The 55,341-nt window shown below is 28.6% G+C and overlaps 5 protein-coding genes and 1 long non-coding RNA gene across 7 annotated transcripts; 4 read left to right on the top strand and 2 right to left on the bottom strand.

Moving 5' to 3' along the window:
* Positions 1–4,708: 4,708 nt before the first annotated feature.
* On the top strand, positions 4,709–6,750 carry LOC101491352 (protein ALP1-like). Its single transcript, XM_004498789.4, has one exon. It carries the CDS (start codon positions 4,844–4,846, stop codon positions 6,473–6,475), a length of 1,632 nt encoding a protein of 543 aa, XP_004498846.1. The 5' UTR covers positions 4,709–4,843; the 3' UTR covers positions 6,476–6,750.
* Positions 6,751–16,458: 9,708 nt separating this feature from the next.
* Positions 16,459–21,499, bottom strand: LOC101490392 (protein phosphatase 2C 50-like). Of its 2 annotated transcripts, none has more exons than XM_004498787.3 (6): positions 21,368–21,499; positions 21,083–21,167; positions 19,402–20,672; positions 19,005–19,322; positions 18,818–18,923; positions 16,459–17,172 (listed from the first exon to the last, which is right to left on the bottom strand). In XM_004498787.3, the coding sequence occupies exons 3-6, from the start codon at positions 20,281–20,283 to the stop codon at positions 16,838–16,840; spliced, it is 1,641 nt and encodes a 546-aa protein (XP_004498844.1). In that variant the 5' UTR covers positions 20,284–20,672; positions 21,083–21,167; positions 21,368–21,499; the 3' UTR covers positions 16,459–16,837. The 2 variants fall into 2 exon arrangements, with proteins under 2 accessions (XP_004498844.1, XP_004498845.1); XM_004498788.4 differs by lacking the exon at positions 21,368–21,499 and adding an exon at positions 21,265–21,367.
* A 9,127-nt stretch (positions 21,500–30,626) lies between these two features.
* On the top strand, positions 30,627–33,943 carry LOC101489742 (serine/threonine-protein kinase RIPK-like). Its single transcript, XM_004498783.4, has 5 exons — positions 30,627–31,201; positions 31,448–31,583; positions 31,939–32,075; positions 32,287–32,410; positions 33,236–33,943. The coding sequence occupies exons 1-5, from the start codon at positions 30,812–30,814 to the stop codon at positions 33,610–33,612; spliced, it is 1,164 nt and encodes a 387-aa protein (XP_004498840.1). The 5' UTR covers positions 30,627–30,811; the 3' UTR covers positions 33,613–33,943.
* A 1,333-nt stretch (positions 33,944–35,276) lies between these two features.
* LOC101488976 (G-protein coupled receptor 1) lies at positions 35,277–41,082 on the top strand. Its single transcript, XM_073367669.1, has 9 exons — positions 35,277–35,648; positions 36,712–36,743; positions 36,838–37,007; positions 37,272–37,370; positions 38,136–38,233; positions 38,326–38,382; positions 39,008–39,151; positions 39,857–39,927; positions 40,434–41,082. The coding sequence occupies exons 1-9, from the start codon at positions 35,466–35,468 to the stop codon at positions 40,537–40,539; spliced, it is 960 nt and encodes a 319-aa protein (XP_073223770.1). The 5' UTR covers positions 35,277–35,465; the 3' UTR covers positions 40,540–41,082.
* A 789-nt stretch (positions 41,083–41,871) lies between these two features.
* LOC101488638 (copper transporter 5.1-like) lies at positions 41,872–42,565 on the bottom strand. Its single transcript, XM_004498779.4, has one exon. The coding sequence runs from the start codon at positions 42,438–42,440 to the stop codon at positions 42,012–42,014; it is 429 nt and encodes a 142-aa protein (XP_004498836.1). The 5' UTR covers positions 42,441–42,565; the 3' UTR covers positions 41,872–42,011.
* Positions 42,566–50,772: 8,207 nt separating this feature from the next.
* LOC101488315 (uncharacterized) lies at positions 50,773–52,465 on the top strand. The gene is made up of 2 exons (XR_012162879.1): positions 50,773–51,056; positions 51,706–52,465. It is a non-coding gene; the product is annotated as an uncharacterized lncRNA (long non-coding RNA).
* The last annotated feature ends 2,876 nt before the right edge of the window (positions 52,466–55,341 follow it).

The raw sequence follows: 55,341 nt of genomic DNA, 5'->3' as shown, positions 1-55,341 counted from the left end.
CACATGGCAGACCGAGAAGACAATTTATTGCGCTCTACTTGTGGACGAAGAACAAAACAAGTAGAACCAAGAACTTTCAGAGAATAGCAATCAAGGATAAAAGCATACAATTTTTCAAAGAGAGACAAACCTGATATAACAGACGATGGAGTTCTATTAATAGCATGAACAACAGTAAGAATTGATTTCCCCTAAAACTCACTGGGAACCGAAGCAAACAACAAAAGATAACGAACAATCTCAATAATATGACGATGTTTCCTTTCAACAACTTCATTTTGTTGAGGAGTATCAGTAGAATATGACTAGTGGAGGGTGCCATCATAAGCAAGTAATTCAGAGAATTTATTAGAGGTATATTCACCACCTAAATCATAGCGAAAACACTTTATAATAACATTGTGTTGAGTCTTGACCATGGCACGAAACATATGATAAATGTTAAAAAATTCAGATCGATTTTTCGTAAGATAAACCCAACAAAAACAAGTGTAATCATCAATAAACGAAACATAATATCTAGATCCACCTTTGGTGAGCATCGGTGATGAACCCCAAATATCAAAGTGAAATAAATCAAAAGACACATATGAAACTGAAACACTTTTACTAAATGGTAAAACTGAAAATTTAGCAAATTTACAGCCACAACAATCTGAAATATCACTGGTTTGTAACTTTCCTAAAGCTCCACTTGAAGCCAAATATTTTAATCTAGAAGCAGAAACATGTCCAAGGCGAGAATGCCATAAATAAAAACTAGAAGACGAAAAATTCAAGCGAAAACTAGATAATAAGTCAGTAGTAGTTGTTGATGCTGCAATATCTGGGACTCGCAGGTCATCCAAAACATAAAGTCCCCCTTGTCTATGACATGTCCCAATCAGCCTCTTGGAATGTGGATCATGCACACAACAAGAAGTGGAAGAAAATATAACTGAATAACCGAAATCACATATTTGACTAATAGAAGCAAGACTCAAAGTGAGATTATGAATATAATAAACATCAGAAAGAGACAAGTTAGGTGTAGAGACAGAACCAATGTCTGCTAATGGCATATGAGTACCATCCGTTGTCATAACCGACACAAACGAGGCATGATTCACATACACAAAAGATTTATCATCATATATCATATGGTGAGATGCTCCAGAATCAATAATCCATATGGAATGAGATATACCTGACATACTAGAGGGGTTCAAACCTTTAGAATAGGTGGCAGACATGACATGTGATTGAGTGGTAAGAAATTTTTGAAGTTGTTCTGCAATATCATATATTTGGGAAGCAGTCTCAAATGAGTATACATAACCAGAACTAGAGTCAATGGTAGGAGGAGCAGAAGCAACAATATTGGACGCTGACCCCTTAAAATTCTTCTTATGTGCTCTCCTCAATTTCGGACAATGTGCTTCCAATAACCTTTTTCTTTGCAAAATGAGCGGACAATATGCTTTTCCTTTTTGAACAGGAGCAACATAAATAGATGGAGGATTTGGGATAATTCCCTTATCTGACACACCAAAATGAGTCTTAAGTCTGATTTCTACTGCCAACAATTCACTAACTACTGATTCAACATTAGGAAGAGGGGAACGGTGCAAAATATCCCCACGAAGGCCCTCAAAATCATCACGAAGATCCATCAAAAACCAAACCAAACGTTGCTCATATCTCTGATCAATGTACGCTTAGACAGATTTCAACTCAGTTGATTCCATAAGAGTCAAATGATCCCACAAATTAGTCATTGCTGAGTAAAATTTTTGAATGGTCATATTGTTCTGCTTAAGAGCCCGAATATCACTTTCCAACTGATAACGTTTGGCAAAGTTAGACTGAACATACAAACGTTTCAAGTGATCCAAATCTCTTTAGCAATATCATATTTTGCTAGTTGCACTCCTATAGACAACTCAACAGAATTATCAATCCAAGTAATAATTTTTGAATTACTAACATTCCATGTTTTCAGATCTTTTGCATATTTAGCTTCATCCTTTTTATTTGTAGGCTTAACAGAAGTTCCATCAACATAACCCCATATATCTTTTCCAATCAAATTTTTTTTCATCACATAACTCCAATAAGAGTAATTTTGTCCATTGAGGTGGACACTAATAACTTGAAGAGAATAATTCTTAGCACCAACCATAACAAATAATGATAAGAAAATACGACAAATACAAGTATTGAAACAAAATAAATTAGGGATAACCTATCAATAGAAGAATCAGAAAAGAACCAAACAAAATTGTGCCGGAGACAGAAGAGCAGAACCACGCCAGAAACAGAATAGCAGAATCGCATTGAAGACCGAAGAACAGAATCACACCGGAAACAGAGGGATAGAATCGCGCTGAAAAATGGAGGAAGCAAATCGATACCGGCCGTAAAACGGGTCAGAAACGGAGGAAACAAATCGGTATTGGCTGCAAAACGAGTCGCACAAAAATTTCAACATCATTTTACAATAGATCCCAAAATCAACTAAAACTCTTTGATATCATGTTAATAATGATAATCTAACATAAACATAGAAGAGAAAAAAGAGAATGAACATTTAGCTAGGGTTTCATAAACAAATTAATCAAACTTGAATTTAATAGGATTACAATATGTATATATATAAGAGAATAAAAAAATCTAAAATATTCTTACTAATATATAATAATATTATCTAATAAGAGTATCAAATATCTTCACCTTATTTATAGAAAAAATATAAAAAATAATCCACTTGCGAAATTTAAGCAAGAATCATAAAGAAATATTTGCATAATCATAATTCTAAATAATTTGTATTTAAATACGCACATAATTATTTAATTATTTCTTTTTAATTTATAATTTTATTATAATTTTGTGTGTCTAAATATTGTGCGTAAGACTTTTCGTAATCAAGTTGCGAAAATTCCAAGTCTGTCTCCGTGTCCCATACCTGACATTAATACAGTAAAATCCAATATAGCTAGAAAATGCCAAACCTAAAGCGTGTTCACACTACCACCACTATTTGCTCACCGTCTTATCTTATCATACTATTTTTTTAACTGAATTAATTTCATATATTAATTATTCACTTGTACTATATCAATTTCGACATAGAGAAATCAGAAACGATTCTTTTTTTTTTTAGTTGCGTGAGAAATGATTCTTGAACATTAAAAGTGTTGTTTGGTAAGGAAAAGGAAAGTGAGAGGAAAGAAAAAGAATTCTATTATAATTTTTTAATTATTTGATTGAAGAGAAAATAAAAGGAAATAAATATAATATATATTTTTTATTTAATTGTATAAAAAGTAAGAGGAAATAAAGTAGTATAATATTAAAATGACAAAAATAATTCAAAATGTAGAGTGGCAAATAAAAGTAAGGATATGATTGAAAAAAGTTAAAAAGTTACTCATTTATTTTTACTTATATAGAAAAAGAATTTTTATGAGACACACTTTATATTTTTGTATCGTCTATTATGATTTATGGATATCAAATAATAGAAAATACTTTGAAATGTATATTTTTCAACCTTTACGATACTACCCTTACATTCCCCTTATTATTTCAAACTCAATGTAAAAGACAAAATATTCAAATGAAAAATTAAAATTAATACTAAATGTTTAAAATATAAATTTTAATAAAAAAATTGTTAAGCGAATATAATTAAGTATTCTTTTCATATATATATATATATATATATATATATAATAAATAAATAAAAGTCAAACATTAAATTCATGACCACTTGTTTGATGTGTCTAGAAAACTCTTATTACATTAGAATCAATTACATGTTATCAATTACATGTTGATGTATATTTAATATATTTACTTATACTTTTATAATCATTCTACTAATTAATATAAAATATCATGAATAAATGACAAAAAAAATCACTATTTATTTACATTAAGTCATTGGTAAAAGTAAAATAGCATTTTTGTTAGTTACCGGTTGAATATGTAAACTAAAAAATAAATTTTAATATTACACGAAACATCACCTGAATAACTAAGTTTATATATATATATAATCCAATTGGTTGGCTATGTAGGAAAGAAAAATGTGTATATAAAATTAATACTTAATAATAAAAGGTCTATCTTTATTATACTTAATTTATTACTAATTTTAATATGGTACTATATTTTGTACAAATAGTTTTTGAGCATAATTTCATACTCTTCAAAAAATTAACATCTTAATAAAAAAACATAGTTGAGTTAATAAAACTGAGTTCGAACTTAAAACAATTATCAAATTTAAAGAGATTTAAATCTTTTTATCTAAATATTTTTATATATTTATTTTTCTCTTTTAATTTTGATTTGAACATAGTCGTTAATTTCATGGAAAAAAAAAAGAAGGAATAAAAGAACCATGACTTTGAGTTATACTCTATTTTTACGAAAAAAAAAAAAAAAAAAAAAAAAAAGAATCATTACCGGTGACAGTCTTTTATGATCTGTCAATTAAACAAAGAGAAAGAAAAATACAAACCAAAGGTCCCAAATCCCTATCACATTCACATACATTGAATTTAAGTTAATTAATTAATCGAAGACTTTGTTTTCGCAATATTTATTTCATGCCTCATTTCCTTTTTTTTTTTTTTTTTTTTAATGTTTTCCTAAAAAAATTCAATCTACGCGTTCACACCACACTTTTGTGTTCACACACAACACATCTTTTCCTTAAAAAAACATCATCAAAACTCAAACACCAACAAAAAAAAAACACAGAAACAAAGTTTGTGTTTTCTGTCTTTCTGATTTTCCTCTGTATAGCAACAGTTCCAATTTCGTTACCCTTTTGAATAAATTTCAAGTCTTTATGAAACTCCCAACTTTTGCAGACCCAGAATCACTTTCTTACGTTTACACTTTACTTCAAAATTCGTTTGACCAAATGAATGATCCAAACAACAATAACAGTGCAAATTCAACTAATACCAGAAAAAGACGAAGAAAAAATGAAGATGTTGGTGATGGTGATGATGAAGGTGAAGGTCATGGCTCAATCAATAATGAACAAGGTGGAAGCAAAATCAAGAAGAATACGAAGGAAGAATTAAAGGGTATTCTCACATCAATTCTCTTACTTGATGAACAAGAGAAACAAGAATTTGAAAACAACAATAAAGTTTTAGAGGATGAGAAATTTTGTTTGGAGACAAATCATAAGAAGAAAACAAAAGCTATGGTTGATTATTATACAAATCTTGATGATTCTTATAGTCAAGTTGAAGAATCAGAGAGAGTTAGGAGAAAAAAAACAAGAAACATGTCAAGTTCTGTTGCTATTGCTGCTACAACTTTTAGTGACGGTATAGAAGAAACAAATAGTGAAAGTGTTGTTAATAATATGAAGAACAATGATAATAGTAGTGGTAAATCTGGTTCACAGAGAAGGCTTTGGGTGAAGGATCGTTCAGGAGCATGGTGGGATGAATGTAACAAAGATGATTTTCCTGAAAATGAGTTTAGGAAAGCATTTAGAATGGGAAAATCAACTTTTGATTTGATTTGTGAGGAATTGAATTCAGCAATTGTGAAAGAAGACACAACTTTGAGGAATGCAATACCAGTTAGACAAAGGGTTGCTGTTTGTCTATGGAGATTAGCGACCGGTGATCCTTTAAGGATCGTTTCGAAGCGATTCGGTTTAGGTATATCAACTTGTCATAAACTTGTTCTTGAGGTTTGTACTGCTATTAAAACTGTTCTTATGCCTAAGTATCTTCAATGGCCTAATGAGGTTAATTTAAGGAAAATTAAAGGTGAGTTTGAGTCAATTTCAGGTATTCCTAATGTTGTAGGTTCTATGTATACATCACATGTTCCTATCATAGCTCCTAAGATTAGTGTTGCTGCTTATTTTAATAAGAGACATACTGAGAGGAATCAAAAGACTTCTTATTCAATTACTGTTCAAGGTGTTGTTGATCCGAATGGTGTGTTTACTGATGTTTGTATCGGTTGGCCTGGTTCAATGCCTGATGATCAAGTGTTGGAAAAATCAGCACTTTTTCAAAGGGCTAATGGAGGGCTTCTTAAAGGTGTTTGGATTGTTGGAAGTTCAAGTTATCCTTTGATGGATTGGGTTTTGGTGCCTTATAATCAACAAAATTTAACTTGGACACAACATGGTTTTAATGAGAAGATTGGTGAGATTCAAAAAGTTGCTAAAGATGCATTTGGTAGGTTGAAAGGGAGATGGTGTTGTTTGCAGAAAAGGACTGAGGTTAAGCTTCAAGATTTGCCTGTTGTGCTTGGTGCTTGTTGTGTTTTGCATAATATTTGTGAGATGAAAGGTGAGAAAATGGAGGATGAACTTAAGGTTGATGTTCTTGATGATGAAATGGTTCCTGAGGTTGGTTTGAGATCAGTTAATTCATTGAAGGCTAGAGATGCTATTGCTCATAATCTTTTGCATCATGGTTTAGCAGGCACTTCTTTTCTTTGATGACATTAATTTGTTGTATTTTTATCATTATTATTATGTTTATGCTTCTTGAGAACTTCATTATTCTTTTCCTTTTTTATTTTACATAAGGTTGAAGTCATTTATCACATTGTTTGTTGAAGTGGCTTTGTATAAGATGTATAAGCCTCTTTAACAAATATATGTTTGATGAAGTTACTTATGGTTTAGATCTAAACTTGTAACCCAACTATATACATTTTTATAGCCAAATAAGAGATTGATTAATAAAATTACAAAAACATTCTTTTCGAACATTTCTATTCTTATATCTTGAGTAAGCATCATATTTACTTATAAGTGGACAAACACTCATTTTTCCCGTCTCAGTTGCGATCTCTTAAATTTTAAAGGTATGTCTTTCATGATCATTTCTTGAATATATAAATATGTTATAACTTATATCTATTATCATCGTTAATATTCCATCAACCTAGCATAACTTAAACTTGTATTTTGAACCATAGTATTTAAAGTCAATTTGTACTCTGTAACTCAAACCATTGCGTAATAGAAAAACTATAACAATCACTCTGTCGTCAGAGACACAGTTCATTTGAAAGATGATGATTGTAATTTGTATCAATGTACAATGTTCAACAAGTTTTTCTTGTCTGATAGCAAGCAAAATGCAATGTTAATTTACTGAATTAAAATAGAATCATTCTCATAGTTGATTTCTTATGTAATTAAAGTCAATGGTGTTCAAATATTGACTAGAATCTAGACATATTGAAAGTGTGAGAAAATGCTATAGTGACAGTTTTTGATAAAAAAATCAAATGAGCCATGTTGATTGTTTTTGACATTGTACCTCTGTTTACTCAATTTCCAAGTCTTGTTATATGCATATGTGTTTCATTTTCATAGTTTTAGTCATTCAGATATTAGTCCTGTTAAACAAATAAGAAAAGCAATTAACATTAAGAAACAGTGGTTTAGTAATTTAAATTTCCTTAACTACTAAGGCTGAATTAAGTTGACCTACTCATATTATATGATCCTTATCAACCTTTTATTCAAACAGTATTGATGAATACTGTATAGCAAATTTCTTTGACTAATGAGTTAAATAGGTCAACGTTTCTGTCACATTAATTCACAGTCCATAGTCCATACCTCACATTGCATATACTGACCATATAGATTATTCAAGTACAAAAAATCACATGGTCATTGTAGTTATTAGATTTTTATCATTAGATGAATCCTTACTTTAAATTTGTATTTTAAATTTGATTTGGTGAGATGAGAATCTGATATTTATTTTGATGGACCTATTGGCTGCAATTCATGGTCTAATTTTTATTAAAAGAAAAACTCAAGTCTTAGAATAAAAATAAAATCACAAATCCAACATTTAATATTAAATAATCTTTGTCATAGGTGTGAATTGAATCCAAATCCAACATTAACCCATTTGGCCTAGGTTCAAAACCCAAGTTGACATCTAAGGGAGAATTAATATAAGTGGTAGATTGTGTAGCATTTTGTTTTTCTTGGATTAAATATTTGTCATTTTGTCTTGTACCCATGACAACTTCACCAACCAGCTGCAACCTGAAACTAGGCCAAATGGGACTAGTGCAGGTAGTGGGTATTTCAAATTTAACATTAAAAACAAGAAAAATACCTATTATAGGTTCACAAAAAAAAATTAATAAATAAAATAACGCTTATCTCACAGTATATTTATGTATTATATAGTTTAAAAATAATATTATATTGAAGGAGTTATTCAGTGGTACATAAGTTGAGATATCAATGGAGTATTTGTAGGAGATTCAAGGCTCCATTTCTACTATTAATAAATCTTCATCTCTCTACGAAAGTAATCACTAACAACTTATCTAATATATATATGATTAATCATATGAATTCGAAGGACCTATAGGATATGTTATTTTTTAAATAAAAAAAATTAGGACACGGATTCATTTGGAATTTAGATCACAGTTAAAGTATAAAGTGAGAAAATTAAAAGGTTTGTTATGAATATTAGACTCGGTGAATGTTCTTTTACTTATATCTATTTTTAAATAGGATTAACATTGTAACAAAAACTACAAATAAAAATATTAGACTTAAATAAATTTTTGGTTCATGTAAATATAATATTTTTATGATTTTGGTCCTCTTAAATTTTTTTTTTGTTTACATCCTTGTAATATAAAAAAAAAATTTAGTTAAGTGGACGTTACAAAAACGTTAATTGATAAAGGGAAACAGTTTTTGGTTCCTGTAAATATAACAGTTTTCAGTTTTAGTCTCTGTAAAATATTTTTTTGAATTTCATCCCTGCAATATTCAAAAAAATTATTTTTTGTCCTTAACGTCTCTGATGAAATGCAATAATTTGTATATTATTTTTATAAGATACTTTCAAAAATTTATAGTTGATTACTTTTTCTGTTAATTTATCTTTATAATTTTAACTAAAATCTCCTTTTACGCTTTAGATTTTGTTCATTATAACTTAAAATAAATAAAATATATATTAGATGATATATTTATTTTAATCATTATTTTATATTAATATAATTGTAGTTAATATTATATTAATTTTATTTTAATTATAATATTATATTATATGTTTATTGTTGTATATTTGTTTTTTTTTTAACTAACTATATTGTTAAAGTTACTAGAATTAATATATGTGTTGAATATATTTGAAAATAAGTTATCTATAAAGCTTAAATCAACTGACAAATAACAATATTATCATATTGAATATCATGTTTCGAGTTAAAATCATGAATCTCGATGTTGTTTGCGAATGTTTTTACTATTTAATGTATAAATACATAAATAATTAGTGATTTTTTTGAAACAGAAAATGAAAATTAATTTAATAATAAAAAATAAATAAGACAGAAGATTAATAAATTTTAAATTATTGAAGTGAAAATATTTTAAACATTACTTGGCATAAGTTTATTATTAATAAACATCAATGTGTATGTTATTTTATATTTTTAAATTAGTTGATTAAGTGACTTTACTAAACACTTGTTTTACATAAATAATTCGATTAGTGAGTTAATAAATATTGAATGGTATTGAGAAAAGTCAAATATTTAATATCTATTACTAATATTTCTCGATTTCTACTTACAAATTAACCATGAAGGTAAATAAAATAAAATAAAATTTTTACCAAACACTTTGAGCTAACCTTTCTGCAACAAGTAATTAGATAACTATACAAATTAAGGTAACTAAAAATAATTAACTATAAATTTTTGGAAGTATCTTATACAAATAACTATACAAATTATTGTATTTTCATCAGAGATGTTAAGGACAAAAAATAAAATTTTTGAATTTTGCAGGGATGAAATTCAAAAAAAAAAAAAATTCAGAGGCTAAAACTGAAAACTGTTATATTTAATTACAGAACCAAAAATTGTTTTCCTTTGTCAATTCTTTGTCAATTAACGTTTTTGTAACGTACACTTAACGTTAAAGATCAATTTTTTTTATTTTATATTACAGGATATAAATCAAAAAAGTTATATTTACATAGACCAAAAACATATTTAAATCTAATAATAATAGTAGTAATAATATTATTTTTATGAAAAAAAAAGTAGTTCAGTTAAAATTTGAAGTGGTTGAATAAAAAAAGTGCAACAAACATGTGCCAAAAAAAAATGACTACCAACGAAATTCTCTCTTATCTTATGTATTACATTATTTAGGAAAATCTTATATATTACTTAGCAATTTAACTTTGAAACTTTGATGATATAGAACATTATTTTGATTTAATTATCAAAAAATGATTATTAAAATATTGTCAATTATAAATTTTGTAGAGATTCACATAAATAAATCTCTATTTATCTTTCAATTGGTTTTAGATCAATCACAATCTAGATGATGTTATGTATACTTGTTCGACATCGTAATTAGTATATGAATAATTTCAATTAACGGTGATGTTTGAATTAGTGTCTTCCAATGTGGTATATTTTAAGATTGTGTTTGATAAAATTAAGCTATAACTGATTGCTGAAAACTAATTGGTTTACAACAACAAAAATTAACTAATTGAAATTAACGTGTTTGATAAATTTATTTTTTAACAATATAAAATAATATAAAAGAAAATAATTATTTAATTTAAAATAATAAAATATATGATATTTTCATCTGATGTCTCTTAGATATTATTTTACTCCATTTTTTATTTTTTAATTAATTTTCTGATTTTACTTTTTTTTTTCCTTCTCTGTAGTCTCATTTCTCCAATAACATCGTTCTTCATATCTCATATGTCTAAAATCTAATTTCAACTTTTTTTTAATTGGTTATGTTTCTATTCATTCAAATTGTCACTTTCATATCGTATTATTTTTTATTTTGTCGTTTAATTTGAATTCAACTTGGGAGAGGATACCTCGACAATCACAATACTCCAATTACTCCTTCAACCTTAGGTTATTTCTCGGTAACCTTCCTTTCATTGTTGAATGTAATTAGTGTGTATGTAAGTTGTACCACTCCAAGAATTTATGTTAACAACGTGCTCACTATTTGTCTCATAATTTCTCAATTTATAACTAATATTTCTCATGTTAGATATGTATTCACTACTTATCTCAAAATTTCTCACTTTTTAACTAATATTTCTCATATTAAAAATGTGATCACTATTTATCTCATAATTTCTCAATTTATAATTAATATTTATCCGATCCTACTACATTTATGATATAGAGCATTATTTGATTAAATTCTCAAGAAATGCTCATTTAAATATTATCACGCAACAATGTGAATTGTATTTCTTTAAAGCTTTCTAAGATGAAATTGGAATCAGGAACATCAACTAGATTGTGTTGGACTTAAAGTCTTGTTAATTTTTTAGAGATTCATTTAATCAAGAAAAGAAATTATATAGGAGTCATCAACATACATAAATCTCTATTTAACTTTCAACTGGTTTTAGGTCTATCACATTTACAATGATCTTATGTATACTTGTTAATTAGATATTGTTTTGTTTTAGTTGTAAATTTGAGTAATTTTACATAGATAGATAAGATATTAGGTTTTAATTTATTAATTCATTTTGAATAATATATATGACACAATATTATTGAATGATTATAACTCTTTGAGTGACATTTGTTCTCTCATCTATATAATAATAATTAGATAATTTTTTATGACAAAAATTTAATTTAGTTAAAATTTAATCAATAAATATCCAATTTTAAGAAAAGAGTTGCCTAATTTTAAGCAAAAAATATAACTATTTTTGTTCTATGACAATATCTCGTGTCTTATCTTAAATATTAACTAATATGGTGCCCGTGACTAGCACGAGTGAGCTAATTATTTACATAAATTTCAATTAATTATCTTTTAAATGATTTTAATTAAGTTTGAATCATTTCAATATTTTATACATATGATTACATAGTCATTAATGTTGGATTAAATTGCGAACTAACCTCACTGTCAGATTCTGAATTAGTGTGAGCCATGAGACATAAATTCACTTTTTCTTCATCCGAAGAGGCAGAGGACTCATCGTTATCGTTGTCACTCCATGCAATATATGCTCTTTTGGCTTTGTGAGCTCTATTCTTGTTCTTCAGTTTGTAGCATTCCGACTTTGTGTGACCAATCTTACCACATTCGTAGCATGTAACTGTCTTGATGTCACTAGTCTTAGAGCTGGATGGTTTTCTGAATTTGTTATCTTTCTTCTTCAGAAACTTCTTAAATTTCTTGACAAGTGATTCGATTTCAGTCTCTTCTTTTTCACTGCTGGATCCATCTGAGTAGCTATCGGATTCAGGTTTAGATTGCTTGGTTTGTACTTTCAAGCATAATCCTTTCTTTTTCCTGCTTTCCATTTCGGATTCATCCAGTCGTTGTAATTCCATTTCATGTTCCCTTAATTTTCCAAATAATGTTGCTGTCGTCATCTTTGCTAGATCCTTAGACTCAGCTATTGCGGTAATTTTGGGCTGCCATTCTCTGGTTAAGCATCTCATGATCTTTCCAATTTGCTGTTCATTATCCACATCTTTTCCTAGTGCATGCAGGTTGTTGACTATGTGTGTGAATCTGGTTTGCAAATCGCTGATTGACTCTTCTTTCTTCATGCTAAATAATTCATATTCGTGCATGAGCGTATTCACACGAGCTCTCTTAACATCAGTAGTACCTTCGTGAGTTTCTTGGAGGATGTCCCACATCTCTTTTGCTGACTTGCAATTGGACACTCTAAAGAACTCTTCTGCACATAGGGCGGACGTGATGATGTTCTTAGCCTTCGCATTGAAACCAACCTTCTTCTTGTCATCATCTGACCAGTCGGCTCTAGGCTTGATAATCATTGAGTTGTCAGTTCCTGCAATCTTGGGAATGTACGGACCGTTTTCAACAGCATCAAGGATATCTATGCCACTTGCTTCCAGAAATATGAGCATTCTTTGCTTCCAGTACATGTAGGCTGTACCGTTGAAAGCTGGTGGTCGAGCTAACGAAGCGCCTTCTCCCAGAACGTCAGTTGAGGCCATCTTCTTATAAGTTTTACCTCTCAAGAAGTTGGCTCTGATACCAATTGTTGGTATCAGTGACCTCGCAATAAAGAAAATATATCAGTTTTCGTTACCAAATTAATCAGTATCAAGCGCACAGCGGAAATTAAATTTTGAGGCATGCAAAGTTAGCAATATAGAAAATTAAAGAGAGAGAGTTAGAGAAGAAGACACAGAGATTTATCCTGGTTCGGTTGTTCCACAACAACCTACGTCCAGTCCTGAAAATCCAATCGGATTTCAGATTTTCTTCTCCTTCAATAGAAAGAATCAATTACAAAGATTTTCCAGTTTCCTCCCTGAAACCTATCAATCTCTAATTATATCTTTCCTATTGAATACCCTCTGATCCTTGAAGACACTCAGCAGCCTATCACAGAATCAAAGTGCGACTCTTTCTTGTTGAATCCTCTCAACCAAGAAAGTAGCCACCAGTTTCGAGCTGGCTTTTCTTGCGTTCTATTTCGTTCAAAGTTTTATTACAGAAAGAATAAAGATTGTAAAACAAAAGGGTCTTCAATCTTTATGAATGTTGCTCTTCACAAATCTGGATATTCATGGATTGTTCTTGAGCACATTATCATTTCTCTTAGATTGTCAACAAACTGTATTGAGATCTGTAATCACAATTATGAAGTTGTTAGTTTGTTGTTATGAACAGCTAAGAGCGTTGTGAGAAATTATGAAAGTTATGAAATGTTATGTAAAAGTTGTTAGAATAAAGATTGAAAGACATCTTATATAGTTTCTGAAAAACCAACTACGAAATCGATTTCCCAATCGATTTTGTAAAGTTATAAAATGAGCTAAATCGATTTGCCAATCGATTATCGCGATCTTGGTTTTCTTTAATCTTGAAACTATACAAGCTAATCGATTTACCAATCGATTCTTTAAAACAACACTTTTCAGTAGAACATGTCCAGACTTGTATAAATCGATTGCCTAATCGATTTCTGGGAAACTGTTTTAATAAAACTATTTTCAATCGATTACTCAATCGATTTGCCAAACTTCAGAGTTCACTGTGTTTTCAACAAGTTTATTTCAATCGATTTGCCAATCGATTGTTTTCAAAACAGTGGCTCAGGTTTTTGATGTCAATCGATTTGTCAATCGATGTGATTCAAAATAGTGATTCAGTTTTAATATCAATCGATTGTTTCCAAAACAGTGGCTCAGGTTTTTGATATCAATCGACTTGTCAATCGATGTGATGGCATGTTCCTGAAAAGTTTTTACCTGGTGTTTAGTTCAATCGATTTCCCAATCGATTGCAACCAAACTTAATCAAAATGAAAGTGTTAACAATTGATTGTCCAATCGATTGTATTTGTCACAGGTGAGGTCATTTTTCAAATGATATTTTATCAATCGATTTGCTAATCGATGTCCTCAGCACTGGAGTGCCACTGTGACTCATTCAATCGATTTACCAATCGATGTGTTACCATCAGGTTTGATTTGTGAAATGTTCAATCGATTTACCAATCGATTTTCTCCAAATCAGAGGCTACTGACTTGTGCATTTTTCATTTTCAATTAAGCTAATCGATTGCTTAATCGATTGCACATTCACAAACACTTAAGATTTCCTTACACCCTTGTTATGAAATCGATTTCCCAATCGATTTACATATTCAGAATTCAACTTTTGTTGATTTCTTGTGTTCCAAGCTATTTGATCCAAGTGTGTAGGATTGAATTGGTGTTCCTGAAATTTTGCTCAATTGAAATATTAGATTTATCATATTAAGTATGAATATTGTTGAATTGTGAATTATGTCAAAATTAGGAATCAAAGGATCAAAATCCAACAATTAATATCATATTTTAATGTTTACATGAATAATATGATATATGATATTCACCAATTTATTATTTTGAGTCAATGATATTTATCAATTTAATCTATATATAAATAAATATCATATAGATTATAATATATTATATTATTTATTTTGGAAAATACTGATTTTATATTACATAAAAACATAAATTATAATAAATTTTTGGATTGCTTCTCAAAAGCAATGAAGTTTTTTTTTGTTGACCAAATAAATAAACAATTGGGTCAAATGTAAATTCTTAAATAAAATTATCCAACAATCAATTATAGAGAATAAACAATAGACTTTTATTTATTGTCTTGTTTGAATAGATTTTGGATCTCTAATTACTTACTCTCCTCACTCTCATGTTTGTTCTTCTTCTTCCTCCATTGAAAATAAGTGATTTATGACCATTTTCTCTACCTTAAATAACTCATCAAAATTATTTTTTCTTCTATTTTTTTTATTTAAATAAATAGTTACCACACAAGTTTAGATTTTTTTTTTCTTTCTATTTCACTCGTGTTTTTTTTATTTGAGTGTGATGTTGTTTTGTTTATCATCTTAATGTGATGCTATATTGACAAATCAATTTCAATCATTCAATCAATGATTTTGGCTTTTAAATCACTACAGCTTTAGAAACTTTTGTATTTTGGACTTTCAATTTCAGTGATTTTGAATTGTATTTTTTTTTATCAATGTAATTTTTACTAATTTAATGAAATAAATATTTTTTTTAGTTATGAGTCGTATAATTTAACCCAAAAAAGAAAGTGTAAATGTGTAATAACCTTAAAATCTCATTAAAGCATTGTAGCTTTTATTTACTCGCAAGATTACAACTACAATGGAGAATGTCGTATCAGTAGAAACATCAGAATCATTTACAGTTGTCAATTCTGGGAAAAAAAACATATTCTATCTATTTTCTTATTTTAAATTTGAATGTAGTAATACCACATTTCATATATTATAAACTACTATTACATAGTCGAATATAAACAAATACATTATATTAAATGAGTATAGGCAATTTAAAATTCACTGATTTTCTTAAAATTACTTTAATTTACAACCCAAATTGTCTTGCTCATACAATTTTAAGATCTAGTTTAGTGATTCACTCTTCAAATTTAATACCATGAATTAAAAACTACTTATAGATTAGGCTCATGAGAGAATTGATGCATTGTACCCTTATAAAATTTTCTAATATTTGACTAAACTACACATAAAAACTTAGTAAAGGAAAACATCTCAAGCCACAAGGAAATAAAAAATATTAGAAAGAAAAATGCATCAATGAAGATGCTCCAATAATAGATAAGCCAAATTCCAATACACTACTAGTTACTTTCACCATCAAGTGGAAAACCACAATATGCTTCTTAAGCACAAATTTTTGTGACTGTCTCCCACCATCTTTGCTGCAGTGTAACCACTGACCATTGATACTAATCCACCACCAACAAACATTTATAAACTAAGCTCAATTTTGCAACATAATTATCAAAAAGGAATGTGAATCAATGAGGTAAGAGATAAACATGAGACAGTGGAACACAAATTGAAAACCACTTACAAATTAGTTACTGCTTTATAAACACACAAAGCTCAAATAATATTCAAGTAAATGCCTCACAGAGCCTTTTTGTACTCGGAGGCATAATAATGAATACAATATATGATAAAAAGATGCCAAAAGGCATTGGAAAATGTCACTATTATCTCTACAATAAGTAGCTAAGATTTACATAGCTCAAATCAAATCAAATCCAATGCAGTACAGTGAAACAAGGTGACTCTTAATTAGTTGAGTTCTAGGTAAGATGTATTATAGTACAGAGAATGCTATGCCCCGGTGAAAAATTAATGGGCCAAAAACTATATTGGACTATATTATGCTTCTATAGTAGGATAATATTATTTAGACAACCGCAAAATCATCATGTCTTGCTCTTATACTTACGTTGAGGCTTCAAATCGACAACGATCACGGTGATGTTGTCTTTGCTTCCTTTCTGAAGTGCGCGGTTCGATAGGAACTCTGCTGCTGCTTGTGCAGCAGGATCAATTCCTTCACCCCTTTCTAAGGGTAGTTCTAAGTTGTTTTTCTTGTACCAGAGAAGTATGCGTTTTCGAGCTAGGTCGCACACCTCTTCATTTGTCATCACATCCCACAGACCATCACTGGCTAGAATGAGACATTCATCCTCTTTTGCACGAGGAAGGAACTGAACTTCTGGTTCTGGAATAATCCACGGTTTCAAATATCTATCACCTACACATCACAACAAGGGTAAACAGAAACAGTTACATCATAACAAACACTGCACACAATTGTAGAACAAACAATCAATGCCAACTTTGTGCATTTTCCATTCATATCTAAAAATTAAACTCAAATATTTGATTTTCTTTAGAACTAAAGTTTATTGAAGACTCAAATTTCAATATTGTCCTGTTACTACAAGCAAAAGTTGTTGAAACCACTAGCAGAAAGAGAATAACAATGATCTGACGAGAAATCTTTCGATAAGACCCTCAACATCACGCAAAGTTTCCCTCATCAGAAATATTAAACATTCATTGCAAAGAACAATAAGATAACGACTGTAGCCAATAAGATATTCTATATCTTCTTTTATTATGAACAAAAAACAAGAGGGGCCTATGGGAGGAGGCGCAAGGACTGGTACTTGATGATTTCCTCTAGCAGCCTTTGGACTAGCTCTGATAAATAAACCAAAACTAAATTGGACATCTAAATGCAAGTTATTCATTTCATTCCCTCTGCATTGATCATTGGGCTTAACTGAAAAAAATGTACCAAAAACTATAATCTAAAAATTGTAGGCTTAACTGATCTTTGTCCTTTATGTTCAATCGGATACATCTTCAATAATTATTGAAGAACTGGTACAAAGGGATAACAAAAGGCTATCTTTAAACATTCCAGAAAGAATAGGATGAAATGGAAATATTGGTTTCCCCTGTTCTAGGATGATTAACAAGGGAATGAAAGGAAAGTGGTAAACAATTATAAGCATAAAAAATTCATTATAACCCTTGAGAACTTCAAGTGAAGTGATGTAAAGTGATAATGAAAACATTTTAAACAAGAGTTTACACATTCCATTTCATTATTCTGATTCAGATGGGAACGTATAAGCAATTTTCAGAGGGAATCATGCTCCTCATACTCACTTCAAACCCATTAATTTGAAACACTTTATATACGGTAAAATTGTACTTAAAAACTTTCAAAATAAAAGCATAGATTTCCTTTTAAATATTCCAGTTCAAATGGGAACATAAAGAAAATTTCTGGGAGAATGATTCCCCTGATATTCACTAAACCTCATTAATTAAAAGAAAACACATAGTATTCCTGTTTGATCAGACATTTATACATTTCAAATACATCAAATCCAAAGAGATAAGAGTGCATACAAAGGGAACTCAACAAGCATATGCTTTTTTCATTTTAAAAAGATAATAATCACAAATGTACTGAGAAAAGCAAGCCCATGTAATCAGCAACTCTCACTAAAAGACTTCTAGGAAACTCAAATTAGTACACAAAATAGATACCGTTACGAACTGGATCAGACTATAGAAGAAAATGGAGTTTATAATATGAAAGCACTACTAAAGTCCAGCTATTTGAGAGACCTGGTTCTCTCCCCCTCAAAGTCCCTCTCCAAAACTAAAGATACCCTCTCAAGTCTCTCATTTGAATCATCTACAGTCTCTATTCTTACACCCTCTAACAAACTCCGATTACCAAAGTCTCTTTTCCCTAAAAACCGAAAGGTTAGGACTAAAAAAAAAACTAACTAGTTTACTAGTAACCAGCTAAAGGATTACCAATCAAAGATATAACAGCACAAATGAAGTAAAATTTATGATTACGAAGTACATACCAATTGACCTTGACATTGCAAGAACACCAAATACACGATGACCATTCCACTGTATCACCTTTCCTCCAGCTGCTTCAATTCTTGCATATTCATCTTCTCGGTTCGGCTAGCATATCAAAACCAAAAAAACACCAGTTAAAAGCTTAAATTTTTAACGGAGATCCGAAACATTTTAGAAGCAGCTTACTTTATGGTCCACTGATAATGCTATAGGCTCTTTTCCACGACATAGAACGGCTCTTGAATCACCACAATTTGCAACTATGATATGCGATGAACATATAAGTGCAACAACAGCAGTGGAGCCAACAGTTTCTGGAGCAACAGCTTCATCATTAACTTTTCCTCCAACTTCAGCATCAACCTTTAAGAAACAATTGGTGAAAACTTTTTTCCATTGATCTTGACAACCATCCTTGATATTTCCGTTGATTAAACCTTGCTTCACAAATTCTATTTCCTCAGCCAACGCCATATGGATGCGTTCGCGACAATAATTTGCCACCTGAATAAGGAAAGCAAGCTCAACTTGAAGGGCAATACACACAATAACTATGATAAGAAATAATCAAAATAAATTTTACCTGACAGCCACCATGGCCATCATATACTCCAAAGAAATGGGTCATCTGTGGCCTAAAACACCTGTTGATTCTATCATGTGCTCTATCGCCAATTAGCATCTCAATAGGAATGGTCAAAAATCGAGGAACCGTTGCAAGTGCGTCTTCCATTTCAGGTCTTCTTCCACATAGGGATATGAATCCCCATAGCGGCGTATAATCCAAATCAAAAACACTCCGAACAACTGTTACACTCACTGCCTCTTCCTGAGGCAGCTGATGTATGGAAGGATTTAGGCCTGATTCAACTCCAGTCTCTCGGTCAAGACTGACATCAACAGCTGGAGTTCCACTCATAATATCCGTATCAACATTCAACTCCCCCAAATCGGCAGCTGGAGCAACAATATTAACAGGACAGATGCTCTTCTCGATGTCTATCAAACATGGTGTCCCTACTTCTGAAGTAGTATCAGAAGCGACGAACTCCTCTCCACCTATGCTACTATTCTCACTAACAACCGATAGAGAACACGAGCTATCAATAAACTGTTCACCTTCCAATGATAACGAATCCTCCTCCTCACTTTCTGGGGCTAAAGCTACATCACCACCAACCGTATCACTTTTATTTTGCGATATCATATCCATCAAAGAACTTTCTTCTTCCCTATCCAATGCCATCGGTGTGACTTTTGTAATACCAATTTCAACATCCAAATTACCACTGTCCGAGCCTACAACTGTCTCGGTGGAAACCTTAGTTAAAGAATTAGACAACGAACCTGTGTCTGCCATCACCTTAAATCTCGATACATCCATGTGTGTAGCTATTATTGAGTTATCACAGACTATGTTACCTACTATTAATGGCACTGTAACTACATACAACACCTCCTCCATTGAAATCCCTATCTAGATAATACAAAAAGTTACCCTCCCACCCCTTTGATATCACAAAACCTTTCATGTTTCAACTAATTGATCACCTTCTATTCTGATTGAAAAATATCTTATAATGTGAAGGGTGACATTTTCCATTCCTAAACAGACCCTATATTGCAAAAGAGGAAGCAAAATCAAGTGATCCAAAACATGAACTAGCTAAAAGTTTGCTGAAATTGAAATGGAGTAATCAGATCTGGTCAACAATAACGAATCCAAACTTCCATTTCATGAAATTTTAACCATAAATTGCTATTGCCAGACCCCTTTTCAAGCACAACAAACTTCTTTTTCTCAACTATCCACTGTCTACCTTTGTCAACAATAGGAACAATAACGGAAACAACCTGAAAACATTAAAAAAAAATACAAACTTTATCTGCACAAAAATAAATTAGACTAAAAAAAATAAAACCCCACCAGTTAAAAAGAGACAAATTTAAAAAGGGGAAGAAAACAACAACACCCCTTATCTACAAACACAAGAAAGAACAAATAGGGTCATGTGAAAGAAACCCAGAAAAAGTGCAAAGTTCTCAAAAATCACAAGAAAACCCTAAAAAGATAACACCCTTTAATTGTTTTCCACATAACACTGTGAGTTGCCTGGATCTGAGGCAACACATCACAAGCTTGCACTCTCTCTAGTCATTATTATTACTACCAAAAAAATAATAATAATAATAATCAATGAATGAATGAACGAAAGTATAAGAAAGGAAAAAACCCAAACAAAAAAAGTGTCACTAATCACTACCTAATTTTGTCAACGGTGTAGGGTCTTGGTTTCTTGAATTCCAACTATCTTTTCTCTCTCTTGTTGATTCTTCTCACATTGACACCTGAAACCCATGGATTGGGAAAAAGCAACATAGCATCATTAACCTTAAAATATAAAAATTAAAATAAAATACATTGGGTTTTTGTTTTTTTCCTTACTTAATAATATTGACCCATTAAATGATAACAGCTCAGTTATGTTCTTTTCTTTGATTGAATATTTTTCTAATATGTTATATTATATGATATACTATATGCATACCTGAGTGATGTGTTGATGGATAAGTGGAAGAATGGGAGGAGAAAACGGATGAGAAAGATGACCTACAAATTTTATTTTATTACTATTTAAAAATATAAAATTATGATTTATTACTCTACTCTAATGAGTGTAGTTTAAAATTTTACATATTTATTATAAAAAAAATAATTAATTTTATCAAATTATGTGAATTTTTTTACTATTACCATTACAAAATATAAGAATATTTTGAAAATTATATATATAGTAATAATTGAAATATAATATAAACAAATTAAATTATTACTATATTAAAAATAGAAAATAAAGTTTATTTTAAAACAAACTTTTTTTTTATTAAAGCCACATTTATCTTGAGATATAAGAGTATAAGGAAAATGGTTTGAAAGAGAAAGGGACAATAAGTTGTGTATAGTGAGAGGAAAAGGAAGAGAGTGCACAGATGTCAAATCTTGAAGAGCATATTAAATCTTCTCCACTCATACATCCATTCATTTATTATAAGCTTCAATATATTGTGTGTGTGCTTTAAAAGGAATCATGCAATACATGATAAGTCTCTATTGTTGGAAAAACATTTCACTCCTATTGAAATATTGTGCTCTTATTGAAATATTGTGTATAGGGAATTATTTATGAAAAAGTATTGGATTAAAATGTTTTCAGACTTTATAAAATTTTAATTTTTTAATTTTGTTTTTTATAAAATAAAAATAGAATATTTAATTTCTATAAAATTATCATGCATGTAATTTTAGTTTATGTTATTAAGACAACATATATTTTTTAATGAAATTGTTCATGTATATTTATGACATTATAAAAAGTTTTTCACAAAAAATGAGTTCAAAATTTAATTTTTAAATCCATATTTGTGTTGTTTTTATCTTTATATTTTAACATTTAAAAAATCTATATTTAATTCATTTAAAATTAAAAATTCTAATTTTTTGTAGAGGATCTTTTTATAATATTCTAAATATTATTGTAAAAAATAATTTAAATTTTTTAAAATTAAATTATAATTAATCATGTTTTATTTCAGTATTAACAAAAAGTAATTACTGAATAATTTTGTAAAAACTAAAAAATATATTTTTATTTTATATAAATTTAAAATTGAAAGGTGAAAATTTTATAAGGATTAAAAGCATATTTAATCCAAAAATATTTTGTTATAAAATTTAAATCATTTATTTATCTGCATGGTATCTCATCAAAGTCATTATCGTAAAAAAAAAGTCATTGAAGAATTATTAAATGATATGAATTTTCTGATAAATATTTAAGAGAAGAAAATATTTTTCATGTGTTCAAACAATTTTCTCATAATAATAACATTTAAAATATTGAAATATATATATCATAAAAAGAAAAGATCATTTAAAATATTTTTTTATTGGTTCTCTTGTAATAATTGTGCATTTCTTCATTTATATATAAAAATAAAATAAAATAATAATCCCCAACAAAAGTTAGTTTGGGTTGTAAGGAGACAACCCATGTCTCACAACAGTCTGAGCTTAAATTTCATTGTTTATGCAAAAACATCATTGTACCTTTATATGAGTCAAAAAATATGTGAATCCATTTTGAACTTTGAGGATATCACGGTATTTGGTGAGCCCAATCTCATATTCATTAATTTTTTTTAGGTTTTATAGAAGTCTTAATTCGTCTATTATTATCAATTTAAAAAATTAGGTTTTTTATTTTAAAAATCGATAATTTTTTAAATTTTTAAACTAAAAATAATACAATATAACGTATTTTAAAGGCTAAATTACATTTGTGTTCCCTTAACTTAATTTCAGGTAACGTTTTAGTCATTTATCTTTTTTTTTTCCCGACTTGGTCCTTTATTTTAATTTTAAGTGACAATTTGATATTTTATGTTTTAAAATTTCAACAATGATATCCTTTTTTATACAAAAGTTCAAAAAAAATTTCAATCAAAACTCATAAAATTAATTATATTCTTCAATATAATACAAATTTCATCAAATTCGTAACGTAAATCTTCAAATAAACTCATATTTTCATACTTTATTTGATATTGTTAGGAATAAAGGACTAAATCGGGAGGAAAAAAAAGATAAAGGACTAAAACGTTACCTGGAATTAAGTTAAGGGACCACGAATGTAATTTAGCCTATTTTAAATAACGTGAGATACAATTTTATAATATTGACATTAATTAAATTAGAAATATGAACAATTTCTGAAGTTGAAAGTTAATTTTTAATAATATTTTGTTTTAATTTTATGGGTGTTAATTATTCTAAATCATCATATTATATTATATGACACGTTATTTAAAATATGTTACATCGCTATTTTTTAGTTAAAAAATCAGAGAAAAAATATATCAAAATTGTTGACTTTTAAAATAGAAGATTAATTTTATAAATCAATAAAAATATAATACTAAAACTACAATTAAATCAAATAATTATTATAAAAAATCGTAATCATACCTTTATACGTAGCTAACTAACGAGATTATGTAGAGAATAGGGAGTGGAATTATATATTTATAGATAAGAAATAAATTGAAATGTAACTTCTTTTAGAAATTAAATAAAAATTTCAAAAGTAATTAATTTTTTTTAAACAGTTATTTTGTTACGAAAAAACTGCAACTAACGAACTCTATTTGATTTGCGATTTAGTATTACAATCTATTTGTTAAGTTGTTTAGAGATGCCATAATTGTGAGTTTGGACTTTGAAGTCTAAAGAAAATGTATCATGGAAGAGATGTGTTATTGTAATGAAGCTATATTTGTGCTTTTAATTATTACATATTGAAACAACACAACTCAAATTTAAAATAATATATTCGTTCTCCTCTTCTTCTTTCCATTCCTCACCAAAATACACTTTATATGATCTCACAATTACTTATCAGGAGGATTGAACTTGTCTGAAAAAAGTATAGGTTTCACTGAAAATGAACTCACACCATTAGATTAATTTATTGTTGGTATCTCATTGTCACCGTTGCATAAAAATTTCATTCCAATTTATTTTATGCTCAAGGTAAGATATATTCTATTCGAACATTTTTAAATCAATAGAACTTCTTATAATAATTTTTAGCAAAAAAATATACTTTGCATAATAATACTCTTGGAAACTAAGAATGTTCTTGATGTTGAGTGTCAAGAACGTTAAATGAATTAAGTTTAAATGAAATTATCGAAATGTTAATAATTAAATTAAATTAGATGAATCTATATTAAGTTTAAACTTTTTATATTTTAACATTTAAAAAATCTATATTTAATTTATATTTAATTCAGTTTTGTAATTGAAATTAAGTTTTAATTATACGTGATCAACTAATTAACTAACCACTTGTTTAGTTAGTTAGTTATGTATAAAGTAGTTAGAAACAATATAATAGAAGCGATGTATAAATAGTATAATCATTACTCAATAAAGATAACTCTTAAGTTCATTAATTCACATTCTATCATCTTTTTTTATTTTTCTTGCACTTCAATTAGAATAGCGTAAACGCTAATAAATATTTCTTTATTAAACAAGAGGTTGCTAGGCCCCAAATAGAAACCAATCCTCGTAAAGAGAAAACTATCATCCATCCTTTTATTTTTATCTCTCACACATGAAAATATTCTTTTTTATACTATACTATTTGATAGTCAAAATTTTCAAAATGTTTGAAAGAAATTAAAATTTTATATGAATTTGAAATTTTTGAAATGTAAGTTTTTTTCAAAAAAAATTAAAAATTTAAAAATATAAATGAATATAAAACTTTCAAAATACAAATTTTCTAAAAGTTTAAAAGAATTTCAAAACTTTTAATCAATGCGAAACTTCCTAAATGCAAATTTTCTATAATTTTGAAATAAAATTTGTAAATTTGGATAAATATGAAACTTCTGAAATGCAATATTTTCAAAAGTTTTATTTTTATTTTTAAATATGGATGAATGTGAAACTTTCGAAATGAAACTTTTGCAAAAATTTTTTAAAAAAAAAATTGAAGACTTTAGATGAATATGAAACTTCCAAAATGTGATTTTTCAAATGTTTAAAAATAAATTGAAATTTTTGATGAATGTGAAACTTCCGATATACAATTTTTTTGAAGTTTAATAAAATGTCGAAAATTTGAATAAATGTGAAATTTTCAAAATGCAGTTTTTTCATAATTAAAAAAAAATCAAAATTTTGGATAAACACAACTTTTAAAATGCAATTTTTCAAAAATTCTTTCAAAAAATTGAAATTATTGAAATGTTAATAATTTCAAAAAAAAATTGACTATCAAATAGTACATAAAAAAAAAAATTATCAAATATTCTTTCAGATACTTTGAGGGAATGTGAGGTAAAAGTCAGGAGGTGGATAATAAATCTATTCCAAATAAATTCTCACTCATTTTAGTGGATCTAAAGGGGATTGGTCTATTTCATAACAACATTTTTCTATTCATACTATTGTATTAGTCGTTTAAATACATACCAAATCAAAAATTGCGTATACATTTAATATGGTGGGATACAAATTTGAGCTCACACTTTTTCTTTTGATGTACTTTTATTAATATCACTGTGTATAAATTTTGTTTACACTATTTTTATTGCACAAGCGTAAAATAAAAATAAAAAGTAAAAGAAGAATGTCAAATTTGGTCCAGGAAAAAGTATCTAATATAAAGTAGAATAAAACGTACCTTCTAACTTCTTAGATGGTATACAAATTTTGTCTATTAATAATGTAATTAAAATTCTAAACTAAAACAAGTTAATTGTCTCTAAAATTTTAAATAATTAGCATTTATATCTCTCTCATGACCTTTTAAATAATTTGTAATTTCATTCATAAATTTATGTACCTAACAATAAATTGTTTAAAAGTTAAAATATTTATAAAAACTGATTAGTTGAGGGATTGAATTACAATTTAATGACAACTTGAGAGACTCAATTACTACTTTTCATAGCTCTGATTCTTATTAAGAGCATCTCCAACGGTAGCCAAAATGAGTTCGTCTGCCAGGTGTAACTGTCAATTTTTTACGAGTTTACTAATGTGCCAAGTTGTCATCACCGTTTTCTCACGAAGTAACGGTACTTTGTTACCGTTACCTTTTATTTGTATTAATTTATGAATAATAAATAAATAATTTGTTAGTGGTGGACCCTTTTTAATGAATATGTGAGTTCACCGTTGGAGTAAAAATTGAATAGATTATCTCAATATGATGTGACATGATAGACCTCATTCAATGAACCCATATTGAGTTCACCGTTGGAGATGCTCTAAGAAATCTTCGAATAATTCAAAGAACTCTTAAAGTAATTTAAAAAAAGATACTATGGGCCAAAATAAAGTAGGGGAATTAATACTTTTCCTCCACATACAACACCACTTCACTAAGCAAGCATCAAAGAATATAACTCAAACTTCTAGCTTCCAAAATACCAAATGCAAAGCTATAAACAAATGCCAACATATTCTCCAACATTATTTCATTCAATCTATATAATCACTAACCCAAATCTGACTATCTGACAAATTCACCTTGCCATATAAACACACCTTCCTTATTTTCTCCAAACACAAGCAACCTAACTACTTAAGCTCAAATGGGCCATAACAAAAATCTAGGATTCACCAAAAAAAGTTGGTTTCAATGGACCACAAATGTTGTATTCATGTTACTAGCTTTGTTTGCAACAATGACATTGGAGATTGAAGACAAAGTTGAAGAAGAGCCATCAAGTGGTTTATTATGCATTAGTGAATGTGTCACATGTCCTACAATATGTTCACCACCACCTCCTAAACTAGTAACATCAAATTCAAATCATCCTCCTCCTTCACTCCTAACACCAAATAATAATAATCCTCCACCTCCTCCTTTATTAACATCATATACACCCCCTTTTCCACTCATACACCCTCCAAATTCTCCACTCTTAACACAAAATCCACCACCACCTCCTTTATTAACATCATATCCACCACCACTTCCACTCACAGCATCACATTCTCCTCCTCCTTCTCCTCCACTTCTAAAATCATATCCTCCACCATCACTAAGTCTTCCACCACCACTTTTGACTATGTCGCCGCCGGCCCCTTCATCACATTCTTCAGGGGAAGCTCCTCCACCACCTTTGAAATCCTCACCTTCTTCAGGCTCGACACAAGGACAACCTAACGTAATTGGTGATTCACCACATAACTATCCATATCCCTATTACTACTATTATGCCTCATGTGCATCTCATTTTTCTAATCATATTTTACCCTTCTTTATTGTATTAATGTTCCTTCATCAAATAGTATTTGCTTGCTAAGTGATAACAAGTAATTGTATGTAGTGTACAAAATTTTATAGAAACATAGAATTATATATCTGTGAGGAAAATAATTTGGAATTGTCATATATTTTATGTAATTAATACTAATCCTCTGTAATTTGTGAGTAAATTGAAGTTGATTATAGTTTGGCTTTTTCTTTTTAACATAGTACTCTAATTAGTTCAATTTCTCGGTGCTAATTAGTTTAACATAGTACTGTAATTTGTTTTTTGTTTTATAGTGTGAAACATACATGTGGTGCATTCATATTTATTTTGATCGATACACCATACACGTGACGAATTGTATTATTTGGTTTATGAAAATAAGTGTATGAGTGTCTTAAGCCATGTTTTTTTAAGATGGTTACATTCTTAATAGAAGAGAATCGTTGATGCTTAATAAGTGGTTTGTATTGTTGGACTCATTACTACGTATAGAATCAAATTTTTCAATTGTTGTGTCGACTTTGGTGGGTGCAACATAACAAATTTCTTCTAGTGTACATAGAGATATCATTGTAGAGGATTATCCTAAAAAGCATTTATCACACTAATTTAATTATTAATCAGAAATACTATTTTTGTACATTTTTAAATGCTAATTAATTACTTTTATTTTCATGCAGTAGTTGCTATTTCTATTTTGATTTCTTGAATAGTTCCTTGATAAATGTGTTTTATATATACGTGTGAGAGAGAAAGGGGGTAAGATAAACAGAGTATTATTATATCATTGATTATTAATTAGGATATACTTTAGTAATCTTTCAAAATGATTTAAGTATTCATACTTACAATATTTAATTAAGTATAAAAATTAAATACTATTAAGCTATCATCAGAAAACGTATTAAGTAAGCCAACTTCCTTGGCAATGTAAGGATAAGCAGAATTAATGGAGATTTAGATAAGCCTTTTGATGATGAGGTGCTTGCTCATGCTTCTGCATATATATATATATATATATAACGGTAATTAATTTCCAAATGATTATTACTTTTGCGGTATTTTACAAATGTTTTCTATGAGCGATGGAAGTGGTTGTGGGTTAGATTAATTTGTTCAACACTTGAACCTTTTTCTTTGACCTTCCCATCATATTGCATATTATTTTTTTTCACTAATTAAAATTATTTATCTTACAATAGATTTCAAAATAATATCTAAACCCTTCTAAAGTCCTTTTGGCTGTACTGAGGCAGGCGCATTTGATTGCTTTTATACGACTCTATGAAAAAAAAAAACATCTAAGTCCATAAAACAAAAATAAAACAAATCCAAGACCAATCTTATTATATATGAACATGCGTTGCTTGAAGTTATTCTAGAAGCTGTCCCCCTTGTTGAATCACATTATTAAGATTTAAAAGAAACGTGTCGTTGTCTCTTGCTAACGTGTGATAATGACATCCTAACAACAATCATAATCCAAAGGAGTTTTTTTTCTTCTTATAAATAAAATCATAAAGAAATTTGTGTTCTCAAATTCAAATATAAAATATAGTATTTAATTTAATACTATTAATATTTATCGGTTGAGTTAAGACTTCTACAATTTAACGAACTTTATCTATCAATATTGAGAAATATATATCAATTATGCTACAAAATGTTTAGCAAAACACAAAGAAGTTTTCTATTGTTATCTATAATATACACCCCTACTACCTATTGATCGATTAAATAAATGATTTGATTTGTGCAACAAATATTTGATAATGTAATTGTTGGTTTAGCACTAATAGAATTATGTTAGACCTCTCCATTTTGCGATCATTCCGGAGAATGTGCATGAATTGCTAAACACAATATGTGGACGGCAAGGGAATGCAAGGTGGAGATAGTACATACATATTTTTGAAAGGGGTTTGAGAGGGGAAGTTTTGTTTAACATTGAAGTCAACAGGTAGGCAAGTTACTTGACCAATAATTAATTGATGATATGTATGACATTAATGATCATGAAAGTTATATAAAAACTAATTCACAAAAATAAGAGTTAAATTTTATTTTGCCAGCTCAAATTGTACTGTGTTGTCTAGTTAGTATCTAAGACTAAGGAAGAAAAAAAAACATTTATAAATTACTGGCATTTCAATCATGTATTACCTTTGTTGAAATTACTTTGAAATTTAGCCAACAAATATGAAGACAAGTTGATTAAATCTTATCAAATGTGATTTATTTGGATGATACTTATCAAAAATACCTTTGAACATGTAACTATAAAAAATGTAAGACTTTTATAATGTTATATATAAATTATAAGATAATAAAATTGTAAATGATATTTTGGAGTACATAGGAGTGTCGTAGCAACAATGGATTAAAGTTAATAATTTTAAAAAAAAAATTGACGTCATATCTCAACTCAAAATTTTAAGATAAATATTTATTTATTTTTGGTCGATATAAATCGACTTAACTATTTACATTTGAACCCAACACCTCTCAAATGACACCAATAGAATGAAAAAATATTTGATATCTTGCTTCTATGTCAAGTTACGTTTAAAGTCAAACTTGGTTTGACTAATCTACTTAATGATTGCACTAAATATAAAATCCATGTTAATTTATCCAATAGAAAATACTTTTACTGCAAGTGTAATTTGCCACTTCAAATTAAATATGCACAAAGCATTCGCTTTCTGAAATTAATTTAAAATATTTGCTACACATAAAAAACATTTGTGTTAAAATAATCAACGATTTACAATTTTAGTCATTTTATAAAATTTAGTCTATTTTCACCGTGTTTGACTTCCAATTTCTTAGAAAGAATTTATTCACTAAAAAATTAAAATATAATAAAAAATCAATATTCATGCATATATGTACAACTTTATACCATCTACATTCAAGTGGACTAGAATTCAAGAAATCTCACACAAATTCTCTTATAAGGTAGTAGGTGAAAGTATACGTACTATAAATTTCTCATCTTTCACTTATTAATATTTTCCATACGGCATCAATCATTAATATTTTTATGTCGTTTTTCTCATTCTTTTATATTCAAAAGTAGAAGTTAATTGCTTGTGAAAAGAAAAGTACATTACAAAGTTATTGCACATACACTATACTAAAAATTCTAGATGACAACTAAAAAGGTAACATGGAAATCTATGATCTTGATCCTAAATTGTTACAAAAGTAAATACCCTTTGGAGGAATCAAAGGAACAAGTTTTAAAACAAGGTTCTTTCCAAAGGCTGTGTTTATCAGATATAAGTAATTCAAGTTCAACTCAAGCAATTGAAGATCTTTCAATATCTTTTGCTGGCTCTAAACTTTATGCATTCACCTTAGAGGAGCTAAAGGAAGCAACACATAGTTTCTCATGGAGTAATATGTTAGGTGAAGGTGGTTTTGGACCTGTTTATAAAGGCTTTGTTGATGATAAACTTAGGCAAGGTTTAAAGGCTCAAACTGTTGCTGTTAAATGTTTAGATTTGGATGGCTTGCAAGGTCATAGGGAGTGGCTGGTTAGCTTTCTTAATTAACAACCCTTGTAGCTTATTAAAATATATATTTAAAAAATATGTCAGAGGTTATTTTTGAAATTGATGATATTTGATAGAATAATCTTTGATTTGTTCGTCAAAAAATCAATTTTAAGATTACATATTTCCTACACAAAATACCACAGTTTGTGAAAAATAACATATTTGTATCTTAGAAGATGTATGAAAAAAATGTTGTTTTGAACATTTTTTAATTTTATTTTCTAGGCAGAGATTATATTTCTTGGACAGTTAAGGCATCCACATCTTGTGAAGTTAATTGGATATTGTTATGAAGATGAACACAGGCTTTTGGTGTATGAATACATGCCAAGAGGTAGCTTGGAGAATCAACTATTCAGAAGTATGTTTCTTTTCTATCTTCTAATTATTCTCATACTTTTCTCACTCTTTTCTTAAAAGGTCAGAAATTAAATTAAGTAGGTAGTATATAATCATTAAGACTTTTTCATTTTTGGTACATAAAGTCCATAAGTTATTTATTTATTTATGTATATCAGTAGTAACTCACTTTAAAGTCAAACTTGATCAATTACAAGATCATGATGACTAAATAATTTTGTTCTTATGTATTATATGTATTAATGAAACACACTTATTTGTTTCAAATCTATCATTAGTTTTGTTGAGTATGATGAGAAACTCTTACACTTAACACAAGAATTTGGATTCTTTACCATAAACCAACAATTATGCAGGGTACTCTGCTGCTATGCCATGGTCAACTAGGATGAAAATTGCATTAGGAGCTGCTAAGGGTTTGGCTTTCCTTCATGAAGCAGATAAACCTGTAATATATAGAGATTTCAAAGCTTCAAATGTCTTACTAGACTCGGTATGTTATCTATGAAACATGAACACAAACACCACACAATACTAACTTCGACTTATTAACACTGATAATAATTTGAAAGAAAAAAAAATTGAATTGAATGTAATTATATATATTGGTGTTGTATCCGACACTAACATATGTCAGACACCGAACACACCTTCTGATATATTAGGAAATTAATGTGGATCTTTTTATCTCCCTCTAAATACAGGATTATACAGCTAAACTCTCAGATTTTGGACTAGCTAAGGATGGACCTGAAGGGGAAGAAACACATGTAACAACGCGTATAATGGGAACACATGGTTATGCTGCTCCCGAGTACATCATGACAGGTATATTTACATTGCCATAAAAAATGTTAACCTAGTTCCAACCGCATATAATGCTGCATAAAACCAAGGTTTTCCTCGCTTGTATCACGATTCTTAACATTGCACTTAAATGTGATTGATGTAGCTTCAATCATAGTCGTGAATACATCAAAACTTTGATATGTTGACCCAATTTGCACTTGTGGACCTTTTCAAAAAATCTATCTAAAACAATTAGGTCATGTCTAGACAAATAACATTTTAATTATAATAAAATGTTTATGATTAAGTTATTTTTGTAGTAAAAGATAAAGTAAAGTGAAATTGTTTTATATATAAGCTATACAAATTCTTTTCGTGAGTTATTTTGAAGAGTTTAGAAAAATAAACAAAAAATAATTTATAGATATGTTATAAGTTCTTCCAATAAACTCTTCCAAATCATATCGCAAGTGTTTATGTCAGTAGAAAAATTCAAATAAACCAATCCAAAACTATGGGTAGTATATTACAATTCACATAAAGAATTAATCGAAGTACTCGTACATAACTAAAAATAAATGGAAAAAAAATCATGAACTTAAGTTTTTTCAAATGAAGTACTTTATTTTTTTAAGTAGAAAATACACTTTGATTATTTTGTCACTTCATTGATTTCTAAGGTCCAAAAGACAAATTTAGTCTTCTTCATAACTCAATGACACTTTTTTTTTTCACAATAAAATTCAATGACACTTTTTTAGTTAAGTATTTAGTTTAGATATATCAAATTTTCAAATATCATTTTTGTTTATATTTCATTAAGAAGAAAGTAAATCTTATCTAATTGATTATATTTATATATAGGTCACCTCACAACAAAGAGTGATGTGTATAGCTATGGAGTGGTTCTACTGGAATTGCTTACAGGAAAAAGGGTAGTGGACAAGTCCCTGCAATCAAAAAGAGGGAAGAGCTTAGTGGAATGGGCAAGGCCTATGTTAAGAGATCCAAAGAAACTACACCGTATCATAGACCGTAGACTTGAAGGTCAATTTCCTATGAAAGGAGCTATAAAGGTTGCTATGTTGGCTTTCAAATGTTTGTGTCACCACCCAAATCCAAGACCTTCCATGAGTAATGTTGTTAAGATTTTGGAACCACTTCAAGATTTTGACGATGTTTTCATTGGTCCTTTTGTTTATGTTGCCGTAAATGAAAATGGTGACAAAGATCAAATATAGTACTAGCAACTAGCACTCCTCACCAAAGTAGATAAATATTATAGCATATACAAACAAACAAAAAATTAAATTAAAAGAAAAATAGTGATATTCTTATTTCATCTTAAGGGATAGGTGGAACTTCAAAATCATAAAGCATGATTCAAAACTATAGGTGCGAATTTCTAGTGTTGAAAACTTTCTAGTCACTATAGTTTGTTTGTCTATGTCGTTAGATATAGATAAGTTTCACATTGTAATTTTCATAAAATAGAGAATTTAAAATCTCAAATCTTGATGGATGAGTGAAATCTTTAATGGAATAAATATTATGCTTTTCTATTATCAACCAGATATTTCTATATCTAATAAGTACTACCACATGGAAACTCAAGTTATCAAAAGTGATAAAGGTTTGATGACGTACTCCAAGAAAACATCTTTGTATTCTAGTTTGGAGATATCTTCAAACTCTAGTATATAGAATACACAGACCCTCAATTTCAAATCCTAGTTTGATAAATGTGAAAACTTATTATATTTTCCAATACCTCAAACCATGATAATCACAAATATTAGTTTTACTTTTACAATATGGACAAAAGAAGATGAATATGTAAGATTACCATGGTTCGATATCGGTTAAACAAAATGAACAAAAAATTGAAACGTTATTTATTAAGTTTTAGTTTAACCAATAAATATTAAGTTAGATGTCTTGTATTAATTCAAAATCAATACTTTGTAGTTGTATAATTAATTATTTGTCATATCTTTTAAAACAAAACAAAAAAATATATTTTATGCAAGTTCGGAGATAATCATTAATTTTAACAAAAATTTATATTTAAAATTTAGATATTATGACCTATCAATTGAAAAATTTTAAACCACAAAAATATATGTACGAAGAAATTATCAAATCATGTATTGTCGGTCTTTATTTATGTACTTATTAAAATAATTATCGTATTTGATTATTTTATATACATTAAAAAAAATTATAAATAAAAAAATAAAAATGTAGATTTTATTCAGTTATTTTTATTAACTATTAACGTATTTTAAATATCATAAATGCAATATGAGAGAATAATAAGTTGATAGTATTAATTAGATATATTGTTTAGAAAAATTAAAATTTAAAAGTGACCATCCTTTTGAGATAAATATTTTTTTCTTTTAAATATGACAGTTATTTTGACACGGAAGAAATTGACTAATTACCATTTTTTTAGTTAAAATATTGTTTTAGTTAAAATAACGATTTTCTAAAAATAAATATAAATTGTCTATGAACTTAAGTTGTAAAAATAATTTTGTTTGACATCAAATTTATAAAAAAAATTATTTTTTTTATGACCATATAAAAATGATTTAACTTCTTTTGAAAAAACATATCAATATTTTTTTTTGGTCTTAACATATTAATCTTTTTATGTAAGTTCAAATCATCTATGTCAATCTCTATTAAAATGAAATATTCACTGTTTTTTTTATATAATCATGATCTCCCAAAAATGAATATATATTGTTTACGAATTTAAGTTATAAAAATAATTTTGTTTGACCAAAATTTTTATAAAAAAATCATAGTTAAATATTTTTTTTTAATAAAGGTTTTTTTAATGTAAATAAATGGTTACCCGTCCTATAACCATAATTTGAGTCAAAAAAGATTTCCTAGAACCATACCAACATAACCAATCAGAATTCAGAACCTGATTATTCTTTGTTCCATCCACAACCAAAAAAGAAAAGGAAAAAATCCGTTTCAATTTCACCTTTGATTTTCCTTCTCAATCATCAGTGAATCACTTCACTGGAACTCAGAACGAACAAGTTGATCGGGGATCGTGAACTCCTCCTTCGCAATGGCGACCTCCGTCGCCGTCGGTGGAACTCTAACGACGCACGATCGCGGGATTCTGACGGCGGTTAACATCGGCGCGTCGAGTCTCTCCTTTGTTGGGTCCAGCTTCATTGTACTATGCTACCTTCTCTTCAAAGAGCTCCGCAAGTTTTCCTTCAAGCTCGTTTTCTATCTCGCTCTCTCAGTATGCATCCTTTTCTTTCCTTCTATATTTTTATTCTTCGTCTCAGATCTAAAACTCTGAGTTTCCTCTATGTTTTCAAATATTGCTTCGAATTCTTTCTTTTTTTTTAGTTTTATTGTTAATTAAATGCGTTGTGGATTTTGTTATAGTTGTTGGTGTCAATCTACTTGCTTCATTTTTGTACTTAGCATCTAGTTGTTGCTTCTCATTGACGTAATTAGTCAATTAGATTTTGGAACGAATGAGCATAGAAACCATTATTTGGAGCTTTTTCAGTTAGGTATTCACTACTCGGAAGATAGGTTTAAGCAAATTCAGTATAATTCAATTGTAACTTTAAGTAGAACTATAATTAGTTAAGAGTCTAATGGTCAAGAACATTTGCTTTACACTGAGCTATGAAGCACCTATACAAACACGGACCGGACACAACAAGGACTCTGACACATAGGCACCGATAATAATTTTAGAAAATGAATGTTTGAATATAATGTGTAGGTGTCGTGTAGATTTCAGAGACCAACACGTGTCAAACATCAATTGCACTTCAAATCTGAAGTTTTGGTGCTTAATAGACACTAAGTTTAGTTAAGGACTGCTTAATCCTACAATTGAATCTCACCAAGCCCTTTTTGCCACCATTTTAGTCTAATTTCCATTGTACCAGGTTTTACCTATTTTGTTATTGCAAATAATTTGGATTCCAAATATCTTTTAATATGTTAAGGAATATTAGTTATGCCTAGTGAACTAGTAATTAGATTAAGCTTCTCTATTTAATATATATGTTGTAAAATTTATCAGTTGTTACCTGCTTGTTATTGACTTCAATGGTGGTGGTAATTTGTAAAATCTACATTTTGTTGATGAAAACTGTTAGGTTTTTAGTAAACTGTTTTGCGTCATAATACCATCTTTTGTAGTCTTTCTTGCTATTTGTTCCCCTTAGCTGCTTAATTTGCATTTGTAATGCTGTTTTACAATTGAGAAGTTGGTCCTTCAGGAATCATTTCTCTTATTCTAAGCCATAATGCTCTTTATATGACATTTTCACATGTTGCAGGATATGCTTTGCAGTTTCTTCAGCATAATAGGGTATACCTGCCAGATCAAGTGCAATTTTCTTCAAGTGTATGTATCAACTGAAGATGTTCATCATGTGATTGATAGAAGTTTCATTTTGATACAGGGACCCATCCAAAAGTTTCATTTGTTATGCTCAGGGATATAGTACACATTTCTTTTGCGTGGCATCTTTCCTTTGGACTACAACAATTGCTTTTACCCTGCACCGCACTGTTGTGAAACACAAAACAGATGTTGAAGATTTAGAGGCCATGTTCCATTTATATGTTTGGGGTATGCTTCTATCGATGAATCGGCTTTAAAAATTGTAGCTTTGAGAAATGGCCTATTCTTACAATAATCTTCATGTCCTATGACATCCCAATCCCATGACATTTAATTTAGAAATGAATTTATTGTACAAATTAGTGCTAATGGAATAGCTTTGCTTATGTATTAAGAGTAGGACTTTCAACTACAGCATTGATTCTGTCCAATTCCATTAGCAACTTGCACTGAAGAAAACTTGTTTGATGTTTCTTTTTCTTTTTTTTATAGGTACTTCCTTGGTTATGACAGTTATGCGCTCGTTTGGTAATGACCATAGACATTTTGGTGCATGGTGTTGGACTCAAACAGGTCTCACAGGGAAGGCAAGTAGTAATAGGAACACAGGTCACATGTTTTTATATATAATTCCTGCAAACTTTTGTAAATATCTTTTCCCCCCTCATTATTTTTGTTTTACATATGGTATGTGATGGAACTTGAATTCACTAACTGAGACACAGATTCTAGCAATGGGGTAAAATTTTCACCCCTTTTTAAATCTAAGAATTAAATTTAAATTGACTTTTCTAAAGCATGGAAGGGTTATTGGCCTCTGATTGATTTTTAACAACAATTTGTCCTCCCTATTTAGCTATGCTATTATTTTGAAGATAAAACATTAGGCTTTTTATGAAAATTAAGATAAACACCAATTAGGACATCCTATGAATGCAAAAAGGATTGGAGGAAATGAATGTAAGCTCATATTTACGTATGATAGGAATGTTTTTCACATTGCAATTTTTGTTCTCAAAATCAAATATGTAGGTTAACATGCAAAATAGCTAAAATTAACAGCAGGGAAATATCCATGCGAGCAAACTTTTCTGCCATTCAAAAGTTCTACATGGCATTCTATCCTCGATTCTTTAAAGTTCTTTGCATGCTCCCCATTATGGTATTATCCAAAATAAGATTGCAGTTTTAATGAATATTATAAAGAAAACAGAATAACAAGAGACATCTCCAAATTTTCTGAAACTTTGGATTGCATATCCACTGCATTTGTATATGTATTTTGCTTATCAAACTACTCTAGTAATTTTTCTTTTACCTGTCAACTAAAAACACGTTCCTCTTCTATGCAGGCAGTTCATTTTGTTACATTTTACATGCCACTTTGGGGTGCAATACTTTATAATGGGTTTACATACTTGCAAGTAATACGCATGCTGAATAATGCAACCCGTGTATGTATCTGATTTTGTTGATTCTTTTTCAAACTAAAAACATATTGCTTCTTCAGTCACTTTCTGAGCACTTGTTTCTTGTGAAATTTCAGATGGCAGTTGGCATGTCAGGCCAAGCTTATGTCTCAGATACAAGAGACAACATGAGGGTATTTAGACTAATGCTGTTTGATCATTGATGCTTCTGTTAGAATATATGAAAATGCCTCATGAAATCATTATTATAAACATTTTTTTAGTATTTTAAAAGATGTCTTAAGATTGTTTTCCTTTTTCCTTACATGTTTTGTTTCTGGATTTAATTAGAATTGGTGAGTCTAGTACAACCCAAAATAAAATAAAATCGCGAGATATGCTTTCAGTTGTACCTAGCTACTTTCATGTAGTTATCTTTTGTCCCTTTCATATTTCACCTGCTGCGTTTTGTCTTGTGGCATGTTCGTTGTAATGTGTTATTCTGTTCAAATGCCCTATTGATCACTCTGAAAGGTTTATTTTGGAATTAAAGGAAATTTTCACAGAAGATCTTTCTATCATAATTTACTCCTTGCATTTTTTCATTGATAAAAAACAAAAAACAACATTAACATGATTTTCTTTTGTTTCTAATGTTGTTTAGAGATCTCTAACTCCTACATTTTTTGTTTGGATTTTCACAAGTTTACTTATATCAATGCTTGAACCCATTGCTTAAGATGATAAAACTGTTTTTACCTGTGTAGCATCTATGTTGCAATTGAACAATACATGAGTATTTTGGATTTTGCATTGCAGGCTTTGAATCGCTGGGGATACTATCCGCTAATTCTAATAGGATCGTGGGCTTTTGGCACTATTAACCGAATTCATGACTTTTTTGAACCTAACCACAAGATATTTTGGCTCTCACTTCTTGACGTCGGAATGGCTGCACTTATGGTATCTACAAATAACCATATTGTTTTCAGTTTTATCTTCTGTACTAATCTTTTTGTCAATTCCACTCATCTCCTAAGGTCCATCTGCCAACATGTTTATACAAAAATTATGATAATTTTAACAAAGTGGGCTTTCATCACATTACTGGTATATTAGCAAGAGTACCACTTTGATTATACTGGCTCATAAGGGGCATTTCCCATCGTCTGTTTACCCTAAGTGCAAATTTTTTTAATGTTTGTCTATGTTTTGTTGTGGTTTGATATAATTCAATTTAATTCCATGTTTTTTCTTTGCATATGAACATCAGGAGGTTAATTCTTGCAATTAATATTTTAAACACAAGTAGCCTAGGACGGAATCACAATTGTTTTAGAGGATATGGCAATTTAAGAACTTTTAGTTATGAGCCTCACCTCATTCATAGCATAATTGTGAGTTCGTAAATAATATGGAAACTTCCCCAGTTACACTAACATAGCACTTGAAATCATTTTTAACTTATACTTGAGGGAACTGCATGACATCACTGCAGTTAATCACTTTCCATTTGGCAGAAATGTTCTATGCTTTTTCAGTTTATGTAATTGGCATCCCTTGGTTCAGATTTGGTGTCAAGTTAAGAATGACCATCAATGGCTACCTCGTGAAAAGTAGTATTATGGTATCTCCCTGAGCTTTCTCACTTATGTCTATTTTTTGCAGGGCCTCTTTAACTCAATTGCTTATGGTCTCAATTCTTCTGTTCGTCGGGTAATTTGCGAAAGACTGGACAAGTAAGTCCTGAATCTATTCTATTTTCCAAGGGATTTCCAAGTGACTTTCATCATCTCTACTCTGTGCCCTTGTACTTCGGCAATTATTTGTCGATTCACTAGCACTTGGGGTTAGTTCGGTGCAGAAAGTCCAAAATTTATTAGGCTCTCGTTTTGTTTTTCCACCTCATGACATGTGACTTTCTGTTTTTGGCTTTAACCCTCCCTTCTTAAGGGAAAGAAGCCCTGATAGTCTGGAATTTGGTCGGCCTGATAGTCTGGAATTTGGTCGGTAGGTAAATTAGCATGGCCAAGGATTGTTCTAGGAAGGATTCAAACTTGAGATCTCCCAAACGATTGTCCTTAACTGAGTTCATTAACCACTTGAGTTCAACTATTTTGTTATAACAGTGACTTATATTATTTATTGAAATTTACCTTCTTTGGTTATCATTGCTTCTTTGTTTTCTCCTAACACGTTTATTTAAAATTAATGACCAAATTTGCTTCTCTTTCTTGGGTGTCAGGTTCTGGCCCGAGAGACTGCATAGATGGCTCCCAAACAATTTTAAGTACAAGAGCCTATCTCAAGAAAGTGAGCTCGCCATGTTCAAAACTGAAGATCAACAATAGTGTGGACATAATGTAGATTATCCATATCGCATTGTGGCAATTTTCATGTTTGAGTTGCTGGCTGTTTATAGACAACAAAGGATCCGCGGGCAGCAACAATCCCGGGTTTTTTGTTGCTCTAATGCTTCGATTACATGAATCATGACTTTCACATTATTAATTTTACACTGACGAGGATCATTGTCGAACAAACCAGAGGATGGACCTGTTTGTGTGGTGTGTCTTTGGATGCTGTTAATATCCTCAAATTGAAGACCAGTCGGATTGCACTGCTTTTATATTATCTGAAAAGGCTCAACTTCTCGTGCCATGGTTCATCTTTTAACAAGTCTTAATCTCTAGCATTACTGCACGCTCTTGTATCTGCTTATAGTTTTCGCAATAGAATGTGTCCTTGATTTTAGTCGTATTGTAGGTTAGGTGACTCTCAGATTGTTACAAATTGGTAAACAATTTTCAAAATTTGATGGGCATGATTTGGTTCTTTGCCAACGGTAGAAATACATCAGTATGAAATAGACATATCCATAATGTTTTTCTTTATTCAATCTTCTTTTTCATTCATACTTTCCATCATAATTATTTATTGGACTGAAGACCATTTAGAGCATGTTTGATTTCATGGTGATATTAGCAAAATCACTTTTGTTCATTTTGATTTTGTCAATTCTACCGTGAAATTAAATATGTACTTAGATTCTATCTGGAAAGAGAATGAAGTTCTCCTTAAGTTGAAGTAGGACTTGCCTCAGTAAACATGGATAAGACGATCTTCAAGACTGCAGTTCCTGGGCTAAGCATATTTTGCAAACCCCATCTCTGATCTCCCACAGCATGAGAGTAATGTGTTGATATCCACCATTCAATGAAATGCTTGCATGAGAGAGAAAATAGGTATAAAAGTAAAATTAGAAAAATGAATAGTTGACATAAACACTACTCCCACATGTTTACTCCATTTCCATATTTTTCATGATTTGATTATACTATTTTTTTGCTTTGGAATAGCAAAATATTTTTGCAGATCCTTCTTCCCAAATATGTTACACTCATGCATGCAGGCAGAACCTTCTTCCCAATCAGGAAGGATTCCACGAACAGCAAAGAAAAACCCTTTTGCGGCCTTATACGATTATCATTATTGACATTTCTAGTTCCTATGAAACATCTTTCTCATCCCAATTCCGATCAATTTCAAGTTATGAAAGAAAGAAAAAATACACCCCTTTATAAGCACACATTTCATACATTCATTTTCATTTCCAACACAGCCATCTACCCACAGTGCCAAAAGAAAAATAAAGGCAATTGCTACTACTTTAATTCATCATATCCAAAAGTTTATATGCTTAGTATTTCATTTTGATGATACAGAATAGAATCACACATCAGAAAAGTCACATTAAAAAAAAAGATAAAACTAATTCACAAGAACCATTACAGAAAATGAATTTCAAGCAGAAAAACACTAACTAAGCGCATGCACAAGAATTATCAACAACAAGAGCAGCATCTTCTTCACCCTGACTCCTAAAGAAGAAATAACCAACCGTTAAACCAACTACAATAGCCACAAAAACCCCTCCATTAAACGACATTATAGCCAACATCAACAAATACCCAATCGCTGAATTCACACCAAACAGAACCGATTCCGCAACCTTATTTCTCGAAACCTTATTCAACCGCAGAAGAGGAATCTGAATCTCCGGCACCGGAGACGGCGATCTCTCACCGGAGAAAAACTTCAGCCGAATCCGAATATTCTCCAGATATTGGTAGAAAGTTGCAATCACGAAACACGCGATTAAACTCAATACATAACTCGTCCATGAATCGGTTTTCCACGAATCGAATAAGAGTGTCACGTTTTTTCCCCAATATAGTGTCATGTGCATCATCTTAAAAAAAATTAATTAACCGAAATTTTCAGATCGACGTCGGAAAGACAAAGGTGTGTTTTGAAATATTTAAAGGGTTTTGGTTGCAAAGTTGTGTGTGTATATTTCGTAGTTGTGACGTTTAGGTAATCGGTACGTTGTTACTATTGAAATTAACGAAATGCCCTTGCGCTTTCAGTCATTTGCAATTTCGTTTGATGCACCTTGCCTCTGTTCCGGTTTTATTAGTTCGATGATTTCAAGGTTATACACGGGATTTCACAACGGTTCGCATACGAAATACTTCGAACAATCCGTAGAATTTCGCGTGGTTTTTCTATGTAAGTACTAAGTAGGGCCTCTTTCCACAAATAATGTAATTTAACAAAATAAATATGTCTTAAAATTGAATGAATATGGTTTATAGTTTTCAACGTAAATTTAATTATTTTTCTATATTATTCCTTAATAATTATTATATATATAAATTTTTAAAATATTATTATACTTTTTAATGATAATTCTAAAAAATTTATCAAAAATTAAAATTAGTAAAATAATTTTTTTTTATTAATTGCATTTTGTAATGCTAAAAAAAATTTAAATGACATTAACTGTAAGACAAAGAAAGTATATATATTTGAGTTAAGTAACTTCTTCATCCTCGTAAAATTTTAAAATTTTGTTTGACTGTTAACAAATGCTCTAAAATCTTAAGGAAAAAATAATAAAAAAATGATTTTTGAGTAAAAATAATTATAATTTACAATTTTAAAATATGAATTACATAATTTTTAATATTTTTTTATACATTAAGATTCTTAACATTATGTTTTAGTCTCGAACGTATATTTTTAATAATTTTTTTTGTAAACATAATCACAACATTATAAAAAATAAATATAAAAAATCATAAAAAATTAGTTTAAAAATCGATTTTAAAGTCTATATGTTTGTTGTTTTTATCTTTATTTTTTAGCATTTAAAAAATATATATTTAATTTATTTAAAATAAATAAATAAACGTTGACTCAAAAAATTAATAATAATTAAATATATTTTATTCTAGAAGGAATTACAGATGTTTACAAAATAATTCTATAAGGATTAAATAATTATATACTTTTTATATAAATTAAAAAAGAAATTTAATACAGACTAAAAACTTAACTTTATTTTTTGAGTGTTATTGTCGATTTAGTGTACATATTTTTCTTAGAAAAGCATTACACTCTCTTAGTATAATCTCTATCTTTTTATATCTTCTTCTCTCTCAAGAGAGATATAATAGAAGGGGTATAAGAGAAAAGTCTTTAGGATGAAAAAAGAGAGAAATGGTGGAGGATCAGGAGGGAGGGAGAAAGAGAAAAGAGAGTTGAAAGTTAATAAAAATTTGATTCTTTCAAAATGATCTTAAAAAAGTAATCACTTGATATCAATCCATGTACTATATTGTTTCTGATCTTAATTTTTAGTTTTTTTAAGTTTAAAAGTGTATATTAAGAAATAATAAAGATCGATGAATTTACTTCGATTCATTTTTAATTCATTTAATAAAAGTAGAATGTATTTAATGTATGTTTTTAATTTTTGAAAGGGTAAAAAAAAATATCATTAATTGTATTGTGTTTTTAAAGAAAACCAAGATTTTAGGACAAATAAAAATTAAAACTATCAAAGATGATGGATGTAGGGAGTGGTTATTTTGTATCTATATTCTTTATTTACTTAAAACTCTCTGTTATATTCTATATTAAAATTTATATATTAAATTATTTTTTTTTACTTTCAAGTGGTCGCGTCCTCGAAAAGCAATCATCTATAACTTATTTATTTATTTAACAAATTAATAATTCATAATTTAATAAATAAAAAATAATTAAAATAAAAACAATATTATATTAATTAAATCAAATAAAATATATTAAATAGGAAGATGTTGTTAACAAAATAAAATTAAGTTGTTATATTATCTGCAAAATAGGAGAGAGTTGTTAAAATAATATAACACTTACGACAAAAAAACAAAAAAAACAAAAAAAACAAAAAAACAAAAAACAAAAAACAAAAATCATCTTCAAGTGGTTGCAAGGCAGAGATGCGACCCCCTTGAAGGTAAAGAAAAATTGAGTATTTTAGTATATAAATTTAAATTTATAATATAATAAATAAATTAAATAAAAAAGATATAGATACAAAATAACCGAAGAGAGTGGTGGAAAAAATTAACACAAAGAGAGTTATTTTGATGTATATGTTTCAAATTCAAGACAATCTTATTTATGTCTTAAATTTCAAAGACAAAAATAATAGAGCGCTCTATATAAAATGAGTAATTCAGTCTAAAAAAATTCGAGGTTAGTTCCTCTTAATTAAATATCCATCAATTTATTTTAATTATTTCTATTTTTTTTAATTTTAATATTTTTTCGGTGAATTGAAAGTTTATATCATATAAATTATGTATTTATAATTTTATGCAAATCTAAATCATTTAATATGTTATTAAAATACATCAAATTTATAATCTATACATTTTTATTAAACTTTAATAATTTTTATAAATCTCAATAACATAAAATTTTATATCATAATCTATATAATATAAACTTTTATTTAAATTTAAAAGTATATATAAAATAAAGAGTATTGAAAGTGATCGATAGAAATTATAACTGAGACCAAAGCCAATGATTAGTGAGACTAATGAAATGAACTATGAGAAAGAAGAAGCATGTGAGGGCCAAAATAAGTTTAAGGCTGATGCAAAGAATCTCTCCTATCGTAAAACAATGTCATAGATTAGTACTGCTGGTATTTGCTCCATGTGTTCACACACGCGCATGGTTTTGTGATTTAGTACAAAAAACACGAACACCCTTATGTTAAGTGCACGTTTGGTTTGGACTTTGGATGATCACCAAAGCAAAAGGTTTTGTCATCACAGCTGGCTACCCTTTCTTTTTCCTACACACATGAGTATATATTCTTTCGTGTGGCCCACTTTTTTGTCTACAAAATAACAATTACTTTCTTTATAGATTAAGACGCTATGATTAAAATGTGAGATTTTAAATATAAATTTTGACGTGATATTTAATTTAACGGTATCGATATTTTATATAATCATAAATAACTAACCATACCTCCATTAAAAATAACGTCAACTTCATGTAATCTTTCGTAAGTAATAAAATAATGTCTGTTTACTGAATTTAAAATAACATGGTCAAGTTAATTAGATTTTTTTTTTTACATTTTTGAACATCGAATTTGTCTTATTTTTTCTTCCATAAAATATATTTTTTTAATGAAATTCTATAAATAAATAAAAACATTAAGTACACAATCAATCTTTTTAATATATTATAAAATGCTAAAAAAATATTATAAATGAATCTACTACTATATCGTAATAGTACCCGTTATTTTGAACATAGAGAAAATCCATTTAATATACTCCATCGGATCTTTTTTAGTGATCGTTTTAAGATATTTACATATATAAAAAATACTAAGTTTTGTTACTTTTAATAGTTATTTATTATTATATGAAAATAAATATTAATCTGTTACCAAAGTCTGTTAGTTAGTATTCAGTTAATGAGATATATAGTTGGTTAGTATTTTGTTCTCTTGTTCTAGCTTAGTTGGTCATTATATTTTATGTTTGGAGCAGTTATATTTGTACTTGATTTTTTTTTTTATTTAATATATTTTTTCCTTTCATATTTTTAACATATTATATGTATTTATCACATTGATTGCAAATAGTGGTAAAAATTATCGTTCTCACAAAGACTTTGTTATGAGTATCAATCTCTCTTTATTATGATGATTAGCTAAAACGGTGATTATTGATGATGGTTTTTTTAATTAAAATTTGCAATAAAAATAAAACATTGGGACTGTAGTTTTCCACAATTATAGATACAATAAAATTAACATTCTCTAAATTATGAGTGTTAAACTCTGTTAAAAATCAGATAAATATTTATAACTAATGTCTTCTTTTAAAAGCAAGAATGTATTTTAAACTAATAACAACCTATTTTCATGATTAATATATTAGCAAAATTCTTTAAGAGAAAATATATTTCATGATTTCAAAAGAACTTAAATTTATTTTCATAATTTTATCTTCTCGTCCAATCTTGTGGTTCACATATCAAATTCACTTTTTAATATATTATTTGATATTCAAATACAAACATAATTCTTACTAAGATTGGATTAAAAATCAATACTCATGACAAAAAGAAAGAATATAAATTGTTAGAGATCCATCATTGGAAATCATAGAATCTCAAGATAAGGGAAATTTGTTCATCCATGATTATAGTAGAATCAAAGCTAAAATATATAGAGACCTTTAAAATATAAAATAACACAATAAAATTAGAAAACTGAATATTATTGAAACTATAAATTTACTAAGAAAATTACAAGAAAAAAAAAAAAGAAGCAAAAGTAACAAGAGACTGTGAGTTGGAATATGTCTCAAACTGAGTATTTTTGTCCCTTTTTATAGCCCTAGGTGCCTTCTCGGCTATAATTACATATAGGAGTGAGAATAGGCTGAGTCAAGCTAGACTTTGCTATGCCCAAATCTGGTCTGTCAAAAAATTCAAGGTATAAGCCTAGCATGTGATTTGCCATAAGCTTACTTTTTAAGTATGAGTCTAACTTTGAAAGAAATCTAGTATGACATGTTAGCCTACTTAAAAGTCTAAGTAATTAAACATATCTTTAAATAGATTAATGAATTAATATGTCAATAAAATTAAATTATACTTTGATATTTAACATGACATTTTGAAGCATGTGATTTTATACACATCCTACTTCAATTCTATTTATAATAATACATTTAAATATGTCAAAAACAAAAAAAGATTAATATACGTAAATTACTAAAATTTGAATATATATATATATATATAAGCTTTTACAACTTGATTTAATATCTATTTTGATATTTTATATTTATTTATTTTTGTTTAGAAGATAAATATATATAAATAACTAAAAGTTAAATATATATATATATATATATATATATATATATATATAATTATAGTAGTCAAAAGATATTATTTATATTTATTTAAATAGGTTGATTTAATATACCTAAAAAGATTTATTATGTGACATGACTTTTTTAACTAAATAAATTTTTTTAGAAATCTTGACCTTATTTGTTTAAAAGAAAAGTCTGGTCTGACTTGGACTAACGTATGCCTTTGTCGATCGGTCTGACATATTCTCATCCCTAATTACAAACAACCATCAAAGTTTCACAGAAGAATAATGGTTCAACAACAAAAGATAAGTAAAGTTATAATAGCCATTACGACTAGACAATAATCCTTGTTGCATTGGTGTTGCAAATTCTCACTTTTTCTCGTCCAACCATTACGATCGTAGTGGCCATTACGACCAAGCCATAAATATTACTATAACTTGATTTTCTTTCATCTTTTTAATCAATATGAACCATGAGTGTTTCACTTGACTTCAGGACTCTTTGCACCCAGAATCTTCACTTATTCCTTCACTTTTCCTTGCAACAAAAAAAAAAAGTAGTAAAATAGAACTAAAACTAGAATAAAATCGTCAGATTAATTTATCAAAAAAGCTATCAAAACTGTTAAAAGTCTAGTCTATCAAATTCCCCCATGATTTACTTATCCTCAAGCAATAACTTCAAGTATAAGTTATGAACAAGCAGACACCATGAATAGGAAACTCAACATTCAGTTCAAGTGCAGACAATAGGCAAATTCTAAAACCAATGGATAACCAAATTTGGTTCCAAATTAGGGACTTAGGTTCATTTGAAAGCATAATTCTCATCAATAGGACACTAAACTCTCAAATTATCTCAGTGTTTCAGAGTAATGGACATTCACTCAAAATTTCACCAATGTAGAGTGTTTTACCATAAGTTTGACTATTAACTAAATCTTCACTACATCTCTCGTGAGAGCACTTTTCAAAGTTGTAACAAGGCCAATAGACAATAGGTGAAGAAACAAAGAGTATTCAAAAGGTTATAACAAAATAAACATATAATTACAGGTAACCTTTTTGAACAATTGAAGTTCAGTACATTCAAACAATCATTTATAATCTCAAACTTCTCTAATGTTCAAACAAAAAGAAAGTGACATTTTCTCTTGTCTATCTCTCTCTATTCGGTTAATTTTGCCAGGATAATTTTACCATTTACATAAAATATATATCATATCTTTATTTAGATTATCTAATAAATAAAATAAAGTTATTTGGTTACTCGTGATTGTTTTTTAAAATTTTAAATTATTTATCCAATAGTGTCAATGGATAGTATTAAATACAAAATTATTTACTTAATTTTTTAGTATATTTTGTTAGTTTATAATATTAAAAAATATAATAAATTAATTTGAAAGAATAATACTATTTAATTATTCACAATGATAATTTTGTTATTTAAATATGATATATATTATATTATATTATGTCATGATGAAATACGTGTCAAATATATGACAAAAAAAATATTGGTATTTTGTTTCTTATCATGTGTATCAAACACATAGTAAATTAATATTTATTATATAAATTAAAATTATATTATATCATTATCCAACTTTATATTATCTTATTTCTATGATATCATGTGCATAAAAAAATTGAAGTACTACTTTAACTTTATTTAATTATTGCCTCACAAAATAAAAATTATTTTTTTGTTGTTGATTCTTTGATTTGAATTAGTGAATGTAGTAATTTTTTATGAGATCTATAAAATAACATGTTACATCAATCTAATTTTTTTTAATAAGTATGAAATAAATATTTTGCTTATAATAATATCAGAAGGAATGGATATTTAAATTTTTAAAGGGGTAATTCATAAAATGAAATGATTAATTGTTAATATATTACTAATCACCAATTATTTATTATGAATTTACAGGTAAGTATATAATATTACTCTTTTTTTTTACCAATATTTCACATTATTTACTTTGCTTTCTAAAAAAAATTGTTGAAGTTTATTATTATTGATACAATTGTGTTTGAACAATTAAGTGGTCAACTGAATAAAAAACAATTAAGTCATTAATGCAATTCAAATAGGTAATTAATTGTGTTCAAGTAGATGATTTATGAATATATTTGGGGTTTATTTGATAGATATAATAAGAGACAAGATATAAATAAGTTACTATATCTTGTTTAAATCAAGTGTTTGATGAATCATTGAAATACATTTAGTTTCAAAACTAGTTAATCACAAATATAAGTACATTATGCATATTTTCGAGATTAGTTAACTATTCATTTTAGGTATTGAATTTATATGTCAAACACTTTGAAAATTATGCTTAACTACGTCAATATGCATGGTTAACAAAATCACGTTTATGATAAATGAGTTTTGATGTCTAAATATAGCCATTATTTATTTGCTCAACATAATTAACCACTTTATGTAAAAATATACATTGTAAGAAGAAAAAAATTTGTTTGTTGGTCTCAATTCTCAAATATAAATTAGTCAACTAATTTAGCCACATTTAATGTCATTGTTTCAAATATATTTTTACATTAATTAATTTCTTAATTAGTGTTGGAGGAGATGATCATAATAATTATGGATAAATTAAATTAATAGTTATACTCTCGTTGAATTTATAAACAAAAATTGGTTAAATAAAGTTGATGTATAAGTATTTGGATCAAATTTTAAACTAAATACATTAATTAATTTAGACTAAATGTATCAGTTTTATTTGATCCACTTTTATTTATAAATAAATTAAAATGGAGTATTAAATATTTACTTGATCAAGAAAATTAAATATATTTAATTATTTTTCTTAATAAATAAAAATAGATCATTTTCATATCACCAAATCACGTATATTAAAAAAGTAGATTCTTAAAATAAATTTATTAACAAATGATATTATTATTATACGTTTATATTTTAAGAGAGAATTAATTAAAATTTTATTATAGTAATTATTATAATTATAGAAATATATATATAAGTTAATTAAGAATATGATTGAAAAATAACTAATTAGTTAAAAATTCAAAGTTAATCGTATAAAACGGGACCAATAAATTTTTAAATAAGTCAATATAAGAAACTAAATCGTTAAACAGTTCACTAGTTGTTATTAACTGAATATAAGTTGTCAAATTACTATTATTTCTTTTATATGCAATGATGATTTCTTAATATAATTAAAACGAGCAAAAATGAAATTTTAAAAAACAAAGCAATAAATATGAGCATCTATATTATTTCTCTCTCCATAGGATATATATCTACCTATCTATCAGTTTATGCCCCGCATTTATATAATTCCTGGTCACTTCAAAACGCAAGAGAGACGGAGATTGAACGACAAAAGCAGGCAAGGCAAAACCTACATAGATCCAACAACACTCCAAACGGCAATTAATTTCGTCGTTTCAAGTTTCACTGACTTCGGAGAAAAGAGAGCCTTTATCGGCTCTGTAATGTCCTATACTCCGTTCGAGTTACTTCCACTTTTCTGCGGCGGAGATATTCAAGTTCAAGAGATCCAGTGGGAGAAGGAACGATAGCTTCACAATTCAACCATTTTTATTAGGGTAACAATTACATAATCAACTTGATTTCTCAATCTGCACTTTCAATTCAACCTTTGCAAATTAATTAATTTTCTCAAATTTATTACTTGTATCAATTATATGTATCGTGTTAGAATCTATGATTCATACTACATAAATAACTTTTATTTGTTATATATATTGATTTAGATTGTTCTTCCAACTATTGAAATTGTGATTTTAAATTACAATCATATTTGTCGATATTGCATGATTTTCATTTCGATGCAAATCTTGTTGTATAAATCTTGATATTGCGACAGAATATGGATGATTTTATGTTGATTGATATGGTTATGGTTACTATGTCGATGAAAAAATCTCTAAAATCTTTATATTGTAGTTGTGACTACAATTGAGAACTATGGGAGTCCAAAAGAGAAAAATAATAATAATTTGATGTCACAATCTGAACAGTGGTTAGCTATTTTTAAAACAATGATTGAGGTTAAATCTTTTATTTTTTGAATGATGATTGAAGTTACATTATGATCTTTAATAAACATGATTAGTTATTACAACCATTGATCTTGTGTCATGATTTATGCCAATTTTTTGCTTATTATTATAAGGTTTCTTCTCTTCTCTAATGTACTATAGTTGTTGTTGTTTTGTGCTTGAATTAATACAGAACAATTAAATAGGCTTTACACATGGCTGGAAAGATTGTGAAAGAAGTCGAGGCCACGGAGGTGGAAGCGGTCTCCACCGCAAAGTGCAGCTGCTGCGGATTAGTGGAAGAGTGTACACACGCATACATTGCATGCGTGAGGGAGCGATTTGGGGGTCGATGGATATGTGGTTTATGTGCTGAGGCAGTGAAAGAAGAAAGGGTGAGATCAGAGAGTGAGAAAATAATCACAATGGATGAAGCTTTAAGGCGACACACCAAGTTTTGCCAACAATTCAATTCTTCAGCTCCTCATAACAAGGATTTCATACTTGCTGTTAAACAAATCCTTTTTAGGACTTTGGATTCTCCTAGGAAGGAAAGTTTTGCTTGTCGACCACTTGGTAGATCTCATAGTTGTTTCTCAACAATGCAAACAACTCCACCAAGGACCACAGAGACACAAACAGAGTGATTATGAATTAATTCATATTATTCATCATCGGGTACTATTGTTATAATCATTGCGAGAATAAGAATAAACATTGAATTATTAGATTTAGTTGTGTCATGTGTTGTTTGTTTTGTTGTTTATGTATTTAGTAGTGGTTGTGTTGTTTTTTGTTGTTGAAGATTATGGTTTATGTTTTTGTTTTATTGGCATTGGTGATTGAATGAATGATGGTTGAGAGGAATCTTCCTTACCGGACTTCAATCTATAATAAAGGTTAATTGGTTGTAATCTCATTTTGATGACAAGCAATTGAATTTTAGTTTTTTATATGTTTGGATCAAATTCAGGTTATGAAATTTATTTGATGCTTTTGATTTTAACGTCGTGGACACAATGTTTAGTTTGGTTTGATGGCCAAATCATTGAATTCTACCCATGTTTTTTGATCTCAAATGTTTGATAAAGATTTATTCGCACAATGTGCTAAATTTTACATCTGTTGTTTTGATTAAGAATCGCAATTAATTACTAAAATTCAAAGATTAGATCTTCTATATAGTCGTTGTCTACGGCATAAAATCAATGGTAGGTTGTAGACTAAACTTTATGTTGCATTCAGTTATTAAATTTTACTTTATAATCAATTGTAGACCGATAAATCAAGAGAAATAATACATTTATCTGCAATATAAAATCGACAATAAAAAAATAAAGATTCATTGAAATTCTTATAAAGAATATGCATTGTTAAAGTTACAATACAATGTTCAATCTTTATCTTCAAACAATCGTTATCTCTTGATTTAAGTCAATATTTAGAAATAAATCATGGTATTTGAAATTCTATTACAAAATGAAAATGTTTTACATTTGATATGATTTTTGATTCATGTCAATCTCATAGTCTATTTATTTTGTTGGTACAAATCTCCTAGTCTATTTCAAGTTTGTTGTTATCTAATAACATTTTTGTGGAAGAGATCGTGTGACAACCAATAAATAAATAAAGTCCCCAAATCTTAAGCCACTCAAATTCTTTTTTTAACGAGGCATCATAAGGAGCTGACAATGACATGTGTTACAAAAAAGAAATATCTAGAAACTGGGGTCCATAATGATGGTTGGAGCCCATGTAAAAATTGTGTTGTATTGAGGGTATGGAAAATGACAAAAATGGTAGGGTCTATTGTGTACAATGAATTATCAGAAAGAAACCGTACTTGAAAGACCCACTAGAGCTACAAGTTGATAAGTGCCAGACCCTTGTGATAAGGATACATGAATATGATAAGGATATACATAAAATGTGAAATATGTGCTTTGCTACGTAGCTTTTGGTTTAATCAAGCACTTATTACCTAAGTATTTTTAGGAGTAGGTTCATCTCATCGTCATTTTTCACTTTCACTTATTTCGAACATCGATTGCCGATTAGATGAGATTCAAGATTGTGTTTTAAATTATAAATAAAAATAAAAATCTGCATTTGTTAACCATCTATCTTTCTAAGAGATATCTCTTGACTATGTGAATTCAAAATCCATTAACTTTATGAATTCATATTTTTATAATCAGAAGAGAAGTTAAGAACTTCTAGTTGTTGGAGAATGAATTCAAATTTTTATAAGATACATTCTAAGTCATGGATGTGTGTATATAATATATATATATATATATATATATATATATATATATATATGCTAACAAGTTAAGGATAAAAAGAAAAGAAAAAATAAATTTTGAACAAATTTTTCTTTCGGTAATTCCGAGAAAATATTGTATAGGAATTAGGAGTGTTAATGAATAGGCACAACCTTGGGTTGCACAACACACACAAGTTAACGAGATAAAATGTAAATGGATTAAAAATTCGAGATTGTGATGGATAACCGACCTGATTTATAGGCACAATGAATACATGCATTAACTAGAATTAAATATAAGTAAATATTGTTGTTTCAGAATTAATATATTTAAATTAAATTGTTAATTAAATAATCAAACAAGTAAAGACCCATATGCAATATATCAAATAATCAAACAAGTAAATCAAAGTGTGCCAGTGCAAGTTCATATGCAATAATACAATAAGTTTTGAATTTAGTTAATTTTGATAAATTATTGTGGAAACGTCACAACAATTAAGGTACATTTGGTTGCTAGTAGGGACGAGAATAAGTTAGGCCGTCCGTCAGAAGCTTATGGCCTGGCTTACTTATGGTCTGACCTATTTAATAAAAAGGCTAGGGTCAGACCATTTTTAAAGCCTATTTATTTAAATAGGTCATGTTCAGGCTTATAACAAAGCCTATTAGGCCTGACAGGCCGACCTATATATATTTTATTATTAATTAATATTATTATATTATTAATATTATTTCCTATTTTAAATTCTATCAATTAAGCAATTACTCAGTAAGCATTTCATATTCAGTAGTTGTTCCATATTCGGTAGCATTACTTATTTTGTAGTCATTTCATATTTGGTAGTTGTTAAATTAGTCAATCACTCATTAGTCTTCCATATTTGTTTAAGAGGTAATAATGAGTGTGTTTGTTTCAAAATAAAAAATCTATTATTTGCCACAAAAAATTATTTTTTAGGGTTTAAAGGATGTTTGTTTCATATTTTTTTTAAATTATTTTAAATAGGCTTTTAAATAGGTTTCCAGGTCAGACTACACTTTTAAAAAGGCCAGGTCAGGTCAAAAAAAAGCCTATGATAGGCGTAGGCCAAACTTATGCCTAAAAAATAAATCATAGGTCAAACTTAGGCCTTTCAAAGCCTGGTCTGACCTGACCTATTCCCACCCCTAGTTGCTAGGAGGGACATGATATGACAAATTATCCTATTATGTCGTAACTCAACCTTTAATTAGTCATCAAATATAATAAGTTAATTTTGAACAAACTTGTATTAAAATTGTGAATCAATGTGTTTAAAAACCGTCTCCTTTAACTCTCAATGTATATAGTGATTTGCTATCTTCTTGGTTCAAAATCACTATTGCTGCTTCAACTATGTTACTGAGACATAGATTTTATGTTCCGAAGACAAATTAATGGTTGATAGGAACTAGTCATGATAAAAAAGAAAATTCAATTGTAATGCTCCTGTAGGCCGGGTCCCCCTAGCTTGTTTGGTTGTGGCCGAAAAAATTATGATTCATTGAAATAATTAGGGTTATAGCAAGAGAAAGAGT

The sequence above is a fragment of the Cicer arietinum genome, chromosome 4 (genome assembly GCF_000331145.2).
Source record: "Cicer arietinum cultivar CDC Frontier isolate Library 1 chromosome 4, Cicar.CDCFrontier_v2.0, whole genome shotgun sequence".
Classification (NCBI taxonomy): Eukaryota; Viridiplantae; Streptophyta; class Magnoliopsida; order Fabales; family Fabaceae; genus Cicer; species Cicer arietinum.
The sequence above is the reverse complement of the archived record's forward strand: the minus strand, read 5'-3'. Positions and strand labels throughout refer to the sequence as shown.

What these genes read in the sequence shown, in the direction of transcription:
- LOC101488976 (XM_073367669.1), top strand. Translation starts at nt 35,466, where the DNA reads ATGGCGACCTCCGTCGCCGTCGGTGGAACTCTAACGACGCACGATCGC. An exon ending in TTTTCTATCTCGCTCTCTCA is followed by an intron (nt 35,649 to 36,711) that starts GTATGCATCCTT and finishes CACATGTTGCAG; the next exon opens with GATATGCTTTGCAGTTTCTT. An exon ending in ATACAAGAGACAACATGAGG is followed by an intron (nt 38,383 to 39,007) that starts GTATTTAGACTA and finishes TTTGCATTGCAG; the next exon opens with GCTTTGAATCGCTGGGGATA.
- LOC101491352 (XM_004498789.4), top strand. Translation starts at nt 4,844, where the DNA reads ATGAAACTCCCAACTTTTGCAGACCCAGAATCACTTTCTTACGTTTAC.
- LOC101490392 (XM_004498787.3), bottom strand. Translation starts at nt 20,283, where the DNA reads ATGGAGGAGGTGTTGTATGTAGTTACAGTGCCATTAATAGTAGGTAAC. An exon ending in ATGGCCATGGTGGCTGTCAG is followed by an intron (nt 19,323 to 19,401) that starts GTAAAATTTATT and finishes TTCCTTATTCAG; the next exon opens with GTGGCAAATTATTGTCGCGA. An exon ending in TGCAATGTCAAGGTCAATTG is followed by an intron (nt 17,173 to 18,817) that starts GTATGTACTTCG and finishes TGTGATGTGTAG; the next exon opens with GTGATAGATATTTGAAACCG.
- LOC101489742 (XM_004498783.4), top strand. Translation starts at nt 30,812, where the DNA reads ATGACAACTAAAAAGGTAACATGGAAATCTATGATCTTGATCCTAAAT. An exon ending in AAGGTCATAGGGAGTGGCTG is followed by an intron (nt 31,202 to 31,447) that starts GTTAGCTTTCTT and finishes TTTATTTTCTAG; the next exon opens with GCAGAGATTATATTTCTTGG. An exon ending in GGAGAATCAACTATTCAGAA is followed by an intron (nt 31,584 to 31,938) that starts GTATGTTTCTTT and finishes ACAATTATGCAG; the next exon opens with GGTACTCTGCTGCTATGCCA.
- LOC101488638 (XM_004498779.4), bottom strand. Translation starts at nt 42,440, where the DNA reads ATGATGCACATGACACTATATTGGGGAAAAAACGTGACACTCTTATTC.